The 72089-nt window shown below is 42.6% G+C and overlaps 3 protein-coding genes across 3 annotated transcripts; 2 read left to right on the forward strand and 1 right to left on the reverse strand.

Moving 5' to 3' along the window:
* The first annotated feature begins 2165 nt into the window (after window positions 1-2165).
* On the forward strand, window positions 2166-11105 carry LOC106584546 (uncharacterized). Its single transcript, XM_014169964.3, has 4 exons — window positions 2166-3014; window positions 3342-3394; window positions 3529-3617; window positions 6324-11105. The coding sequence occupies exons 1-4, from the start codon at window positions 2227-2229 to the stop codon at window positions 9273-9275; spliced, it is 3882 nt and encodes a 1293-aa protein (XP_014025439.3). The 5' UTR covers window positions 2166-2226; the 3' UTR covers window positions 9276-11105.
* Window positions 11106-19972: 8867 nt separating this feature from the next.
* Window positions 19973-26622, forward strand: LOC106584547 (uncharacterized). Its single transcript, XM_014169965.3, has 2 exons — window positions 19973-20299; window positions 24884-26622. Exons 1-2 carry the CDS (start codon window positions 20110-20112, stop codon window positions 26482-26484), a joined length of 1791 nt encoding a protein of 596 aa, XP_014025440.3. The 5' UTR covers window positions 19973-20109; the 3' UTR covers window positions 26485-26622.
* A 6590-nt stretch (window positions 26623-33212) lies between these two features.
* LOC106584548 (dihydrolipoyl dehydrogenase, mitochondrial) lies at window positions 33213-46818 on the reverse strand. The gene is made up of 14 exons (XM_014169966.3): window positions 46554-46818; window positions 44029-44104; window positions 43294-43373; window positions 40807-40875; window positions 40615-40684; window positions 40367-40467; window positions 39610-39753; window positions 39402-39503; window positions 38843-39033; window positions 35705-35875; window positions 34658-34847; window positions 34254-34391; window positions 34073-34162; window positions 33213-33890 (listed from the first exon to the last, which is right to left on the reverse strand). The coding sequence occupies exons 1-14, from the start codon at window positions 46590-46592 to the stop codon at window positions 33825-33827; spliced, it is 1527 nt and encodes a 508-aa protein (XP_014025441.1). The 5' UTR covers window positions 46593-46818; the 3' UTR covers window positions 33213-33824.
* Window positions 46819-72089: the final 25271 nt, after the last annotated feature.

Below are 72089 nucleotides of genomic sequence, written 5' to 3' on the forward strand. Positions count from 1 at the left end.
TCCCAGAAATGTTCTGTATGCACAAACATATTATTTATGTCAAATTTTGTGCACAAATTTGCTTACATCCGTTAGTGAGCATTTTTTCTTCGCCATGATAATCCATCCACCTGACAGGTGTGGCATATCAAGATACTGATTAAACAGCATGATCAATACACAGGTCCCCTTGTGCTGGGGACAATAAAAGGCCACTCTAAAATGTACTGTTTTGTCACACAACACAATGCCACAGATGTCTCAAGTTTTGTGGGAGAATGCAATTGGCATGCTGAATGCAGGAACGTCCACCAGAGCTGTTTCCAGAGAATTGAATGTTAATTTCTCTACCATAAGTCGCCTCCGTCATTTTAGAGAAATGTGCAGTACGTCCAACCGGCCTCAGAACCACAGAACATGTGTAACCAGGCCAGCCCAGGACCTAGACATGTGCCTTCTTCACCTACGGGATTGTCTGAGACCAGCCACCCGGACAGCTGATGAAACAGGAGTATTTCTATCTGTAATAATGCCCGTTTGTTGGGAAATACTAATTCTGATTGGCTGAGCCTGGCTCCCCAATGGGTGGGCCTGGCTCCCAAGTGGGTTGGCCTATGCCCTCCCATGCCCACCCATGGCTGCGCCCCCACCCAGTCATGAACGCCATAGATTAGGACCTAATGAATGTATTTCAATTGACAGATTTCCTTATATGAACTGAAATTGTTGCATGTTGCATTTATATTTTTGTTCAGTATACTTTACCTTCACAAAGCACTCGTTCAAGGACAGGTTGTGCCTCACGCTGTTCCTCCAGCCCTGGCCCTGACCCCCCAACCCCCGGGCCCTGAAATAGGGGAACCGCTCCTCCATGGCCCTGTAGATAGAGGCTAGGTTGAGCTTCAGAGAGGAGGAGGAGAGGATGACTTTGGCGATCAGGGCGACGTAGGAGAGCGTGGGCTTTGTAGAGGGATCTGGATCTCCATGTATTGTGTCCTCTCCCTCACGAGTTTTGTTGCTGTCTGAGGGCTCAGACTGAATGTCACCCGGCAGACTGGCTGTTTCTGTGGGGATGTCCTCGCAAACAGTGCTGAGGTCTGTCTTGAGGACCTCACTCTTTACTGGAACAGTGTCAGGGACTCTGACTGACCCTGACCACAGCTTTTTCATCTCTGGCTCCTTGGAAATTACTCCACCTACCTTTACCTCTCTTAACATCCCTTCTACTGGCTGTACTTCTAACTTCTCTTTCTCTGTGTCCATATCTGTTTGTTTGTCGTGAATTTCAGTTGTCAGCTTTGCAGTACAAGAGTGTCTTCAGAGAGCATTCCTACATGCTGTCTGGTATTAGTAGAAAGGCATTTCTGCTTTTGGCTACCTGTGTTTCTTGTGATGGTTTGATCGGTTTGAGTCTTTTATAGCTACTTTCTTCTTAACCACATTCAGTCCCTGCATGATTTGGGTTGGGCATGCCACATTCTCACAGATAAAAGGTACACTCTGATGAAACATTCATCATCAAAAAGGAAACTGTACATAGTGAATTCTGATAAGATGCTATGTGGTCATTGTTTGCCATTTTGAGTTGCACAATGGGGTTAACCCTTAAATAATGTTATTTCTGATAAGGCAAAGTATGTTATGTTCTGCAGAGTGCAGAGTTTTGGACATTATGATAGAAAAAAAAGGCTTTTAATATTTGAAACATTTTGGGGCGTGTTGGCAGTTAACCTGAAGTGTCTATAAGGAGTATCATCTTCAAATCAAACATGTTTTATCCAGTATTTATTACACAATTAACCCTTCAACCCTTATTAGGAGAAGTTGAAGAAGATTACTTTCCACATAGTTTGTTGTCTTCTATCATAGAAAACGTTGTTTGGTTCGAATATAGTCTTTTGTGACAGCGCGCAGATGAGATCTGGTTCTCGGTCCCGAGATTAGTTGGAATGAAATGGGGAAGTTAGTTGAAATCAACCTATAATTCCAATGGATTACTATGTATATCATTGTTGCAAAGTAGTGTCTCAAAGAAAAGGCATTGAGATGATATGTTCTCAGTATCTCCTGAGCCCACACTGCATAGTTGAAGTCCCTTCTGACCTATTTATAGTGCTGGCCCTTGCTACAATGTCATCTGTAACTCGAATCCATCTGTTTAGTCACAGCATGTTGAATGTCAGTTGCCAGAGAAAAGCAGAGAACTCGGCTCTGCGATTCCCCTTCACTCTGTCACTAGACAGCCCAATGGAGCCTGCTGCAGTCGAACCAATACCCACCACGGTCAGCAGCCTCCTGGGTGTCCCAGGGCTCATCACCTGGGATGGGGATGAGGCGAACGACGCGGAGGTGATCGGTGGCATCAGGCCCAAGTCCTCTCCTCTCCCACGGAGAAGGAGCGCCAATGACTTAAAGGACTGTGAGCTCGAACTCACCCCATCCAGCTCTCGGAGAGTGTCCTTTGCGGACGCCCTCGGCCTAAACCTGGTGAAAGTGAAAGAGTTTGACTCGTGGGACATAACAATTCCGCTGAACTTCAATGCCATGGAGGGAGAGAAAGAGGTAGAGGAATACTACTTGTCCTCGTTATACACTCCTTCACCATCCCAAGAAGCCATGGCCCTGAGAGTTCAGGAGCAGAAGCTAGAGCTGGAGAGTATTGAGTTACTCCACCAGACTACAATACTAAGGGGGGTGGTACGTGTTCTCAATGTCTCCTTTGATAAGATGGTGTACATCCGCACCTCTCTGGATGCCTGGGCCACGCACTTTGACCTGCTGGCAGAGTACATACCAGGGTCCAGTGATGGAGACACTGACTGCTTCTCATTCAAGCTCACCCTGGTGCCCCCCTTTGGGGAAAAGGGGACCAGAGTGGATTTCTGTCTCCGGTACGAGACCCCGGTTGGGACTTTCTGGGCCAACAATAGTGACCAGAACTATGTGATGTTTTGTCACCAGAAAATCAAGGAGCCTAAAGAGAAACCACAAAAAGACACAAGCGGGCGCAGGAAAAGCATCCTGAAAGCCATCAGGTGAGGATGGTCAGATTAATCAAAACAGGTTTGTTTTGAGTGTCGATTGATGGAATGATTGAATGCTAGTACTTTCTTATCAAATGAATAGAGGGGTTATGTGTGGTCCAGTCTAGTGGTCCAGTAAAGTGACAGCTACACCATGCTTTCATATTGATATTGCCTCACCTTAACATACACCCTTTTTTCATCCCAAAAATCTATATATTTTTACTTCCTAAAGATAAACCAACTGACAGTTTATTATAAAATGATGATATTACAGTAAATGTTGGACAATTGTTGTTGGGGTCTTTTTGCCCGAGCTTTCATTTAATTTATTTACAGTCATGAGTTTCCCTGTGATGAAAACTGGTCGTCAACCAATGCTGAATCTTCAGGTAATCATTCACTGTACTAAATCATTAAAAAGTCAAATGACTCAGACGTACAGCGGATAAAATCAATTAGATGAAGTCATTAACTAAAACCAATTAGAATATATCCTTAACTAATGTCAATCATTCCTCTTTAGACGTACACAACTGTGGAGGAAAGATGGCTAGTGTGAACACTTCTGAGTCTCAGTCAGGAGCACTCCAAGATGATCGTCAGAACTTAATGGTGAGTAATACCTGTGGCATTTGGATTTCTGAACATCTAATGATGTGTCATTTATCTAGTGTTTTTTTAGTGATACATAGATCTACAGAACTTTTACTTAACTTTTTCAAATGGGCCTTTGCAGGGCTTGAAAATGAGACTGGGTCTCGATGAGACTCCTTATTAAAATAAAGGTCTGATTAAAACACACACAATATATATATATATATATATATACACACACACACAGACACACACACACACATACACACAGTACCAGTCAAACATTTGGACACACCTACTCATTCAAGGGTTTTTCTTTATTTTTACTATTTCTACATTGTAGAATAATAGTGAAGACAATACTATGAAATAACACACATGGAATCATGTAGTAACCAAAAAAGTGTTAATCAAATCAAAATATATTTGAGATTTGAGATTCTTCAAAGTTGCCACCCTTTGCCTTGATGACAGCTTTGCACACTCTTGGCATTCTCTCAACCAGCTTCATGAGGTAGTCACCTGAAATGCAATTCAATTAACAGGTGTGCCTTGTTAAAAGTTAATTTGTGGAATTTATTTCCTTCTTAATACGTTTGAGCCAATCAGTTGTGTTGTGACAAGGTATGAGTGGTATAGAGAAGATAGCCCTATTTGGTAAAAGACCAAGTCCATATTATGGCAAAACAGCTCAAATAAGCAAATAGAAACGACAGTCCATTACTTTAAGACATGAAGGTCAGTCAATCCAGAAAATTTCATGAACTTTGAAAGTTTATTCAAGTGCAGTCACAAAAACCATCAAGCGCTATGATCAAACTGTCTCTCGTGAGGACCGCCACAGGAAAGGAAGACCCAGAGGACTTCTGCAGAGGTCTGCTGCAGAGGATAAGTTCATTAGAGTTACCAGTCTCAGAAATTGCAGCCCAAATAAATGCTTCACAGAGTTCAAGTAACAGACACATCTCAACATCAACTGTTCAGAGGAGACTGCGTGAATCATGCCTTCATGGTCGTACTGCTGCAAAGAAACCACTACTAAAGGACACCAATAATAAGAAGAGACTTGCTCGGGCCAAGAAACATGAGCAATGGATCATAGACCGGTGGAAATCTGTCCTTTGGTCTGATGAGTCCAAATGTGAGATTTTTGGTTCCAAATGCCGTGTCTTTGTGAGACGCAGAGTAGGTGAACAGATGATCTCCGCATGTGTGGTTCCCACCGTGAAGCATGGAGGAGGTGGTGTGAGGGTGCTTTGCTGGTGACAATGTTGGTAATTTATTTAGAATTCAAGGTGTCTCCAGACTCCACGGCGTCTCCAGACTCTGTCACGTGCTCAGTGTGAACCTGCTTTCATCTGTGAAGAGCACCGGGCGCCAGTGGCGAATTTGCCAATCTTGGTGTTCTCTGGCAAATGCCAAACGTCCTGCACAGTGTTGGGCTGTAAGCACAACCCCCACCTGTGGACGTCGGGCCCTCATACCACCCTCATGGAGTCTGTTTCTGACCGTTTGAGCAGACACATGCACATTTGTGGCCTGCTGGAGGTCATTTTGCAGGGCTCTGGCAGTGCTCCTCCTGCTCCTCCTTGCACAAAGGCGAAGGTAGCGGTCCTGCTGCTGGGTTGTTGCCCTCCTATGGCCTCCTCCACGTCTCCTGATGTACTGGCCTGTCTCCTGGTAGCGCCTCCATGCTCTGGACACTACGCTGACAGACACAGCAAACCTTCTTGCCACAGCTCGCATTGATGTGCCATCCTGGATGAGCTGCACTACCTGAGCCATTTGTGTGGGTTGTAGACTCCGTTTCCTGCTACCACTAGAGTGAAAGCACCGCCAGCATTCAAAAGTGACCAAAACATCAGCCAGGAAGCATAGGAACTGAGAAGTGGTCTGTGGTCACCACCTGCAGAACCACTCCTTTATTGGGGGTGTCTTGCTAATTGCCTATAATTTCCACCTGTTGTCTATTCCATTTGCACAACAGCATGTGAAATTTATTGTCAATCAGTGTTGCTTGCTAAGTGGACAGTTTGATTTCACAGAAGTGTGATTGACTTGGAGTTACATTGTGTTGTTTAAGTGTTCCCTTTATTTTTTTGAGCAGTGTATATAAATAAAAAAGAATAGTGATTTTCTTGTTATTGTGGCCTTCAAGGAGGGTTTAATTTAGTTTAATTAAGGGTTTAAACAGGGTTTAATTTAGTTGCTATTTACTGTATATTTAAAAAGTATGGTAAAATGCTATGGTTAGGTTTAAACATTTTGGGGTGACCTCTGAAACAAGATAGTGTGAACCCTGTTGCTCTTTCTCAATATGTCATGTGATCGCTGCCATCTGAGCACTTAGGGTCATTTCTTTAACATTCTGTCCTAGTTGCATCTTTATGACACTTGAGGACATTTTGCTTTACAGGAGCTAAGAGGGGTTTTACATGGTCACATGAGTGACTGAGCTATACATTGCATTGGTAACACGCTCTCTTTTAAATGTATATTAGTCCCTTGTGAGTCGTGACAAACAAACACATTATAATGTTACTGGCCAGAGGCCAGTGCTCATGTGAGATTTTGTTCGGGGGCCAAGATTAAATGTATATAAATATGTTTTGGCTTAATCTGAACGTGCCTCTCTAGATATCATCCTCACCAAACAAGCCTAACCATTGAGGAGGCATTGTGTGGGAAAGATGAACTGAATCTATCCTTCTTGTTGTTTGACAGATTGAGAGCAGCCGGAACTCCAGCAGAAGAAACCGGCGAAAGGCAGCACGATTGGCGAAGGTGCGGGACTACTTCACCCAGAGAGAGGATGAGACCCAAGAGAAAGAGAAGGGAGCAGTGGAACCATCACAGATCCCACAGGAAAGCACATTTCCACAGGAAAAGCTTTCAAAAAGGCCTAAGGTACAACCACTGCCACCACAGGGCAGGAAAGGGTTTGGGCTGCAGGCAACAGATTCTCTGTCTACGTGCAAAATGTCTCCTGGTATCCCAGACAGCACGTCTTGGCAGGAGTCAGTGAAACCTGAGAAAATAGACCCAACATTCCGATCAGCCCCAGCAGAGCTGAGAGGGAAACAGGCCTCACTGATCCCCAGCAGCGAGTCAGATTCAACTGATCAACCTGCTGCTGTGAGCCAAAATGGTGATACGTCTGTTTCCAGTGTGGAGGGAAGTGCTCTGATGCAGATGGAAATGGAGAAGGGTGGATCTGCCATCAGCACAGACATAACACATTCAGATAACATTGTCAGGTTGAAGAACAGCACAGCAGTCCCAGTCCCAGGCAGCCAGACCAATAGCTTTATGTTTGGTAATGTTGTGGCCCCACCATACTGTCAGGGGTTTGGTAGAGTGGAGAGTGGGAGTCCGAGCTTCACCCATAGAGGGAATCGAACAAGTGATCAATTGCATGAAGGGGATTCAACAGCCTGCACAGCCCAGAGTTATCCATCCACAGAGGAAGTAGAAACTCACTCCTGTGTTTCAGCTGATACTCGTGGAACACCTGAAGACAAGCCTGTAGATCAACAGGGGTCTCTTAAATCAAACCCAGAACACTTCAGCTCTGGATTAAGTACAGAAAAAGAGTCTGAACCTAAACTTCTGTCAGAAGAGGCAGGAGGTCTTCTCAGGACTCACACTGCCCTGAACACTGCTGCTGCTCTCAGGGCACAAATCCTCAATGTGAGCTCAGGCGTCCAGGGGTCTGAGGAGAACATTCTGCCTCCTCAGACCCAGATGCACCAGGACAGCAAGCTTTCACAAACACAAACCCCATTACCAAACACAACACCTTCACAAACTCCAGTAGACACAGCACTTTCACAAACACAAACTCTGATAGACGCAACACAAGGCAGTTTCCAACAGTCACAAACTGAAATGGGGTCAAAGCATGTCTCTGCTGAGATGACTCTGCGGGGGGCCAGTTGTGGATATGAGAGATCTGATGAGTCACATGAAATGGAGAACCCTCTCTCAGCCAACACAGATGAATGGTCAACAAGCCCATTCACAGAAATAGTAGACACACCTATAGCCATGCTAGAGCCTGTGGATGCTGACCCAAAAGATTTCACTTCAATGACAGAGACAGAGGAAAAGATCACCACTGAGCACCAAAACTTTGCTGTGCCCTGTACGGACACACTGGAGGAAGAAACCAGTGGGACAGCGTTGAAAGATGATTCCATTGTCATTAAGGAATGGACATCATTGGAGAAATTAATGATGAGAAAACAAACAGATAAAGTGAAGGATGAACTATCATTTGAAGTGTCAAACACTTTATGCAATGAAGACAAACGGCATTCTATTGACAACGAGGATTATGATGATGTAGATGGAGAGATGTCAAACTATGTGAGGTATGATTATGATAAAGACACTGACAAGGGCTCAAAGTTCAAAGAAGAAGATATTCATAAGGAAGTTGAACTGGTAATGATGAACAATAAGAAGTATTTAGTTCTTACAAAGAAGGAGATAGACGCAAGTGATAGACAACCATTTCTAAAGAAAAATCAAATAGTAAAAGACTGGGAGGGGACTGTGGAAGAGGAAGAGGAGGACATGGTGGGGGAATATGTGGAGGAGTACGAATGGGAAATAGAAGAAGAGGAGATAGTTGTGGAAGAGGAGATGGTGGTTGGGACAAAGGAGTTGGAGGAGATAGGAGAGGTGGAGGAAACAGAGGAGGAAGTGGAGAAGGAGAAAGAAGAAATTATGATACGGGAAAAGATAGAAGGAATGGTGAAGGAAGGAGAGGAGGTGGTGAAGAGAGAGGGGGAAATGGAGAAAGAAATGGAGGAGGTGGTAGTTGAAGAAGAGATGGAGGATTTAGAGGAGGAGGATGTTAAGTGGATAGAGTGGGAGGAAGAGGAGATTGTAGAGGAAGAGGAGGAGGAGATTGTAGAGGAAGAGGAGATTGTAGAGGAAGAGGAGATTGTAGAGGAAGAAACTGCAGATGTAGAAGTAAAGGAAATTGTAGTAGATGATCAAAATGAGTTGGTAGACGAGTTTAGCATGAACATGGACAATATGAATGAGGGTGAGGGTGGTAAGAGCACAAATGTGAAGGTCACAGAAAAATCAAGCCCAGAAGATAATACATTAATGACGAACGAAGTGTCAAATCCTTGCCACAAAGAAGCTATCAATGACGTAAGGCTGGACACCAAGCATCCTGGAGGTGAAGAAATGGAATCTATCAATGGAGAAGGGGAGTCCTACATTCAATCGGATACATCTGCCAGTGGGAAAGAGGGTGAAGGGGAGGGCGAGGAGGACCATGCTTCCACAGTGTCTCTGTCAGAGGATGAGATGGAGCTGTACATGCACAGTCTAAGGGCAATGCAGAAGCTACGAAACAAGGACTTAGCCTTGAGTCTTGGGAAACGGCCCTGCATAAGCAGAAGAGGCAGCAAACCGTCCATGACGTCCATCAGTGAGTCTGTGGATGAGGAGCACCTGAGCAACCAGGAAGATCAGCCAGACACAGAGACAGTGGAGCATCAGCCTACAAGTACACTGCCCCTAGTGGAGGGAGGGCAGGATAGCACCAGGAGCAATATAATGTGGTGGAGAGAATCATTTTCTTGGCATAATCCCTCAAAAACACTGTTATACACCATCCTGTTTGTAGTGTTCTTTTTTGCTGCATACCATTAGGACTTTCTGGTCTGTTTTAGTCTGGTTTGTCAGGGGGAGAAACAGCCAATTAAAATAAATAATACAATAGGTTGAGACATGTGAAAATATATTTCAGTGTCTACAAAGTGCACAACAATTAAGTTTCATTATTTGTCATTATGCCTCATCTCTAAATATAGCCTCTAAATACATGTTAAACAAAATAGTTTAAGAAGCACATGCAGTGGCTGATAGGGAAAACAGATCTGGCAGTAAGAATAGGCTATAGATAGTCTTGACCATTTGGGACCCCTTGGCAATTTCGCTCAGGACAGGTTATAGCCAAGACTTAATATTTTGTTTTGTCTCATTTATTGATATGGCTTTAGCCTCTGCGTGATGGGATTGTGCAACGTAAATGGTTTTAATAAGCCTACATACAGAGTGGAATTCACTAATACAACAGTCAAAATGCCTAATATAAGGCCTACACTCTGTGCTCCCAAATACTGGAAAAAGTGTGATTCATTAGTTTACATGATCACTACAGTAGCTCCACGCGGCTATACAAATCTATTATGCAATAATATGGCCATTAAATAACACACAACAGCATGGCATATTCAGATAGTGGAATAAGCCTAAATCACACTAACTTTCTATTTTGCAGCTCAGGCGGTTTTTCTAGACAAGGCTCTTCTGTGTCTTTATCGTATCATTCTCACACAAGTCATTTTCTGAAGCCCAAGCCTATATTATGCCATCTACTGATATAACGTCATTATCGAATTGCGTTCTAAAACAAGCTCTAGACTTTTATTTTGGAAATTAAACCGGGTGCTGCAAAGCATCTCTGGCGTCTGGGCTAGAGTTGCTTGATTGACTAGTTAGCTTCGAATAGCTACGTTTGGTTCATGTCCTTTGCAGATGCCACATTCCTGACAAAGGTTTGTACAGATAAAAAAAGATCTGTAACCGAGTAAAGGGTGACGTAATGTAAGAATTGATAGAATTAATTGTCGTAACATAGGGTTTATACATTTACAGATCTAATTTAACAGTTACGTTCCATGTGAAAATATATTTCAATGTCTAACGTGCTCGACAATTAAGTTTCATTATTTGTCATTATGCCTCATCTGAGACTACATGTAGATGACACAAATTACACATTTTTGGTAGAATGATTTGTGGGTAAAAAGTAGAATATAAATGTTGACACAAAAAACAGACTTTGAATTCAGTATATTCCTCGTTCTATCCAGATTTGATCAAAATAAATGTATATTTTTTTACATTCTTATTAAAGTTATATTAACAGGTGAGTATTTTTTTATAACTAGCTTATGAGGGTCAGTTAGTTTAAGGCAGATCCTTCAATAGAGCACACAATATACACAATATTATTTATCCAATATAATGTTTTGTGACGTTTCTACATATGGGCCATACTACAGTTGCATCTTTTACAGTACGCTGTTTGAGCACAAATTAGTTCAAAGCCCTGTGTTCAAATAACTGTTCTTGTCTATTAATGTTCAGTATTGTGTCATGTTTCATGTTTTACGTGGACTCCAGGAAGAGTAATGGGGTATCCTAATAAAATACAGAATACCCAGTTACAAGGCTGCGGACCATTGCTTGGTGTGATTACTGTTAACAACTTTTATTGCATTATTTTATTTGGTGTAAATGAAGCTGATTTTAGATGTATTTTGTACCAATGCCTCCAGATTTATAATAGCCATGTACAGTATGTTAAATATGGTTAACAAAAATAGTCTATGAATCTCTTTTTCTGATAATATACTATAGTCAAACTGTCATTTCCTACAATCTTTCAACAAATAAAGCAAAAATAAAACCTAACAGACTATAATTGACCACCATGCATACGTACAGTACACTTGAGGCATTTAGAACACATCTGAACATTTCCCACAATGTGACTCATACTGTACGCAGAACTGTTGTGATGAAGCAGGGGCAGACTGGGACCATAAATCGGCCCAGGTATTTCTGACACACTGTCCCACCAGGGTCACATGGGCTGGTCCACTAAACTATTTTAAGCCGGTGCATGTGAAATGGGACAGCAGCCCCTTAGCCAAATAATGATAATTCTGCACCAGTGGAGGCTGTCAAGGACTACCTACTGGGTGTAACCGATGTGAAATGGCTAGTTAGTTAGCAGTGGTGCGCGCTAATAGTGTTTCAATCAGTGACGTCACTCGCTCTGAGACCTGAAGTGGTTGTTCCCCTTGCGTTGCAAGGGCCGTGGCGTTTGTGGCGCGATGGGTAACGATGCTTCGTGGGGTGTCAGTTGTTGATGTGTGCAAGGGTTCCTGGTTCGAGCCCAGGTTGGGGTGAAGAGAGGGACGGAACCTACACTGTAACATTGATGCTGTTGACCCGGATCATTGGTTGCTGCGGAAAAAGGAGGAGGTCAAAAGGGGGGTGAGTGTAACCGATGTGAAATGGCTAGTTAGTTAGCGGTGGTGCGTGCTAATAGCGTTTCAATCAGTGACGTCACTCGCTCTGAGACCTGAAGTGGTTGTTCCCCTTGCGTTGCAAGGGCCGCGGCTTTTGTGGCGCGATGGGTAATGATGCTTCGTGGGGTGTCAGTTTTTGATGTGTGCAAGGGTCCCTGGTTCGAGCCCAGGTTGGGGCGAAGAGAGGGACGGAACCTACACTGTTACATGGGCACAAACTGGTTTAATCAACGTTGTTTCCACATGATTTCAATTAAATTACATTGGACCACTGTGGAATATACTTTGAATTGACATCTGTGCCCAGTGGGTAGTGAGTGGCGTTGTATTTAAGCAGAAGTTTAAGTCTCTAATATCCCAGTAGTGATTTACGCTCATCCAGGCTTTTTAAGGCTTTGTAATGACATCTTTCCTGTACTCTAGTACCTTCTTTAAATACTGTATTGGGCCTACTAAAATCTGTCAATCTGCCATTGAGCAAGGCAAGCAAACCCTAATTGCTCCAGGGTCACCGTCAATAACGGCTGATTCCTGGCCGTGGCCCCACTCTCCAAGGGTGTCTCCGGGGGAGTGGGATATGCAAAAATCACATTTCATTTCACACCACACACACTTGTACAGGTTACACACTTGTACGTGTGTGAAAAATGACAAATATAACCTTTGACCTGTATAGGCCCCCAACTCCCCTGTAAATATACAGATTGGTATGTTTAAACATTTGAGAAGTTATGAAAGGGGTGTATACCTCACAGTAAGATTACAACGCTATCATGTGTCAATGTTGATGAATGGTTGATAGGGAAAACAGAGTCTTAAAACCATAGTCCACTCCTTACTCCCATCAGCTTTAGACAGTTTGAATCTCAAGACAATGCTGTGTATATTTGTTTTTCTGGTGTGTTAATATGTCTGTCTTGGCTGTGGTCGGATAAGATATAGACTCATGTGCCTGGTTCTTATTTCTGTTGAAATGTCTGTCCTTCCCTTTAACAATATGAATAAATTGACAGCAACAAAAAAATATATATTTTCACACTGTTCACCCCTTTGTGGTTTTTGATAGCATTCACATAATCAATATTTTGTCACTCAACAAACAGTAACATACACTGACTGTACAAAACATGCTCTTTCCATGACAGACTGACCAGATGAATCCAGGTGAAAGCTATGATCCCTTATTGACTTCACTTGTTAAATCCACTTCAAATCAGTGTAGATGAAGGGGAGTAGACAGGTTAAAGAAAAGTGTTTAAGCCTTGAGACATGGATTGTGTATGTGTGCCATTCAGAGGGTGAATGGGCCAGACAAAATATTTAAGTGCCTTTGAACAGGGCATGGTAGTAGGTGCCAGGCACATCGGTTTGAGTGTGTCAAGAACTGCAACGCTGCTGGGTTTTTCCACTCTCAACAGTTTCCGTTGTTTATCAAGAATGGTCCACCACCCAAAGGACATCCAGCCAACTTAACACAACTGTGGGGATGTTTTCACATATAGTCCTCTTTAAAATAATTAATCTCAGTCCTCCTCCAAACCCTTCACTCAATGCACTCTGGGTAAAAGTACAGGACAAGCCCTTCCATCAGATTGTGTTATCGGACAGTTAGATATATCTATGTACATTTTGGAAGCTAATAGATTGCATTTAGGTAAAAGATTAGACATAATAATTGTAATCAGAAGATAGTATTAACATGTAAATATTATTGGTAACAGATTAAATACCAGTAGAATAAATGCTGATTAAATAATGCTGTAGGCCTAATTGAAAATGTTACACCCAATGTAGGCTACTGCCCCTTTAAGAGCTAGAATGGATTTTATACCCTATGTTGTGATTTTCATCAAATATGTTGTCTTCTCACACTATTCACCCACACAATCGAATAAACAGTTTATGAAGCTCTCAGCATATAGATCAACATATTGCAAATAAATAATCTGAACATCAAGTCAGTATAAAACTTCACACATATTTTGGAATGCCTGTACATTGACAAATCGCTAATCAATATCCAAAAACAGCAGACGTTTTTGTCTGCGAACCTGCGCATCATCATCTTCTCTCCAATATGAAGGGGATTTAGGGCAGGGGAAACAGCGTTGCAGTAGTCTAGTGTGTGGTGAGGGGAAAATAACAAACGAACCTGGGGAGCTTTGTGTTCGCATTGCCCTTAAAAAGGGAACCGGACCACAGAATTCAAGCAAACCGAACTCTGACCACCTCTCGAGAAGAGAACCGCACTGAATTTAAAAGATTTGGCTGAAAGGGACCAAGTGTGAAAACTATGGAGCCAGATAGCTACCAAATACATGGCATCTGCAAAGGACATGAACCAAACGTAGCTATTCGAAGCTAACTAGTCAATCAAGCAACTCTAGCCCAGACGTCAGAGATGCTTTGCAGCTCCCGGTACCTCTCTAGGGTAGGGGGCAGTATTTTCACATCCGGATAAAAAACGTACCCGATTTAATCTGGTTATTACTACTGCCCAGAAACTAGAATATGCATATAATTGTTTTATTTGGATAGAAAACACCCTAAAGTTTCTAAAACTGTTTGAATGGTGTCTGTGAGTATAACAGAACACATATGGCAGGCCAAAACCTGAGAAGATTCTGTACAGGAAGTGCCCTCTCTGACCATTTCTTGGCCTTCTACACTCTCTTTATCGAAAACAGAGGATCTCTGCTGTAACGTGACACTTTCTAAGGCTCCCATAGGCTCTCAGAAGGCGCCAGAACGTTGAATGATGACTTTGCAGCCCCTGGCTGAAAAACAGTAGCGCATTTGGATAGTGGTCGATCTGAGAACAATGAGACGGGTGCGCGCGTGCACGTGAAGAGGCCATTTTACATTTTCAGTCTTTGAACGAAAAAGACATCTCCCGGTCGGAATATTATCGCTATTTTACAAGAAAAATCGCATAAAAATTGATTTTAAACAGCGTTTGACATGCTTCGAAGTACGGTAATGGAATATTTAGATTTTTTTTGTCACGATACGCGTCACTGTTCGGATAGTGTCTTGAACGCAAGAACAAAACAGAGGATATTTGAACATAACTATGGATTATTTTGAATCAAAACAACATTTGTGGATGAAGTAGAAGTCCTGGGAGTGCATTCTCACGAAGAACAGCAAAGGTAATCCAATTTTTCTTATAGTAATTCTGAGTTTAGTGAACACCAAACTTGGTGGGTGTCAAATTAGCTAGCTCGTGATGGCGAGCTATCTACTCAGAATATTGCAAAATGTGCTTTTGCCGAAAAGCTATTTTACAATCTGACACCGCGATTGCATAAAGGAGTTCTGTATCTATAATTCTTAAAATAATTGTTATGTTTTTTGTGAACGTTTATCGTGAGTAATTTAGTAAATTCACCGGAAGTTTTCGGTATGTTTGCTAGTTCTGAACGTCACATGCTAATGTAAAAAGCTGGTTTTTTGATATAAATATGAACTTGATTGAACAAAACATGCATGTATTGTATAACATAATGTCCTAGGAGTGTCATCTGATGAAGATCATCAAAGGTTAGTGCTGCATTTAGCTGTGGTTTTGGTTTTTGTGACATTATATGCTAGCTTGAAAAATGGTTGTGATTATTTCTGGCTGGGTACTCTCCTGACAATCTAATGTTTTGCTTTCGTTGTAAAGCCTTTTTGAAATCGGACAATGTGGTTAGATTAACGAGAGTCTTGTCTTTAAAATGGTGTAAAATAGTCATATGTTTGAGAAATTGAAGAAGTAATAGGTATTTGAATATCGCGCCACTCGATTCCACTGGCTGTTGACTAGGTGGGACGATTTCGTCCCACATACCCTAGAGAGGTTAATTTCCAAAATAAAAGTCTAGAGCTTGTTTTAGAATGCAATTCGATAATGACGTTATATCAGTAGATGGCATAATATAGGCTTGGGCCTTCAGCAAATGACTTGTGTGAGAATGATACTATAAAGACACAGAAGAGCCTTGTCTAGAAAAACCGCCTGAGCTGCAAAATAGAAAGTTAATGTGATTTAGGCTTGTTCCACTATCTGAATATGCCATGCTGTTGTGTGTTATTTAATGGCCATATTATTGCATAATACATTTGTATAGCCGCGTGGGGCTACTGTAGTGATCATGTAAACTAATGAATCACACTTTTTCCAGTATTTGGGAGCACAGACTGTAGGCCTTATATTAGGCATTTTGACGTTGTATTAGTGAATTCCACTCTGTATGTAGGCTTATTAAAACCAGGTTAGTTAACACAGTGTCCAAAGAAGGGCCAGAGGTATACAGAATGGTGTCGTCTGCGTAGAGGTGGATCAGAGAATCACCAGCAGCAAGAGCGACATCATTGATGTATACAGAGAAGAGAATCAGCGAATTGCTGTGGGGGGTGGAGGGCTGTTGATCGGGGTAGGGGTAGCCAGGTGGAAAGCATGGCCAGCCGTAGAAAAATGCATATTGAAATTCTCAATTATAGTGTATTTATCGGTGGTGACAGTGTTTCCTAGCCTCAGTGCAATAGGCAGCTGGGAGGAGGTGCTCTTGTTCTCCATGGACTTTAGTGTCCCAGAATTTTTTTGAGTTTGTGCAACAGGATGCAAATTTCTGCTTGAAAAATCTAGCCTTAGCTTTTCTAACTGCCTGTGTATATTTGTTCCTAACTTCCCTGAAAGTTGCATATCACGGGGCTATTCGATGCTAATGCAGAACACCACAGGATGTTTTTGTGCTGGTCAGGGGCAGACAGGTCTGGAGTGAACCAAGGGCTATATCTGTTCCTGGTTCTACATTTTTTAAATGGAGCATGCTTATTTAAGATGGTGAGGAAGGCACTTTTAAAGAATAACCAGGCATTCTCTACTGACCAGATTGGGTCAATATCATTCCAGGATACCCGGGTCGATTAGAAAGGCCTGCTCGCTGAAGTGTTTTAGGGAGCGTTTGACAGTGATGAGGGGTCGTCGTTTGACCGCAGACACATTATGGATGCAGGCAATGAGGCAGTGATCGCTGAGATCTTGATTGAAAACAGCAGAGGTGTATTTGGAGGGCAAGTTGGTTAGGATGATATCTATGAGGGTGCCCGTGTTTATGGATTTGGGGTTGTACCTGCTGGGTTCATTGATACATTTGTGTGAGATTGAGGACATCAAGCTTAGATTGTAGGATGGCCAGAGTGTTAAGCATGTCCCAGTTTAGGTCGAGAATATGCTTAGGCAAGATTTTGAGTGATGAAATACATTTCAAAATATTCTATAACAAAAATATTTTGGATGGCAAAGACTCCAGTGGTCATACATCATTAAAAGATTCACAAAAAATCTATTATTCTTCTATGTTTCATTATTCTTGGTATATACTACTGGTTATGATTACAGACAGAGCCCAGTGAACGGGATGGTTCAATATTAAATTAGTAACATTTTGATAAGGTGCGTGCATTGGGATATCCACGTCTCCCAGAGATATGCCCATGCTGTAGAGATACACCTAGCGGACTGAAACTTTACTGTTGTAGGCATAACACAGCTAGTGCTGTCTAGACTTGCGCTGGCAAAGAAATCCATACATTAGCTACCTAAATGTGAAGTAAACTCAACTGAGGAGTAATAGAGAATGGAGACTTTTAACTTGAAAACATGCAGGATACCTCTTTCTGGTTTCCCTGACTTTTTTTATATTGTGTTCTGATTGTTCGCATTGCACTCCTCACAGGCCGTTTGGTGTACATTTTTTGGTGAGATGAAACTGCCAAAACTCTGAAGGTTATTATTGTACGTCAGAATTGCAACACAAGATTTGTTCAAGCCTAAAATGTTAGACCATAATCGTAACATGGTGTTTGTATGTTCACAGATGAAATTTCCCGTTTATGTTTCATGCATGGGTTTTCTTACGATCCTAGCAATTTATGTATGGATTTTCTTACGAACCTAGCAATACGTATGTTCAAACTTTTGGTAGCTATCTGGCTCCACAGAAAACACCCTGGGAAGCATTGGAATCAACATGGGCCAGCATCCCTGTAGAGTCCATGCCCCGATGTATTGAGGCTGTTCTGAGGGCAGAAGGGGTACAACTCAACATTAGGAATGGGTTCCTAATGTTTTGTACACTCAGTGTTTTTCCCAGATACATATTTTTTGAGTTTTACTTTTCTACAACTGACTGTTTTAGTCCTTATGGTTCTATATAAATAGGCCTATATCCCACATTACACCCCACAATCTAGCAACTGTATTACGTATGTCAGAGGGGTGTGAGGTCTGTCCCTATTCACTATATAGTGTACTACTTTTGACCAGAGCCATATGTCGGCCATCCAGGAACAGTTTGGTGACGAACAATGCCTTTTCCAGCATGATGGAGCACCTTGCCGTAAGGCAAAAGTGCTATCTAAGGGGAACAAAACATTGATATTTTGGGTCTGTGGCCAGGAAACTCCCCAGACCTTAATCCCATTGAGAACTTGGGGTCAATCCTCAAGAGGCAGGTGGACAAACAAAAAACCCACAAATTCTGACAAACTCCAAGCATTGATTATGCAAGAATGGGCTGCCATCAGTCAGGATGTGGCCCAGAAGTTAATTGACAGCATGCCAGGGCAGATTGCAGAGGTCTTGAAGAAGGGTCAACACTGCAACACCGTCAACTTCATGTAATTGTCAATAAAAGCCTTTGACACTTTAAACACATGAAATGCTTGTAATTATACTTCAGTATTCCATTGTAACATCTGACAAAAATACCTAAAGACAATGAAGCAGCAAACTTTGTGGAAATTAATGTGTCATTCTCAGACCTTTTGGCCACGACTGTACATATACAAATTGGAGAGGTTGGAGCAGGGGGCTGCCACACTGGGCGCCCTGTGGAACAGTTGTCGTTCCTTGCTCAAGGGCACAACGGCAAGCAATGGCATCTACTATGATTTGATACGAGCAACCCTTCGTTTGCCAGCTCTCCACCAGATTTTTCCCACCAGACCCGGAATTGTTAGATATTACTGCCCTATCAGAACTAGAAGCATTTTGATACACTTGCATTAACATCTGCTAACCATGTGCTGCTGGCTCACCTCTAACAACTAGGCTACTGCCTTCCCTTTTTTCACCTGAGGTACCACAGAACAATGAAACAGATATTTCAACAGATGTATGAATATCCGCTTGGTGTTTCCCCTCACTACCAAATATAGTAGTGAGAGGAAGCCCAGTGGCCGGCAGTGGGAAAAGACGGAAGGAGATGGATTTTGGCTGAACTTCTCATTTGATCTCAGTACAGTTTTCTGTTCCCAAAACTACAATCGGTTATGAACAGAGTAAACTACTTTTTGTAGACTTTAACCTTTGCCACAGTTGTAAAACGAATGGTGTTGTTTAGAAGGGGTGCAAAGGCGAATTGCGTTATTGCACACGTGAACTTCACAGAGCAGGCAGAAATATGCAGATGTATGCTAGAACGGGCTAATAGGATCTCGCTAGCTCGTGCATGGCTCTGCCCACTATGAGTAATTTGTTCCCATTGGAAACGACAGGCTGTGGTCTGTATTGGCTAAGTTATACAAATATTTGGAGGTACTAACAGGCAACCAGTTCCGGCTACCGCCCCTCTACTGAATCTTCCATCATGACTTGGTACATTATATAAGGATTTAGTACTAGAAAACTCAAGGCGCCCACGACTGGCTCATGTGAAATACAATCCCGACATCAATAATCATCGCTTGCGATAGGGCTTTCGTAACACATGGCCTTTATCGCTCAGCAACGAGAAAGATAAAACAATATATTAACTTAATGTATCTGTTTTGAGTGTCATGATCAAGGGCTACTAAAGGCTAGCCCTACTATAGACTACTACAAAGTGATACATCCACATTTACACATATTTTAGATATATTACCAAGCTACATTGTATAAAGCTATCACCACTAAAGCCAAAATCAAGATTATTTTCATTTTAGACATTCATAACATGCAACTGAATGTGGGCGTCTTCTTCGACGAGGTATATTGATGGCGATTGACATCCAATATTTGTTGCATTACCGCCACCAGCCACACTGGAGTATAAATGCATTATACTTTGTAACACTACACCCATCTGTTCCAACACCAGGCCAACATACAGATGGTGCTGCTCAATGACGTGTATAATATGCACAAGAAGGCGTTTGTTTAATTTCATGCTCTCGGATTGGTCATCGTTTGTGTCCAGGGAAAGCAATCGGGGCCCGAGTTGTTGGGTTGTGGACACGTCCTCTCTGAAGTGATTCGTCGTGCGCTTGCCGCCTCCCGCGTGGCCTGAAAAGAAATAAACTTCAAGCTAGTTTACCAAGCATTCCATAATTTAGCTAGGATTCTCGGAGAAATGTCTAAAATAGAGTTGTTGGGATTGATTTTCAACAAGGGATTTAGAGCGGCTCCTGAGTTGTTTAGAGCCGTTGAAAAAACGATAACAAAGTACCAGGGAAAATATTCCCTATCGAAAGAGGAGAACGCCCGTCTACAGAAGCTGCTTGATATCCTCCTGCAACCGGAGATAAAGTTACATAGAACAGGTTTGTTACGCGTTGCATCAACGTTTTTTTCTAAACATTTAATTTGGCAATGTTGTTGGTGTGGTCAACCTGGTGAAAGTTGATTGCATTTGTTTTGGAACCGGGCCATTCCATGACCTATATGAAGCGATCCGCTTTCAAAATAAACGTCCCTCATTGAAAGTTATTTTTTTAATTTAACTAGGCAAGTCAAATCGTGAAATCGTGGACTATAAAGGCTAAACAAAGGTTGGAATGTTGGACGAATTCAACAATATACAATAATTAGTTAATAGAAAATAAATAAATCAGTTAATTGCACTGTGGATGTATTAGACTTTAGAATTTTATTGGGAGCATACTTATATTTCACTATACAGCCTGACCCATTTTATGGATCCACAATCCATAGGTATACTACTCAGCGACACCTACAGAACATAACTGTTTAGTGTTTAAACAAATAAACAGAAAAACGTCCTCACTGTGATCTGCGTTTTATTTTCAGCAAACTTAACGTGTAAATATTTGTATGAACATGAGATTCAACAACTGAGACAAACTGAACAAGTTCCACAGACACGTGACTAACAGAAATTGAATATTGTGTCCTTGAACAAGGGGGGGGGGGGCAAAATCAAAAGTCAGTCAGTATCTGGTGAGACCACCAGCTGCATTAAGTACTGCAGTGCATCTCCTCCTCATGGACTGCACCAGATTTGCCTGTTCTTGCTGTGAGATGTTACCCCACTCTTCCACCAAGGCACCTGCAAGTTCCCAGACATTTCTGGGGGGGGGGGGGGAATGGCCCTCACCCTCCGATCCAAGGGAGGAGGTCTTCCCTGTAACGCACAGCGTTGAGATTGTCTGCTATGACAACAAGCTCAGTCCAATGATGCTGTGACACACCGTCCCAGACCATGACTGTCCCTCCACCTCCAAATCGATCCCGCTCCAGAGTACAGGCCTCGGTGTAACGCTCATTCCTTCGACGATAAACACGAATCTGACCATCACCCCTGGTGAGACAAAAACCGTGACACGTCAGTGAAGAGCACTTTCTGCCAGTCCTGTCTGGTCCAGCGACGGTGGGTTTGTGCCCATAGGTGACGTTGTTGCCGGTGATGTCTGGTGAGGACCTGCCTTACAACAGGCCTACAACCCTCAGTCCAGCCTATTGCAGACAGTCTGAGCACTGATGGAGGGATTGTGCATTCCTGGTGTAACTCGGGCAGTTGTTGTTGCCATCCTGTACCTGTCCCGCAGGTGTGATGGTCGGATGTACCGATCCTGTGCAGGTGTTCTTACACGGGGTCTGCCACTGCGAGGACGATCAGCTGTCCGTCCTGTCTCCCTGTAGCGGTCTCTTAGGCGTCTCACGGTACGGACATTGCAATTTATTGCCCTGGCCGCATCTGCAGTCCTTTTGCCTCCTTGCAGCATGCCTAAGGCACGTTCACGCAGATGAGCAGGGACCCTGGGCATCTTTCTTTTGGTGTTTTTCAGAGTCAGTAGAAAGGCCTCTTTAGTGTCCTAAGTTTTCATAACTGTGACCTTAATTGCCTACTGTCTGTAAGCTGTTAGTGTCTTTTCGACCGTTCCACAGGTGCATGTTCATTAATTGTTTATGGTTCATTGAACAAGCATGGGAAACAATGTTTAAACCCTTTACAATGAAGATCTGTGAAGTTACTTGGATTTGTACGAATTATCTTTGAGACAGGGTCCTGAAAATGGGACTGTTCTTTTTTTGCTGAGTTTATTAGCATCATAGCTCATATTGTAGGACTTTGAAACCACTGAAATTAGCCACATTTAAGCTTACCTGTCAACCTACTATGAGTATTAGACATTTACATTGCACAGCCTTACGTATAGATTCATTGATCCACAATATTCCAAACATGTGTAGTATTATTTAGTCAATATGACATGATTCCAATATTTGTATAAATGTATCACTTTCAATTAGTAACTTTTTAATTTGAAGGCGAACCACAAATTCCACTATTTTGGCTTATCCTTATTGTGGCTAGCTTCACATAGGTCAGGGCGTGAGCCAGGTGCCCTGTTCAAAGCAAAGGGCCAGGGTCTTGGTCTAGAATCACGGTTTCAACTGCTCATACAGATTTACTTCGGTACTGCAGTTTAACTGACCCCGTCCTAGAAAGACAATTTCCATAGACGGCCATATAGAGGTCAAAATTGAAAATTACTAATAAGACAGTCATCATTGTACACTAATCATCCATTGAATTATTCTAATAATTGTCGCTCAAGCTGTTTTTTTTTTTTTCTTTCCCCCACTCAGACATTAACATTTTATATTCATCCAAAGTCTACCATATTTTTGGATGATGCTCAGTTCACATATAAACCATAGAGAATGAGAGAGGACTCTTCTGGCCAAACGGCTATATTAGTATGGGCAGCGCCATTGTAGGCTTCCACCATTTTAATGTCATCAACTGGGTAGGACTTCCAACTTCATTGGCTGATCCCTCCTTGTGACCCTGTTGGAGGGATCAGCCAATTATGAAGAAGAAAATAGTCTCAATGGCGCTACCCATGCTGTCACAGACGCTATAATGGCACAGGTACAAAGATGAGTCCTCTATCTCTATGGTATAAACCGAACGCATGGGTAGCGCCATATAGAAGTCCATGAATCGGCTATGCGAACGTGAGTAGATTACCTTGAATAGGGAGAAGCTATACGGACCCGCCAGGTGCCCAAATTGAAGAGGTATGTTGAGTCGATTGCAGACGAATGGATTCAGTTCAGTCAGTCCTTGAAAAATAGAGTTAGGGTTGTAGAGAATTGAAGGACCATGAATGTAATGAGAAATCTTATGTGCAGTATAGCCCCTCCCCCTTAAACGATGGTCAGACATCTTGTTCTCATTATACTGCAGTATATACACACAATACCTGTTCTCATTATACCGCAGTATATACACAGTACGTGTTCTCATTATACCGCAGTATATACAGTACCTGTTCTCATTATACCTCAGTGGTTAAGGCCATGTTGAAGTCGGCTCAAAACAAATGTTATGCAGTTCAGAGTAATGAGTAGGATTCTGTGTTTTCACATGCGAAACTGATTACTTTGAATAAAAATTACTGTTGTGTGTATATATATATATATATATATATATATATATATATATATATATATATACACACACACAACAGTAATTTGTGTTGACAACATAACCGAGCAGCACAGGTTACTGTTCCATTTGAGAAGGTCACTCCTCCGTCTCCGCTTTTGCGTGTTCACATCACAGGCCATAGACCGGTGCCCCGCGGCTCAGCATAATCCAATCCACCCAATATCTATCTGCATACTGCAGTTACTACAATGAACACCCCACAAGAAACATCCATTAGCATTGTGTCATTACATGCTCCGCCCCTTGCCATTTGAAGCTGCTTGTAAGTACTGTTGGTGACAATTATCCACGCTATGTGGAAAGTTTAGCTTCACACAAAAAGACATTAAAGGCCGGGCGCTAGTTAAAAGGTTATGTTTCGATGTGCGAGCAAGAAATAACCTGTAATATTGGTCACCATTTGGATGTCACAGTGGCAATCAGCTAACGTTACTGCCTTCGGGAATGACGACGAGCCTGTGCACACCTGTGTTGAATCGAGGTGGCTGCCGACCTGAGGTGCTTCCCACTGGGCAGCTGTATCAAATCAAACTTTGTCACATGCGCCGAATACAACAAGTGTAGAATTTACCGTGAAATGCTTACTTACAAGCCCTTAACCAACAGTGCAGTTCAAGAAGAAAATATTTACCAAGTAGACTAAAAAAGTAACACAATAAGAATAACGAGGCTATATACAGGGGGTACCGAGTCAGTGTGCAGGGGTACAGGCTAGTTGAGGTGATCTGTATATGTAGGTGGGGGCTAAGTCATCTTTTGGTTGAAAAGGTGTAAGGCCAGAGATCACGACTCTGGTAAGAACATTTGTTTCCCACTTGTAATTACAACTTGAACGGTCGTTGAAGTGAAATTTCCCAATTGGAACTCCAAACTTCCAATAGCATGTGAACGCCCCACATGCCCCACAACTTCGTTACAGTTAAATCATGTTTGTGCTTTTTTAATAATACTATTAACTTCTTTACAGTTAAAGCATGTTTGTGCTTTTTTAATAATACTATTAACTTCTTTACAGTTAAATCATGTTTGTGCTTTTTTTAATAATACTATTATTTGCATGAGGTCATCGTTTGGCATATTATACAGGCATTCACACAATTTTTTTCACATTTACATTTTTTTCATTTAGCAGACACTCTTACTGAGGTGCTCTTATTGTTTTCATACTTTTTTTTTCTGTTAATCTTCTTGGAATAGCTATTTCAATTCCATTTTTAGTTCCATGAGCACACACAGAATCATATATTAAAGAAAACATGTCATATGTAAAAATGTCCACATAAAGCTCTACATGTGCATTCTAATGATAACATTGTTGTTCACAACACTTATGGAACTAGGACTATTCCCAGGTTTACTGAGACCCCTGGCTATCTCATGTCAATGTTGGAGTTCTAGCTAATTCATCCTTTCTCCTTCCCTTCAGACCTCCAACAGCTCAAAGTCTCTGAAGAGGTTCCCACTGAGCAGCAGCACTGTGAGCAGGAGTGGAGCCCCAGTCTGGGGCAGGAGGACTTGGAGCCCACACCGATTAAAGAGGAACAGGAGGAATGTCAAGAGCTGGAGTATAATACTAAAGACTCTGTGTTCACTCCTCCCTGTGTGAAAAGTGACTATGATCAGTACCCAACTCGGTCCTCACATCTTAACAAAACCCAAAGTAAGGAATGCAAAAATGGAGACTCGTCCATTGAACAGATAAAAACAGAATCTCAAGAAGAGATCTCTTCAGAACCAACCAGTGACTCTCAGGCCCTCTCTGTAGTAAATCCAGGCTGTTCTGCAGCTCAGGGTGATGACAATGAAAGTGTTCATAGGAAGGAGAGTGCAAGACCACTGTCTGCTTTAAAGACGCACATATCAAAGAGGCGGCGGACAGATAAAGGACAAAGCCCTGCTGGTCCTTGTTGCAAGGTGTGTGGAAGGCCTTGTCAGTCCTTTGGAGCTTTATTGATACATTTGAAAAGTCACAGAAAAGATAATGAACAAATGTGTGGTGTTTGTGGAAAAAGCTGTCAATCCCTAAAATGTGTGATGGATCACATATTACAAACTCACAGAACTAGGTTTTGTGATGTTTGTGGTAAAAGTTTTGATGCTACTAAGGATCTGGAAAAGCATATGAGAACCCACACAGGGGAGAAACCATATCCCTGTAATGACTGTGATAAATATTTTGCCAGTATTGCAAATCTGAATTTGCATATGAAGACGGTCCACACAGGGGAGAAATCACATTGCTGCCATGAATGTGGCAAACGTTATGCTCAGAGTGGAAATCTGAATGCGCATATGAGGATCCACACTGGAGAGAAACCATATCACTGTAATGATTGTGGCAAAACATTCCGCCTTGGCACTTCCCTTAAAATGCATATAAGGACTCATACAAGGGAGAAACCATATCGCTGCCAGGATTGTGGTAGTTCATTTGCTAGGATGGAGCACCTGAAAAATCATAGCAGGATTCACACAGGGGAGAAGCCGTATAGCTGTCCTGAATGTGGAAAATGCTTCCCTCAGAATGGTAATCTAAAATTGCACATGAGAATTCACACAGGGGAGAAATCACATCAGTGTCAACTTTGTAACAAATGTTTCACTTATAGCCATACTCTAACAGTGCATATGAGAGTTCACACCAATGACAAACCGTTTCACTGCCAGGAGTGTGACTTATGTTTCAGTCAGAGTTCCAACTTGAATCGGCACATGAAGAGACACAGAGGGGAGAAATCACACCACTGTCATGTTTGTGGCAAATCTTTCTCCACAGGTTTTCAGTTGAATGTGCATTTGAGAATTCACACAGGGGAAAAACCGCATGTGTGTCCTACATGTCCAAAATGCTTCAGCGACAGAGGGGCATTAAATAGTCATCAGAAAATACACACTGAGAAGAAGCCATATTGCTATGATTGTCTTAAATGCTTCAGATCAAAGCAACGCCTGAGAGAACACAGAGAAAGAATGCACAAACACATGACTGTGCCCTGTGTAGGGGAAGGTGATTCGACAGAAGATTGAGGCACATTCAGTTTTGGGTGGATAAGATATGACTGAATTAACACTTGAACTATGAGAACATTGCCAGGCTAACTGGCCTGCTACACCGGACACATAACATTTGCACAGCGTGATACACGTCTATTCATTTAAATGAAATCAGGCGTAAGCGCGCTGGCTTCTCGAGAGGAGTCCTTGCTCATTTGTTTGACACAAAGGACATTTGAACTGCATCTGTAATTAACTTAAGTGTGTTGTTGTTGAGCTTTGTCTAGTAAGCATAAAGTTATGTCCGGATTCAATCCGATCTCGCATTGATCCGATCTAAAGTAAATTTCAGATTGAATTGACGTATGCAGCATTCAGCCTACCGTGAATGCAATATCCCCGAACATTGTCTTTCAAAGGTGCGTTGTCGGATTGAATCCTGGCCATAAAGATCTGCAGTGTATTCATATGAATCTTACAGCACTAAAGGGTGGTGATAAACATGTTTTTTTTTAATTGCGGGCAAACATTTGAGGACTGAAATCAACATCCTCTGCATAACAATGGCTAACAACCTTCCCAAAGCAACTGTTTTGATTATGCAGAGGATGTTGATTGTGGTCCTCACTGTGAGCCCTAGCTATGGAAACAATTTCCCTAGCATAACACAAGGGTGTATACTTTGGTATAACACTGGTGTTACAGTCAAAGCAGCATAATGGCATTCCACTAAACTAAAAGAGGCCACAGGCATGCTAGTAGATACTCAGACTTCCAGTCATTGCGCTAAAGCTAGTTGGCTCGCGAAACTACCTCCAACTTCCTTCACGCTGAACACAGACATAACAATGATATTGCCAAAATCCCAAAGTATCCCTTTAAGCACAGTGCCTTGATCTGTGTCTGGGGAATTTTAGTCTAAAGTGGCTTGTCTCCTTTTCTGGCAAACCCTTCTGCAGGCTTCCAAATGAGTGAAGATGGAGAGGAAGTCTCTAATTGCATCTTCTTACTGAATAAGCCAAATATGTTCTATTATGTTGACAAGATAGTCGAGTGACCGCTCTAATGGAAAATCATGTCCTCAAAGATGGAAGGCAGGCGGGAGGTCAGAGAGGTATCCTAGGAAGCAGGTTTGAGGACTTAGCGAGGTAACTTAAGTCAACTCCGAGTACAATTCAGGATAACCGGTCATAAGAAAGTAGCTCACTTTTTAGCCATCAAAATTTCTATGGCAACAGATCCTTCAGAACTAACCTGCTCTGGAGCAGGCTAACTCATGACTAGTTCCAATTACCCTTGAATGAAATGACTGCGCCACCAGTTGTGGTTCAATGCAATCAGATTCCTTCCCTCTTGCAAAGATCGCGTCACCATGCCCTTCATTTGATGAAGAGTACTGATGAAATATTTTATTAATATTACATTACACTTAATAACAGAATGCAATTTAAACTTCACACACAGTAGCGCTTTTGTATTACTTAGTACTTTTATGGATAGGAGTGGGGAAAAAAAGGTTGTGGTTGTGCATTGATAAACACAAGTCGTCATTAACATTACTTAGAGGGCACTTCTAAAAACCTATTTCACACCATAACCTGCTGCATTTGCAAAATAACTTTTTTCGATTTCGGCGCCAAAGAAAATGTGGAATTGACTAGCCCATGGATTGATGTTTCATGAAGAGTTTGCCTTTCGACTAGTGGTCGACCGATTAAATCGGCGCCGATTTCAAGCTCTCGTAGTAATCCGCCTTTTTGGACGCCGATTACTTTGCAATCCATGAGAAAACTGCGTGGCAGGCTGACCACCTATTACGCGAGTGCAGTGTCAAAAGGACCTTGTGGCTGCAATGAGCCAAGGTAAGTTGCTAGTTAGCATTAAACTTATAAAAAACTATCAATCTTCACAATCATTAGGTTAACTAGCTTGTCCTGCGTTGCATAAATTAACAGGGATCGCAATATTATCATCAAATTACAGCCTAATTCAACTTCGCCAAACGGGTGATGATTTAACAAAAGCGCATTTGCGGAAAAAACCCACATACGTTGCACAAAATGTACCTAACCATAAACATAAATGCCTTTCTTAAAATCAGTACACAAGTATATTTTATTATATATTTAGTTTAAATAAATGCATGTTAGCAGACAATATTGACTAGGGAAATTGTGTCACTTCGCTTGCGTTCAGTGCAAGCAGAGTCAGGGTATATGCAACAGTTTGAGCCGCCTGGCTCGTTGCGAACTGTGTTTCTCCCTAACAAAGACCGTAATTAATTTGCCAGAACTTTACATAATTATGACGGTTGTGCAATGTAACAGCAATATTTAGACTTAGGGTTGCCACCGGTTCGACAAAATACGTAATGGTTCCGTATTTCACTGAAAGAATAAACATTTTGTTTTCTAAATGATAGTTTCCGGATTTGACCATATTAATAACCAAAGGCTCATATTTCTGTGTGTTTTTCATTAAGTCTATTATTTGATAGAGCAGTCTAACTGAGCGGTGGTAGGCAGCAGCAGGCTCATAAGCATTCATTCAAACAGCACTTTACTGCGTTTGCGAGCAGCTCTAAGCAATGCTTGAACCACAGCGCTGTTTGACTTCAAGCCTATCAACTCCCGAGATTAGGCTGGCAATACTAAAGTGTCTGTTTTAATTCACCTTTATTTAACCAGGTAGGCTAGTTGAGAACAAGTTCTCATTTACAACTGCAACCTGGCGAAGATAAAGCAAAGCAGTTCGACACAGAGTTACACATGGAATAAACAGTCAATAATACAGTAGAAAAAGTCTACATACAGTGAGTGCAAATGAGGTAAGATAAGGAAGGTAAGGCAATAAATAGGCCATACTGGCGAGGTAATTACAACATAGCAATTAATCACTGGAGTGATAGATGTGCAGAAGATGAATGTGCAAGTAGAGATACTGGGGTACAAAGGAGCAAAATAAATAAATACAGTATGGGGATGAGGTAGTTGGATGGGCTATGTACAGGTGCAATGATCTGTGAGCTGCTCTGACAACTAATGCTTGAAGTTAGTGAGGGAGATACGGGTCTCCAGCTTCAGTGATTTTTACAGTTTGTTCCAGCAGAGAACTGGAAGGAAAGGCGGCCAAAGGATGAATTGGCTTTGGGGGTGACCAGTAAGATATACCTGCTGGAGTGCGTGCTATGAGTGGGTGCTGCTATGGTGACCAGTGAACTGAGGTAAGGCGGGGCTTTACCTAGCAAAGACTTGTAGATGACCTGGAGCCAGTGGGTTTGGCGGCGAGTATGGAGTGAGGGCCAGTTAACGAGTGTACAGGTCACAGTGGGTAGTATATGGGGCTTTAGTGACAAAACAGGTGGCACTGTGATGGACTCCATCCAATTTTTTAAGTAGAGTGTTGGGAGGCTATTTTGTAAAGGACATTGCCGAAGTCAAGGATCGGTAGGATAGTCAGTTTTACGAGGGTGTGTTTGGCAGCATGAGTGAAGTATGCTTTGTTGCAAAATAGGAAGCCGATTCTAGATTGGAGATGCTTAATGTGAGTCTGGAAGGAGAGTTTACAGTCTAACCAGACACCTAGGTATTTGTAGTTGTCCACATATTCTATGTCAGAACCGTCCAGAGTAGTGATGCTGGACAGACGGGCAGGGATCGGTTGAAGAGCATGCATTTAGTTTTACTTGCATTTAAGAGCAATTGGAGGCCACGGAAGGAGAGTTGTATGGCATTGAAGCTCGTCTGCAGGTTAGTTAGCAGTGTCCAAAGAAGGGCCAGAAGTATACAGAATGGTGTCGTCTGCGTAGCGATGGATCAGAGAATCACCAGCAGCAAGAGCGAAATCATTGATGTATACAGAGAAGAGTCGGTCCGAGAATAGAACCCTGTAGCACCCCAATAGACTGCCAGAGGTCCGGACAACAGGCCCACCGATTTGACACACTGAACTCTGTTGGTGAACCAGTCATTTGAGAAACCAAGGCTGTTGAGTCTGCCGATAAGAATGTGATGATTGACAGTCGAAAGCCTTGGCCAGGTCGATGAATACAGCTGCACAGTATTGTCTCTTATCGATGGCGGTTATGATATCGTTTAGGACCTTGAGCATGGCTGAGGTGCACCCATGACCAGCTCGGAAACCAGATTGCATAGCGGAGAAGGTACGGTGGGATTCGAAATGGTCGGTAATCTGTTTGTTAACTTGGCTTTCGAAGACCTTAGAAAGGCAGGGTAGGATAGATATAGGTCTGTAGCAGTTTGGGTCTAGAGTGTCTCCCCCTTTGAAGAGGGAGATGACCGCGGCAGCTTTCCAATCTTTGGGGATCTCAGACGATACGAAAGAGGTTGAACAGGCTAGTAATAGGGGTTGCAACAATTTCGGCACATAATTTTAGAAAGAGAGGGTCCAGATTGTCTAGCCCGGCTGATCTGTAGGGGTACAGATTTTGCAGCTCTTTCAGAACATCAGCTATCTGGATTTGGGTGAAGGAGAAATGGGGGAGGCTTGGGCAAGTTGCTGTAGGGGGGTGCAGGGGTAGCCAGGTGGAAAGCATGGCCAGCTGTAGAAAAATGCTTATTGAAATTCTCAATTATAGTGGATTTATCAGTGGTGACAGTGTTTCCTAGCCTTAGTGCAGTGGGCAGCTTGGAGGAGGTGCTCTTATTCTCCATGGACTTTAGAGTCCCATAACTTAGAGTTTGTGCTACAGGATGCAAATTTCTGTTTAAAAAAGCTAGCCTTATAGCTTTCCTAACTTCCCTGAAAAGCCTAAAAACATCCAATAGTGAAAAAGGTATATGAAATACAAATGGTATAGAGAGAAAGTCGACTCGTCATAATTCATATAATAACTACAACCTAAAACTTCTTAACTGGGAATATTGAAGAACTAGTGTTCTGAGCAAAATACTTAAACGTTAGCTATTTACATGGCACATTGCACTCCCTTTCTTCTCCAACTGTGTTTTTGCCTTATTTGAGACTAAATTGATCGTATTAAGTTCAAATAAAAAAAAGGGTTCATTCAGTATTGTTGTAATAGTCATTATAAAAAATGGCTGATTGATCAGTATTGGCTTTTTTTTGGTCCTCCAATAAAGTCGGTATCGGCGTTGAAAAATCATAAAATCAGTCTACCGCCTACTTCCAACTAACCATGTGCGACACGCACGTGCGGTTAAAAGCCTGCTAGAGTTAGCAGCAGGCAGAGAAGCTGGAATGTGAAGCAAACTGAAGCTGGTTCGCTTTAGAAACCCTGAGTAGATCTATACTGAACAACATTTTTAAAACGTAACACATCAAATCTAGTTTTATTGGTCACATATTTAGCATATGTAGCGAAATACTTGTAAAGTGTTAGTTTCATATGCACAAAAAGCTTATTTCTCTTTTAGTGAGCATTTGCCAAGATAATCCATCCACCTGACCGGTGTGGTATATCAAGAAGCTGATTAAACAGCATGATCATTACACTGGGGACACTAAAATGCGCAGTTCTCGCACAACGCCACAAGTTGAGGGAGCATGCAATTGGGATGTTGAATGCCAGAATGTCCACCAGAGCAATGAATGTTCTTTTCTCTACCATAAGCCGTCGTTTTAGAGAATTTGCCAGTGCGTCCAACCGGCCTCAACTGCAGACCACTTGTAACCATGCCAGCCTAGGACCTCCACATCCAGCTTCTTCACCTGTGGGATCATCTGAGACCAGCCACCCAGACAAAACTGGGTTTGTACAACCAAAGAATTTCTGCACAAACTATCAGAAACCGTCTCAGGGAAGCTCATCTGTATGCTCGTCGTCCTGACTGCCGTTTGGCGTCGTAACTGACTTTAGTGGGCAAATGCTCACCTTCGATGGCCACTGGCACACTGGAAAAGTGTGCTCTTCACAGATGAATCTGTTTCAACTGTACCGGGCAGATTGCAGTTGTGGGAGCGAGCGGATTGCTGATGTCAACGTTGTGAACAGAGTGCCCCATGGCGGGGTTATGGTATGGGCAGGCATAAGCTACGGACACAATTACACTTTATTGATGGCAATTTGAATGTGACGAGATCCAGAGGCCCATTGTCGTGCCATTCATCCGCCACCATCATGTCTCAGCATGATAATGCACAGCCCCATATCACAAGGATCTGTACACAATTCCTGGAAGCTGAAAATGTTCCAGTTCTTCCATGGCCTGCATACACAGATGTCACCCATTGAGCAAGTTTGGGATGCTCTGGATCAACGGGCGTGTTCCATTTCCCGGCAATATCAAGCAACTTCGCACAGCCATTGAAGAGGAGTGGGACAACATTCCACAATCAACTGCCTGAACAACTATGCAAAGGAGATGATTGTGCTGCATGATGGAAATGGTGGTCACACCAGAAACTGACAGTTTTCAAAATTCCTGGGTAACTGTAAATTGCTGCATTTATATTTTTGTTCAGTGTAGCTTGCTTTTTAGGATACCCCTCAGGTTTGACCATTCTAGCCAATGAGAAGGCAGATACGCGTGTGAACAGGCACAACTCCAATAAAATAGTTTTCCCCAAGTTTCAGAAATTCCACTTATTCCAATGCATTTGTAACAACCTGAAACTTATATTCAATCTAATAAGCCTCATGTAGCGACCAAATTCGACACTCATTGACTCTCCATACAAAAAAAGTCCTCATGACAGATTAAACCCTTTCACTCCGATTAAGATCCCTCTTTTGTTGCACTGAACACAGGAAAACACCGCACCAATGCGTCACACATCTCTAGAGTTCTGAATCATTACTGCATTTATTTTTTTTGCAGAGGTCAGAATTGAGCAAAATTGTACACACACACATAATGACACTGCACAGCCATATTTAAATTCAAGTATTGCAATTCATACAAGCCAGTTGCTGCTTGGGCCTTTCCAACTGCCTTCTTTTGAAAAGCTGTTTCGTTATGCTTCAGTCTTTAAAAAAAAAAGAAAAGAAAAACTTGAGTCAAGGCTTATCTCTTATTGGTAAATACAGCAGTAGTCCAGCCAACCCATGACCATTCTCTGAAACTATGAATAATATACATCTGAGCACTGCACTAAGAAAGTGGTGTTGGGAAAATGCTAGATATCCTGTGAGTCATTTATATAGCAGCGAACCATTCCAAGTAGAAAGTCAAGACTATTCTCCCGTCTGTTTTTAACCACCCAAATCCCCTTTATTGAGAACATTTATATACCATATTAAAATGTAGTACACAATTTGTCTTTATGTATATAGAGTATCCCCCTGAGGGTGTCACGGTACATTATGTGTGCGTTGATTGTAGACAGACAATTCTGGGTTGGGGACGTTGTGGACAAAACGGTTATGTACATAGCTGTGCGGGCAAAGACAGTTAAAAGTTGATAGCTTTCCCGAAGGAGGCTGCAAGGTTAGCTTCTCTGAAGGCCTCGGACACAGTCTGGAAGAGGGGTAGATGGGAGAAGAGAGGGGTAGATGGGTGAAGAGAGGGGGTAGGTGGGAGAAAAGGTTAGATTGACTGTTATCTTCTGACAGTTGGGTGGTATGGTTCCACAAAATGTGGATGCGTGTGCATTTGAATGACATGGTTGAACTGCTACGATATGACAGTGTGTAACTCACGGGATGTGCGTGGCAAACTCTGGCAACGTCCTCGCAGGACGCGCCGTACTCCATGGCGAGCGCCGCCTCGTTGATTATCTCTCCTGCCCCCTAAACACAAGGGTCACCATAGTTAGCGTACAACTCTATACGTTATAGCCCAAATTCTCTCTGCTAAGGAGCCTGATGTGGCGTGACTCACAGAGCCCAGGATGTGAGCGCCCAATATCCGGTCGGTCTCCTTGTGGCCGAGGATCTTCACCAGGCCATCGGTGTCTGCGTTGGTTTTGGCTCGGCTGTTGGCGGCAAACGGGAACTTACCCACCTTGTATGGGATGCCCTGGGAAATAGAGTTTACTGTCACGTTTCAGTGTTGATACGACATGTGCAATACTTTGTCTCCTTTAGGAGGTCAACAAATTTGGGGAAGGTATATCGCCACCCTGTGGCTAACTCTTACACCTGCAGGGATTTCAATGTAGCAACATTTTAGCAGCTGAAATCCAAAGAAGTAATTTATCATTATATATAAAAAGCCATGTCCACTACTTAATTTGGTCAAAATTATTAGTGTTTATGTGGTGGGGTTGGTGTTGTGTGCATCACCTCCTCTTTGAGCTGCTCCTCCGTCTTCCCCACCCATGCCACCTCGGGGTGTGTGTAGACTACAGAGGGGACACAGTTGTAGTCGATGTGCACGGCGCCCCCGGCCATGCCTTCCACGCAGATGATGCCCTCGTCCTCCGCCTTGTGTGCCAGCATGGGCCCGGCGATCACGTCACCAATGGCATAGATACTTAGAAAGGAAAGAGAACGTTTAGTCCTTTTTGAAAGAGATCTTGGTGAGAGGCGGTTGGAGTAGTAGGTGTATATTGAAAAAGCAGGCATTGAACAGTGTACAAAACATTAGGAATGTCTCTTTCCGTGACAGACTGACCAGGTGAAAGCTATGATCCCTTATTGATGTCACTTGATCCACTTCAAATCAGTGTAGATGAAGGGGAGGAGACAAGTTAAAGAAGAATTTTTAAGCCTTGAGACATGGATTGTGTGCCATTCAGAGGGTGAATGGGCAAGCCAAAATATTTAAGTGCCTTTGACTGGGGTATGGTAGTAGGTGCCAGGCGCACTGGTTTATGTCAAGAACTGCAACGCTGCTGGGTTTTTCACATGCAACAGTTTCCAGTGTGTATCCAGACTTTTTTTTTTTTAAACCTCTAACTAGGCAAGTCAGTTAAGAACCCATTCTTATTTACAATGACGGCTGACACCGGGCCAATTGTGCACGCCGCCCTATAGGACTCTCAATCACAGCCGGATGTGATGCAGCCTGGATTCGAACCAGGGACTGCACTGAGATGCAGTGCCTTAGACCACTGCGCCACTCGGGAGCCCTAACTTGACACAACTGTGGGAAGTATTGGAGTCAACATGGGGCAGCATCACTGTGGAACGGTTGACACCTTGTAGAGCCTATGCCCCGACTAATTGAAAGCTGTTCTGAGGGCAAAATGGGGTGCAACTCAATATTAGGAAAGTGATCCTAATGTTTTGTACACTCAGTGTATATTACATAGACAAACTCCCACCACACCCCTCCATCTTGGAGGATGCTGTATATTACTGAGGTGTGTAGTGCTAATTTAGGTCTACCTGGGTACTTTGGTCTGGAAGCGGTTGTTGACTGGTATGCGTCCCCTGTTGTCCAGCTCCAGGCCCACGGTATCCAGGCCCAGGTTCCTGGTGAAGGGCCGTCTGCCGATGCACACCAGCAGCACGTCACACGTCAGAGTCTCGTTCTTCCCGCCGGCTGCCGCCTCCACACTGGAGACAACACACACGGTTAGGTTTGGTTAGTGCTTGGTCATTAGGGATGTCCCTGAAAAAAATTATCTTGGTTGACAGGAGTCGTTTGTTCTTTCAACCAATCAATTGGTTGAAATGTTATACACACACACACACACACACACACACACACACACCTGAAGTCGGAAGTTTACCTACAATTTTTAATGACTCCAACCTAAGTGTATTTCAACCACCCCACAAATTTCTTGTTAAACTATAGTTTTGGCAAGTCGGTTAGGACATCTACTTTGTGCATGACACAAGTCATTTTTCCAACAATTTTTTACAGACAGATTATTTCACTGTATCACAATTCCAGTGGGTCAGAAAGTTACATATACTAAGTTGACTGCGCCTTTAAACAGCTTGGAAAATTAGAGGCTTCTGATAGGCTAATTGACGTCAATTGGAGGTGTACCTGTGGATGTATTTCAAGGCCTACCTTCAAACTCAGTGCCTCTTTGCTTGACATCATGGGAAAATCAAAAGAAATCAGACAAGACCGCAGATATTTTTTTGTTGTTGACCTCCACAAGTCTGGTTCATCCTTGGGAACAATTTCCAAATGCCTGAAGGTACCACGTTCATCTGTACAAACAATAGTACGCAAGTATAAACACCATGGGACTACGCAGCCGTCATATCGCTCCTGAAGGAGACGCCTTCTGTCTCCTAGAGATGAATGTACAGTGGGGGGAAAAAAGTATTTGATCCCCTGCTGAATTTGTACGTTTGCCCACTGACAAAGAAAGGATCAGTCTATAATTTCAATGGTAGGTTTATTTGAACAGTGAGAGATAGAATAACAACAAAAATTAAAATGCAAATCATTTTATAACATTTTTGACATGTGTTTTTCTGGATTTTTTTCTTGTTATTCTGTCTCTCACTGTTCAAATATACCTACCATTAAAATTATAGACTGATCATTTCTTTGTCAGTGGGCAAACGTACAAAATCAGCAGGGGATCAAATACTTTCCCCCCACTCACTGTATTGAAGCAACATCTCAAGACATCAGTCAGGAAGTTAAAGCTTGGTTGCAAATGGTCTTCCAAATGGACAATGACCCCAAGCTTACTTCCAAAGTTGTGGCAAAATGGCTTAAGGACAACAAAGTCAAGGTATTTGAGTGGCCATCACAAAGCCCTGACCTCAATCCTATAGACAATTTGTGGGCAGAACTGAAAAAGCATGTGAGAGCAAGGCCTACAAACCCGACTCAGTTACACCAGCTCTGTCAGGTGGAATGGGCCAAAATTCACCCAACTTATTGTGGAAGGCTTCTCGAAACATTTGACCTAAGTTAAACAATTGAAAGGCAATGCTACCAAATACTAATTGAGTGTATGTAAACTTCTGACCCACTGGGAATGTGATTTAAGAAATAAAATCACTATTATTCTGACATTTTACATTCTTAAAATAAAGTGGTGATCCTAACTGACCTAAGACAGGGAGTTTAAATGTATTTGGCTAAGGTGTATGTAAACGTCAACTGTGTGTATGTATATATACACACACACTATGTTTGAATACAATCAACTATATGTAGGCTACTGAGCTTGTCTGATGCTTTAAGCACTGCGATTAAAAATGAAGACACAAATTACTAAAGCCAGAGCTCAACAACCTAACCAGAAGAAAAAAAACCTGTTCCCAACCTGCCTGCCTTTGCAGATTCCGCTGCTAAGCGCCTGAAGTTGCCGGTAATAGGCTACACCAGTGGTTGGCAACCTTTTCCATTTAGAATGCCAAGTTATCCTACCATTTCTAATGATCTGCATGCCAGTTATGATATTCATATGCACATTTTCGTGGAACAATTTCATTTATAAAGTCTTCATATCTCAAAATCAATGTCATGTGGTTAATCAAAATTCTAAATGAAACAAATGTTTAAGTACCTTCTATTGCCAATATGTAACAATAGCCTACAAAGCCAACATAAAAACATTGCAGCCAGAAAATATTCTGATAAAAATATCCTACAAATCACATTGACAGACACAGCTGTAGGCTATTTTGTGCAAGGGATAAGAAGTAATCAGATAGGCCTATTTTATGACGTTTCCAACAGATCAGAGCACAACATTTGTCATTTGTTTCCCTCTTCAGGCTGAGTGGTAATCGAAAAGGGAGAGCAAGCTAGAAAGATTATTCAAATAGGCTTCATTGAGGAACTATTGTCATTCTCAATGGATGTAAAAAGACTGTTTACTTGCTGTTTGAGGCGAAGAAAAACTTTCTTTGAGAAGCTCCACAGTGATGTTGAGACAGTCAGAAATAGTATCAGATCCCCAAATGGGCACATTTATAGGACTACATTTGTGCGCAGGCCAGGTAGACTAGTCCTACTTCTATATGAGTAATCACTGCGTGTCCTTACTCAAGATTGTCTTTTGTTTGGTGCGCTCCTGTCAATGAATAAATTGACAACTCGTAAATGGAATTAAATAAACAAAAACTTTTAGCCTAGGTTATGAGCTCTGCAAACAACATGTTCAGTCTTACAATGACAATGGTAAGGCTTTATTAATAATATATTGAATGCATTAACAAAATTTACTGTAACCAACAAGCATTGTAGATAAGAAATTATGGTAAATCTACTACTGGTGATACTGTTGTGCCATCCCTGCGGCCTCCATAATGGATTAGTCCACTCAGACAGGTGTCTTGTGTGCCATAATTGTTTAAAATATATTTGCCACTGCTCAACAAAAAAAGAATAATCTTGGTCAGCCAACAGCCTATTGACCAAACAATGGAACTGTCGACTAAATGGGGTCGGCCCTTTAGTATGACCTAATGTTTAACCAGAAACTTGCAAGCACATTCATTTCAGTGACTTAGTTCATTCAAATCCACACACACACACACACACACACACACACACACACACACACACACACACACACTCCACTGGGGGATGGAACTCACGCCACGTCGATCTGGCCGTCGGGCCTCTTGGTGGCGCCCATGACTTTGGTGCCCAGCTTGAACTTTATGCCTTGCTTCTGAAGGATGCGTTGGAAGTTCTTGGAGATCTCCATGTCGATGCCCAAGCCGCCCACATGGCCCAGGAACTCCACCGCTGTCACCTTGGAGCCCAGACGCTGCCACACTGACCCCTGGTGAACAGGAGGCCAAACAGGATGTTAGACTGGACCCTGGATATTCCCTAAGAGATGCCTGTGGGGAAATCTGCACAGAGTGATCTGGCAGCTGGAGGGTTACTGGCTTCAATATCCCTGTATACTACCTACCGCCGTTGTGCCCTTGAGTAAGACACTACCTCTAAGTGCTCCAGGGGCGTTGCTCTGCCGCAGCCTGTGATGAGTGTCAGTGTTGGGTACTGAGACAGCAAAACACTTAAGTACATCAGTGCAAATGGACAAATAAAGCAATTATTGTATGGACACTTACTCTTTACAGACCATGCTGTAATCCTGTGTGTGTGTGTGTGTGTGTGTGTGTGTGTGTGTGTGTGGTCCCTCACCAGCTCCACCCCGATGACTCCGGCTCCGATGACTATGAGATGCTCAGGCACCTTCTTCAGGTCCAGTGCTCCCGTGGAGGACACCACCGTGTCCTCATCAACCTGACAGCAGCACAGGGGGTTAGGAGAGTTAGTTGTCCTTGGCAAAGCCGTGTCCTAACATCTGGTCGCCTGCTACAAACTACTACTAAAGAGTACAGTAACGAACCTCGATCCCCGGAAAGGGCGTGACCTCGGAGCCAGTGGCAATGAGGATGTTCTTGCTGTTGATGACCTGCATGCTGCCGTCCTCGGCCGTGGCCGTCACCTGGTTCTTGCCCGTGATCTTCCCATTGCCGTTCACGTGCGTCACCTGAGGAGAAACCGCCACATTACATCATCAGTTACATCATCAATTAAAGACGGGGTCAAGTTCACTACTGACCCTGTAACACAAAAAATACAGAGGGAAGCATCAAAACAGCCTGCTTTGGTATCAAACTGATGGATTCAAATTACAAGTGGGTTTAAGACAAAGGACAAGTCCATTGACAATGTAATACCCATAGAAGGTAGTGTCCATTCAAAGAAGATAGCAGTTTTGACTGTCCTCTGTTTCAAGCTTATCCCGCTGAGGCGAAATCTCTTGACGCAAAGCTGAAGGAGCTTAGTCATACTCTTGCTGTCAGGGGTTTTGGTGGTTATAAAAGGATAGAACGTGGGTTGAACTTGAAATGGAGTTGATTTCAGCATGCTATTTGGAGCACGCTAACAGGTTCTACCACTCCCATTGTTTTGCATGAGCTAATGCAACACTGTCTGACCCATACTAATACCATACTGACTAACTAATCTGATGCTGACTGGCAGGATCCCTATATTAGTTGACAATTATCCAAAAAGTGAGCTAAATTTGTCTAATTTGTGAACTAGGTCTATCATTAACAATGTAAGTAGGGAGGGACTGACTGTAGGTAAGGCCTCACCTTGTTCTGTTTGAATAAATGTGCAATGCCTCCTGTCAGTGCTTTGACTGCCCCGCTCTTCTGTGACATCATCTTCTCCAGGTTCAATGTGATCCCCGAGACTGGCACAGACAGAGAGAGACATAGGGTCAAGTAAAGTTCATAACTGGCATCCCTAAAAACTCAACAAAAGCCTGCACACCGTTCAGTTCTCTAGGCCCAGGGCTGGTGGTGACCACTGCTTGAGTCTAGCCGATGTTAACGCTTACTTTCAATGCCCCTGCTTTCAAAATCCTTGCCATTGGCCTGGTGGTACAGGTAGGAGTTGTTCAGCAGGGCCTAGAACGTGACAGGAGAAAACAGACGTTCTACATTCATCCTCAACTCACAGATGAAGTTGTGCAGTGTTGCACATTAACACCCAGTGAAAGCTATATAAACTCCTGATTGACAATGTTTACCTTTGAAGGGATACAGCCGACATTCAAACAGGTCCCGCCTAGGGTGGGATTCTTTTCCACACACACAGTCTGGAAAGTAGAAAACGTAGTTTAACAATTCTCACAAGATGGGCATCACTATTAAATAGGCATGAGCCTAAATTTACTCCTTGCGCTTCGTTCACTCCATAGTGATCAGAATGAATGGTTAGCCTAGTTAAAACCAAATTGTATTTGTCACATACGCCGAATACAACAGGTGTAGACCTTACTGAAATGCTTACTTACGAGCCCCTAGCCAACAATGCAGTTTAAAAAAAAATATGGATAAGAATAAGATAAAAGTAACAAGTAATTAAAGAGCAGCAGTAAAATAACAATAGCAAGGCTATACACAGGGAGGTACCGATACAGAGTCAATGTACGGGGCACCGGTTATTTGAGGTAGTATGTACATGTAAGTAGAGTTATTAAAGTGACTATGCATAGATGACAACAGAGAGTAGCAGTGGTGTAAAGGGGGGGGGGGGGGGGGGCAATGCAAATAGTCTGGGTAGTCTTTTGACTAGATGTTCAGGAGTCTTAGAGCTGTTTAGAAGCCTCTTGGAACTAGACTTGGCGCTCCAGCACCGCTTGCTGTGTGGTAGCAGAGAGAACAGTCTATGACTAGGGTGGCTGGTGTCTTTGACAATTTTTAAGGCCTTCCTCTGACACCGCCTGGTATAGAGGTCCTGGATGGGAGAAAGCTTGGCCCCAGTGATGTACTGGGCCGTTCGCACTACCCTTTGTAGTGCCTTGCGGTTGGAAGCCGAGCAGTTGCCATACCAGGCAGTGATGCAACCAGTCAGGATGCTCTCGATGGTGCAGCTGTAGAACCTTCTGAGGATCTGAGGACCAATGCCAAAATCTTTTCAGTCTTCTGAAGGGGAATAGGCTTTGTAGTGCCCTCTTCACGACGGTCTTGGTGTGCTTGATCATGTTGAGGGAGAGTTTGTTGTGGCACCACACGTGCAGGTTTCTGACCTCCTCCCTATAGGCTGTCTCGTTGTTGATCAGGCCTACCACTGTTGTGTCATTGGCAAATGTAATGATGGTGTTGAAGTCGTGCCTGGCCGTGCAATCATGAGTGAACAGGGAGTACAGGAGGGGACTGAGCACGCACCCGAGAGGCCCCTGTGTTGAGGATCAGCATGGCGGATGTGTTGTTACCTACCCTTACCACCTGGGGGTGGCCCGTCAGGAAGTCCAGGATCCAGTTGCAGAGGGAGGTATTTAGTCCCAGGGTCCTAAGCTTATTGATGAGCTTTGAAGGCACTATGGTGTTGAACGCTGAGTTGTAGTCAATGAATAGCATTCTCACATAGGTGTTCCTTTTGTCCAGGTGGGAAAGGGCAGTGTGGAGTCCAATAGAGGCTGCATCATCTGTGGATCTGTTGGGGCGGTATGCAAATTGGAGTGGGTCTAGGGTTTCTGGGATGATGGTGTTGATGTGAGCCATGACCAGCCTTTCAAAGCACTTCATGGCTACAGACGTGAGTGCTACGGTTCGCTAGTCATTTAGGCAGATTACCTTAGTGTTCTTGGGCACAGGCACTATGGTAGACTGCTTAAAAGATGTTGGTATTACAGACTCACAGGTAGAGGTTGAAAATGTCAGTGAAGACACTTGCTAGTTGGCCAGCGCATGATCTTAGTACACGTCCTGGTAATCCATCTGGCCCTGCGTTCTTGTGAATGTTGACCTGTTTAAAGGTCTTACTCACGTCGGCTGCGGAGAGCGTGATCCCCGTAATCCGGAACAGCTGGTGCTCTCATGCATGTTTCAGTGTTATTTGCCTCGAAGCGAGCACAGAAGTAGTTTAGCTCGTCTGGTATGTTCGTACCACTGGGCATCTTTCGGCTGTGCTTCCCTTTCTAGTCTAATGGTTTGCAAGCCCTGCCACAGACGACGAGCGTAAGAGCCGGCGTAGTATGATACAATCTTAGTCCTGTATTGACGATTTGCCTGATTGATGGTTCGTCGGAGGGAATAGAGGGATTTCTTATAAGCTTCCGTGATAGAGTCCAGCTCCTTGAAAGAGGCAGCTCTAGCCTTTAGCTCAGTTCGGATGTTGCCTGTAATCCATGGCTTCTGGTTGGGGTATGTACGTACGGTCACTGTGGGGACGACATCGTCGATGAACTTATTGATGAAGACAATGACTAATGTGGTGTACTCCTTCAATGCCATCGGAGGAATGCTGGAACATATACCAGTCTATGCTAGCAAAACAGTCCAGTAGCTTAGCATCTGCTTCATCTGACCACTTCTTTATTGATCTCATCACTGGTGCTTCCTGCTTTAACTTTTGCTTGTAAGCAGGAATCAGGAGGATAGAATTATGGTCAGATTTGTCAAAAGGAGGACGAGGGAAAGCTTTGTATGCATCTTTATGTGTGGAGTATAGGTGGTCCAGAGTTCTTTTTCCTCTGGTTGCACATTTAACATGCTGATAGAAATAGCTTTACCTTGAAACCAAGTTGGGCTGCTTTGATTGCGGCAACATATCCACCAGGACCAGAGCCCACCACTGTGACATCAGCATCAACTGTAGGAGAGCAAATAACATGTTTATCAGAGGGGCAACAGGTTAAAAAGAGGCACATACTGGTATTGCATTCACATTGTGAATATGTTTGCATACAGTTTGATAAGTGCAGTGCAGCTAATTATCTAGTTGGACATTGGATTGCCTGGAAACCCGACAGTGAATTGCATAGAATTTTAGGTCAGGGCGAAATGAGCGTTTGAGTCAGTGAAGTTCTCTCCCGACCTCTACAAGCCTGAATGTTGAATAAAATTATATTTTAACGTACTTTACCGGTTGTCCATGTGGATAGTCCTTTTGGCGGTAGGAATGTGAGACAATATATCTACAGGAAAGTATAATTACATCAACATTTGAAAGCGCAGGTAGTGCTTCAGGTGATAGAAATCAGAAAGTACTACCTGCGCTTTCAAACATTGTTGTAATTATACTTTCCTGTGGATATATTGTCTCACATTCCTACCGCCAAAAGGACTAACCACATGGACAACCAGTGAAGTACGTTAAAATATAATTATATTCAACAGTCTAACTTGTAGAAGTTGAGAGAGGAAACTTTCCTGATTCAAATGCTCATTTCTGCCAGATGTAAAATTCAATGCAATTCAACATCAGGTTTCCAGGCAAGACATTGGAGTGATAAATGATGACTTACTTTGTGCTTTGTCAGAGTATGTTCTGACAGAGAGAACAGTTGCACCCTGGAGCCTATTCGGTAGTTGGTGGCTACGCTGTATGTGATAGGAGAGGATGAATTGGCACAATCAGCAATCAGAAAGATTTTACTATAATGTCAGCATGTGCTGTAGGTATATATAGCTCTCCTGTGTGACCTGCCGTTGTCATCCATGTCGTGTTGTCAGTATAACATTTTAATTTTTTTCTAACTCTGCTCTAGAATGAGAAATTCCTGTAAAGAAAATGGGTAATAAAATCTTAACTTTAACACTTGCTTTCTGTTGAAGATGAAAACAAGCTACTGTAGTGAGAATCAAGTATTGATCAAATGCTCAAATATATACAGTTGAAGTTTACATACACTTAGGTTGGAGTCATTAAAACTCACTTTTCAACCACTCCACACATTTCTTGTTAAACTATAGTTTTGGCAAGTTGGTTAGGACATCTACTTTGTGCATGACAAGTAATTTTTCCAAAAATTGTTTACAGATTATTTCACTGCATCACAATTCCAGTGGGTCAGAAGTTTACATTCACTAAGTTGACAGTGCCTTAAACAGCTTGGAAAATTCCAGAAAATTGTGTCATGGCTTTAGAATCTTCTGATAGGCTAATTGACATAATTTGACATAATTTGAGTCAATTGGAGGTGTACCTGTGGATGTATTTCAAGGCCTACTTTCAAACTCAGTGCCTCTTCGCTTGACATCATGGGAAAATCAAAAGAAATCAGTCAAGACCTCAGAAAAAAAAAATTGTAGACCTCCACAAGTCTGGTTCATCCTTGTTAGCAATTTCCAAACGTCTGAAAGTACCACGTTCATCTGTACAAACAATAGTACACAAGTATAAGCACCATGGGACCACGCAGCTGTCATTCCGCTTAGGAAGGAGATGCGTTCTGTCTCCTAGAGATGAACGTACTTTGGTGCAAAAAGTTCAAATCAATCCTAGAACAGCAAAGGACCTTGTGAAGATGCTGGAGGAAACAGGTACAAAAGTATCTTTATCCACAGTAAAACGAGTCCTATCTCAACATAACCTGAAAGGCCACTCAGCATGGAAGAAGCCACTGCTCCAAAACCACCATAACCGTAGTCTGGCTTTTTTTGCAGCTGCACATGGGGACAAAGATTGTACTTTTTGGAGAAATATCATCTGGTCTGATGAAACAAAATAGAACTGTTTGGTCATAATGACCATCGTTATGTTTGGAGGAAAAAGGGGGACGCGTGCAAGCCGAAGAACACCATCCCAACCGTGAAGCACAGGGCTGGCAACATCATGTTGTGGGGGTACTTTGCTACAGGACAGACTGGTGCACTTCACAAAATAGATGGCATCATGAGGCAGGAAAATGATGGGGATATATTGAAGCAACATCAAAAGACATCAGTCAGGAAGTTAAAGCTTGGTCACAAATGGGTCTTCCAAATGGACAATGACCCCAAGCATACTTCCAAAGTTGTGGCAAAATGGCTTAAGGACAACAAAGTCAAGGTATTGGAGTGGCCATTACAAAGCCCTGACCTCAACCCTATAGAACATTTGTGGGCAGAACTGAAGAAGCATGTGCGAGCAAGGAGGCCTTCAAACCTGACTCAGTTACATCAGCTGTGTCAGGAGGAATGGGACAAAATTCAGAAACGTTTGACCCAAGTACTAATTGAGTGTATGTAAACTTCTGACCCACTGGGAATGTGATGAAAGAAATACAAGCTGAAATAAATCACTACTATTATTCTGACATTTCACATTCTTAAAAAGTGGTGATCCTAACTGACATAAGACAGGGAATTTTTACTAGGCTTAAAATGTCAGGATTGTGAAAAACGGAGGTTAAATGTATTTGGCTAAGGTGCGTGCAAACTTCCGACTTCAACAGTAGCTGAATGTACTGCGTTCGTTTGCCAACAACAGTGCTCAAATCTAATTTGAATAGCTATATAATGAATCAAATAACTTTACAAATCAGGTTGAATGCGCAGTTTGAGTCACTGATGTACCATTGGATGCAGTCAAAGCAGAGGGCAAGATGGTGTTCTTTACATCCACAGACAAACAAGCCCGCGAGCTTGACAGCCAGTCGGGCATTATGTCAACTTGACATTCACGATGGGATGCTTGTTGGTTAATGGTACTTAGGTAGCTAACTAGTTAACGTTACAGTAACGTTAGCTTGATTGGAAATGTATGATTTCGTAATGACATTAGATTATGAAAGCAATTTAAACCTAATAAGCAACACACCAAGGCTCGTTTGGGCGGGCTAGAAAGAGCGAACTAGCTAACACTGCTAGCCAATTTAGAGTTCTAGTACTCCTAAAGATAGGCTGGCTAGCTAGCTAATGAAGTAATGGAGGGGTTTAGCTAGCAAGGCCTGGACTCCATAAATCACGTTGAAAAACTACCAAAGTAACTCTACAAGTTGTCGCTTTTAGTTATATTTATTTCGGACAACTTGAACTACTAATTGGCATGTCATTATTTTTTCCTTACCGTTGCCAGAGTGCGATATACTTGATTCCAGCTCTGCATTTTGTCGGTGTCCCTTTACAGGCTGCGTAACCTACAGCAGGCGGATCATCCAAGGACTCACGAAATTGCGCTTGCGCAGTAACAATCCAGGAAACGCAAAAACTGCCGGTCGTCCAAACAAGCGTTATAGAAATATTTCACCCTTAAAAACTAAAATAGTACCGAGTTAGGTAGGAGGATTTAGAAATGTTGTAAACTGTGATTGACTACACACTCCAGCACAGTAGGTGGCGGGATGCAGCTGTAACGTTGGTTAGCGGCCGCCATTATATCACAGAAGAAAAAATAAATTAGCCAGGCTGCTGTTAAAACAAATAAAAGACACACCCTCGTTCACTTACCCTCACCTTATGCCCTTGGGGGAATCCCCGTCACCATCTTGGGGGCCGGTGCAAATGACTAGCCAAGCAAGAGAAGTTTGCAACGTGAGCCCCTCAGCCATCGTTTTAGTCGAGTTTGCGAGTCTCCAATTATGTTCACTACGGGGCCTGAAACTCCCGTAATTCACGGGTCACCCCAAAAGCCAATTCCTCCTTTGGCGGCCTTTCCTTCCAGTTCTCTGCTGCCAATGACTGGAACGAACTGTAAAAATCACTGAAGCTGGAGACTCATATCTCCCTCACTAACTTTAAGCACCAGCTGTCAGAGCAGCTTTACCATCACTTCACCTGTACATAGCCTATCCGTAAATAGCCCATCCAACTACCTCATCTCCATACTGTTATTTATTTTGCTCCTTTGCACCCCAGTATCTCTACTTGCACACATCTATCACTCCAGTGTTTAATTGCTATATTGTAATTATTTCGCAACTATGGCCTATTTATTGCCTTATCTCCCTTATCCTACCTCATTTGCACATACTGTATATAGACTTTTTTTCTACTGTATTATTGACTGTATGTTTGTTTATTCCATGTGTAACTCTGTGTTGTTGTTTGTGTCGCACTGCTTTGGAAAGGTCGCAGTTGTGAATGAGAACTTGTTCTCAACTAGCCTACCTGGTTAAATAAAGGTGAAAAAAAAAATGCGACGATTGTATATCCGCTAAGAAAAGTCCGCCAAAACTTAAAGACAACATCAATGGAAAAGTCAACATACAAGTGTAAGTAAAAACGAATGTAAACAGGTTAGAAATTGTGCTACTAATGCACATGATGGCACAAACACGTCTCATAAAAGTAAATGTTTTTGTTTGGTGAGCTTTTGGAAATTGTAGAAATAAAACATTTTCCTTCTTCAGATGTTCCAACTAGGCAGGCTAATTCATTTGTTAGCTATCATACAGTAGGCGTATATTAATAATTATATAGTCAATATAAGTAGACATGCAATCATAATTGACTGGAGTGCATATAAAGCACCCACAAGCTACCGGTAGCTGAAAACAATCATCTCGGGATGAATGAGTATTGAATTTCCAGGCAAGTGCGGTCCATTTAATAATCATTCCTTCCTCCCTTGCTCTGCAAGTGTATACTCGTCAGACGTCATGATACGTCATCAGAAGTGTCCACTTAATTTGAGGGCTGAGGGGATAGGGTGTGTCTTTTAAGTGTTTGGACAGTTACCGATTTGTGTCTTAAACAGCTGTAAAGTACTACTTAAGTAGTTTTGGGCGGTATCTGTACTTTACTTTTGACATTTTAGACAACTTTTACTTAACTACATTACTAATGAAAATAATGTACTTTTTACTCTACATTTTCCCTGACACCCAAAAGTACTCGTTACATGTTGAGTTGCTTAGCAGGACAGGACAGAAAAATGGTCCAATTCACTCACTTATCAAGAGAACACTGGTCATCTATACTGCCTCTGATCTGGCAGACTCACTTAACACAAATGCATTGTTTGTAAATTATGTCTGAGTGTTGGAGTGTACCCCTGGCTATCCATACATTTTAAGATCAATACAATTGTGCCATCTGCTTTGCTTGATATAAGGAATTTGAAATTATTTATACTTTTACTTTTGGTACTTAAGTATATTTAGAAGCAAATACTTTTATTCCAGTAGTATTTTACTGGGCGACTTTCACTTTTACTTGAGTAACTTTCTATTAAGGTATCTATACTTTTACTCAGGTATGACAATTGGGTACTTTTTCCACCACTGGTCTTAAACATGAATGTAACTTGCACATCAGAGTGTTAATGCAATAGGCATATTAGCTACCTCGCATAGAATATTGTCTATCCTAGATAGTATTTTAGACAAAAGGCCTTGAAATGTCATTGTTTTGCAATCAATCATGAAGGTTCTCAATGTAACTGTGTGTTAACCTATTACTGTCACATTTCTAATATGCTTGTGATTTGTCCACGGCTGTGGCCAGTGTTCCTGTAAGCCTGGCTTTGGTGGTAGAATGTGCGAACAGTGTTCGGGGAAGCTACTCTGAAAATGTTGTTTATCAAGCTACCAATTACTTCACACTGAAAGAAGTTAAGCTACGCATAAAGTAGCTAAACTTAAAGTAGCTAAAGTTACTTTGAAAAACTAGTTCACTACCTCAACTACTTTGTGAACAATTATCATATGTAAATCTGAAATATCATAGAATACAGTACAAATTGCAAAAACAGAGTCAGACGTTAACAAAATTAGTAATGTAGCCTATTAAACACAACTGTTTGAAGTGCGTATTATGCAGGTCTGATGCTGAAAAAGGAAATTCCTACCAACTTTACTTTAGCCAAAGAAGTAGTGTTTAGTTAGCTACACCGCTTCATGGAAAAACAGTAGTGTGTAGTTCCAGTAGTTAGTTACACCACTACATGGTAAAACAGTAGTGTGTAGTTCCAGTAGTTAGCTACACCGCTACATGATAAAACAGTAGTGTGTAGTTCCAGTAGTTAGCTACACCGCTACATGATAAAACAGTAGTGTGTAGTTCCAGTAGTTAGCTACACCGCTACATGGTAAAACAGTAGTGTGTAGTTCCAGTAGTTAGCTACACCGCTACATTGCAAGAAAGTAATTAACTACTGAAAACACTACCAATATTTGAATCTAGTTCAACTACCACCAAGCTACTGCAAAATGTAGTTGAATTACTAGTTGAACTACATGTAGTTCACTACTCCCCAACACTGGTTGTGAATGCAGAGCTGTTCTACGAAGACCCTGAAGTCAAATGCAATGGTGTCTTCTTCGATGAGGTTTAACGGTGGTTGGCATCCAATAAATGTTACATTACTGCCACCAACTAGACTGGGTTATAAATCCCTTACACTTTGCATGGAAAAAATAAACAAATACCCATCCATCTAACCCTACACTCATTAAAAACCTACCAACCTATTCCACTATTTAAACCTATCTAGTCCTACCTCAGGCCAACGGCCTGGAAGGACAGAACACCACCACTCAACACACCCTGTAACTCTTCTGACGTCAAATCTCGTACACCCAAAAACGTATCTGCAGCTCCTACCACAACCTCTATTTTCTGTGACTTACATCCCTGCATTACAGTTGATAACCATTGCTATGAACGCTAAAACGGCAATCTTACTGAAGCATATATAATTCTGTGTCGCACCAAACGACATGCATCACAAACACCGGGAATCTAACCCTTCTGTTGATCCACTTTCACATTTACCGCTACCCGAGTAATCACTCCTTTCAATGGCACCCTTTTCTTCAGAGCAAAACAAGTTACAGCTCTTGTCCCCATTCGTATGGCGAGGAGCACAAACAATTATCACAAGACCACTTCGGGTTACCTTCACCGTTTCCACAGCACCCAATTCTGTTTTCCACACTGAAACCACATACTGTATGGATCAGCCAAAAGGCATGGGTCCACTTTCTCCAGAAATTTCACTCATACCGTCAAACACACCTTTATCATGACCATCGGTGCAAGCCTTAGGCTCAGAACTTCACCACACCTGCCACCTCCGATAATTCACCCTCATTTACTTCCATTTCGTCTCCAGACCTCGATTGGCGTACGGCTCACTCTGCTTACACTTCCCATCATTCTTCTTTGACAAACCATCTCCATTTTCTTTCTGCCATCTTCAACTGATTCAAGCTCACCGTCTTCCTCCCTTACTCTCTTTGACCTCCTCGCCTCTCTTTTTCCCTCCATTCCTCCTCCGTATTCCAAGTATAGTCTCCTCATGATTATATTGCAACTGCAATGGTGAGTTCGCACATCTTACTATATTGTGTGTGCATTCTGGGGTGCTTTTTTGTTGAGTTTGTGTGAATTTAGAAAGGAATCAAATTGATTGCACTCTCTTGTCCATTATTGCTGAGTTTGAATGCGTTCAATTAATGCATGAATGAGAATATGAGATTACCAATGAGTGATGTTTGTCCTCCATATGTGTTTATTTGTATAGACTTCTCAAGCACTAACCCAAAAGATACCTTTGTAAAAACCACATGCCTGGTATTTTGATTGACTGCTGAATAACCATGTCACAAAAGTAACAGATCAAAAAAGAGCTGCCTTTTGAATTCCTCCAGGTGTCCAGACCGTGGGCTACTCAGCATTGGCCCATGTCCGTCTGACATCACAGACCGTGTTAACCAGTTTGAATGGTCACTGCTGCTGCAAGCTGCTCTGTTTCTGCTTAAACTCACTGATTGTGTGTCCAGAGAAAATGGTCTATCTAGGGGGATGCTGACTAGGCCTGAATGGGGCACAGCAGGAATACTCCCCAAACTCAGATTAACTCGGCGGAACCTGTTTTAAAGGTTGCCGTGGGCCCAGCAGTGGTGGCTGTGTGTGTTTGAATGTAGGCAGTTGACAGTGAATGGGACTGAAGTTCTGTTGCCATGGATTCAGTTATACTCTGTGTCACTGTCAGAAGGCCTCATAGCGATTATTTTTAAGTGGAGATACATTCGCTATACAAGATATCATCTTTGTAAAATTAGATTGTTAGCCTCATTGAGTTCTCATTGATTATAATGTTTATGCCACTGTGATGTATGATTATGTACCAGTGTTATATCTAGATACATATTTATTCTTGGCCTAAATGTAGTTTTGAACATTGCCATAGTAATACAGTATGTTTGCCTTGATTGGCCTCAAATTGTATTTTGGTAAAGTGACCACTAGATGGCACTACTTGTATACATAGAGGTACAGCCCTAAAACTGATGTACTGTACTGTAAAACATCTTCTCATCATTCCATGCATGGACCCCAAGGAGAGTGAGTTGGGGGAAAGTGAAACAGATTTGCAAAAAGTTGTACAACCATTTTGAATATTTTTCATATCTCAATCTATATTATGGCAGCTGAGGACCCTGGCATTAAAGGACCCTGGCATTAAACATCTCCCTCTGCAACTGTATCCTGGACTTCTTGACGGGCCGCCCCCAGGTGGTGAGGGCAGGCAAGAACACATCCACCAAGCTAATCTTCAACACGGGGGCCCCTCAGGGGTGCGTGCTTAGTCTCCTCCTGTAACTCCTGTTCATCCACAACTGTGTGGCCACGCACGACTCCAACACCATCATTAAGTTTGCTGACTACGCAGGGGTGGTAGGCCTCATCACTGTGAGGTGTTTTCACATGATTTCACGTGACGTGTTACAAAAAACAGTTTTCATATGTGGTGTGAAATCATGTGATTTTCCACATGTAAAATCATGTGGTTCAACATGTGATAACTTGAAACTAAACTAGTCATTGCTGTACATTTTTAGGTACATTTTTGTCATTTTACAGTACATTTCTACAGTAATAGTGTTTTGCTATATATTTACTGTGAATAGCAATGCACATGGGTACTTTTTGGCACGTCCTGCAAATTAACTTGGCACTCCTCAATTGCAATTACGTTTAAAGTAAAGATTCACATTTTAAATGTTATGTTGTTTTTGTGCATATCTGAGCGACGTTCTATCGATTCCCTTGGTCATTTAATATTTTCATGTGTATCTGAGCTATTGCTGTTCAAGCAGGCAGTAAATTCAGCCGGTATGACATAGCATTGCGATAAAGCCGCTCTCACTGCACTGTAAGGTAATAGAAATATGACTTCTAGATCGGTAAAACGTCTTTCATACATGTAAGATTTCAATACTGGACGATGAAGGAGGTTGTCTTCTCACGAATGAACCATTGATTATATTTTTGCGATATTCCTAGCTCGAGAAATGTGTAATTTAAGAGAGGGTCTAACACATTTCTCCTATTTGTCTGCCTCTTCAGTCCAGGGTGCACTGCATCGTGACTTTCCGAATGTCAGACTCCACTCTGTGAGGCACATCGATCTGCAGGTTGAACATGGTGAGACTGTAGACTCCTAAATGTATTTGTTTAGGTGATTTTACAGCTAACTAGCTACTTCAAATGCTGATAATGACTTTGGTATTAGTGTGTGTAGCTATGTTTGTTAGCTAGCTAGGTAGCCAGCCAACCCATAGAGAGAGCGTAACATTGTGGGTTTTGTAGTCGACTTAAGCTGCAACAGATTTTCACAAATATTTTCATATTGTTACCAACCTTATTATAATGACAAAAAATATTGTTCTCAAATACTAGTGTTATGTAACACTGTAAATTATAGTTAAGATGGCGCCGTACTGGATGGGAAATCGAGGGGGGAGGGGTTTGCCTCTTCATCAACAACAACTGGTGCACTGACTCGGCTGGTGGAAGTGTCGACCCATTGTTCACCCATCTTGGAATACCTGATGGTCAAATGTTGACCCTTTTACTTCCCGAGGGAGTTTTCAGCAGTTGTCATGACAGATGTATACATTACATTCCTCAGGACAAGAACAATATCAAGGTGGCACTTAACAAACTGTACGAGGCTTAACCAAGCAGGAAAACGTACATCCAGAGGCTGCTTTTCTAGTTGCTGGTGATTTTAATTCCGCGTCATTAAGACACGTGATGCCCAACTTCCATCAACACGTCTCCCTCACCACTAGGGGAAATCAAGTCCTACACCATTGTTATTCTTTTTTTATACATTTTTTTAAACCCCTTTTTTCTCCCCAATTTTGTGGTATCCAATTGGTAGTTAGTCTTGTCCCATCGCTACCACTCCCATACGGACTCGGGAGAGGCGAAGGTCAAGAGGCGTGTGTCCTCCGAAACACAACCAAACCTCACTGCTTCTTGACACAATTCCCACAAAACCCGGAAGGCAGCCGCACCAATGTGTCGGAGGAAACACTGTACACCTGGCGACCGTCAGCGTGCACTGCACCTGGCCCGCCACAGGAGTCGCTAGTGCGCGATGGGACAAAGACATCCCTGCCAGCCAAACCCTCCCCTAACCCGGACGACGCTGGGCCAATTGTGCGCCGCTCCATGGGTCTCCCGGGCGCAGCTGAAAGGTCTTGAGTCAATAAGTATTCAACCTATGGTAAGCATAAACAAGTTCAGGAGTACACCTTAAGTTGCATGGACTCACTCTGTGTGCAATAATAGGGTTTAACATGATTTTTGAATGACTACCTCATCTCTGTACCCTACACATAGAATTATCTGTAAGGTCCCTCAGTCGAGCAGTGAATTTCAAACACAGATTCAACTACAAAGACCAGCGCTGTTTTCCAATGCCTTACAAAGAAGGGCACTTACTGGTAGATGGCAAAAAAACAGACATTGAATATGCTTCCTAACTCAGTTGCCGGAGAGGAAGGAAACTGCTCAGGGATTTTCCATGAGGCCAATGGTGACTTTAAAACAGTTACAGAGTTTAATGGCTGTGATAGGAGAAAACTGAGGATGGATCAACAGCATTGTAGTTACTCCACAATACTAACCTAATTGACAGAGTAAAAAAAAAGTGTGGCAATGCAATTAACTTTTTGTCCTGAGTACAAAATGTTATGTTTGGGGCAAATCCAATAAAACACATTACTGAGTACCACTCTCCATATTTTCAAGCATTGTGGCTCCCTCACGACGCCAGGACAGCGGAGTCAATCACCACCTTCCGGAGACACCTGAAACCCCACCTCTTCAAGGAATACCTGGGATAGGATAAAGTAATCCTTCTAACCCCCCCCTTAAAAGATTTAGATGCACTATTGTAAAGTGGTTGTTCCACTGGATATTATAAGGTGAATGCACCAATTTGTAAGTCGCTCTGGATAAGAGCGTCTGCTAAATGACTTAAATGTAAATGTAAATGTGGTGGCTGCATCATGTTATGGGTATGCTTGTAATCGTTAAGGACTGGGGAGTTTTTAAGGATAAAAAATAAACGGAATGAAGCTACCCACAGTCAAAATCGTAGAGGAAAACCTGGTTCAGTCTGCTTTCCACCAGACACTGGGACATGAATTCACCTTTCAGCAGGACCATAACCTTAAACACAAGGCCAAATCTACGCTGGAGTTTCTTACCAAGTGGCCGAGATACAGTTTTGAATTAAATCTACATGAAAATCTATGGCAAGACTTGAAAAAGGTTCTCTAGCAATGATAAACAACCAATTTTACAGAGCTTGAACAATTTTCAAAATAATAATGGGCAAATATTTTACAATCCTGGTGTGCAAAGCTCTAAGAGACTTACCCAGCTGTTATCATTGCCAAAGGTGATTCTAACATGTATTGACTCAAGGGTGTGAATACTTATGTAAATTAGATATTTTCAAACTAAGAATATGTTTTCACTTTGTCATTAGCTAGCAGCATACCACCCTGCATACCACTGCTGGCTTGCTTCTGAAGCTAAGCAGGGTTGGTCCTGGTCAGTCTCTGGATGGGAGACCAGGTTCTGCTGGAAGTGGTGTTGGAGGGCCAGTAGGAGGCATGCTTTCCTCTGGTCCAAAAAATATCCCAGGGCAGTGATTGGGGACATTGCCCTGTGTAGGGTGCTGTTTTTTGGATGGGACGTTAAACGGGTGTCTTTACACTCTGTGGTCACTAAAGATCCCATGGCACTTATTGTAAGAGTAGGGATGTTAACCCCAGTGTGCTGGCTAAATTCCCCATCCATCCTTTGTAATTTCATGGCCCCCTAATCATCCCCACCTTACAATTGGCTCATTCATCCCCCTACTCTCACCTGTAACTATTCCCCAGGTTGTTGCTGTGAATGAGAATGTGTTCTGTCAACTTACCTGGTTAAATAAATTATGAGGTAGATGGGTGAGAATTTGTATTTATTTAATCCATTTTGAATTCAGGCAGTAACACAACAAAATGTGGAATAAGTCAAGGGGTATGAATACTTTCTGAAGGCACTGTATCTACCTCTATCTATCCAGTATCCCTTCACATTGTAAATATGGTACTGGAACTAACCCTGTATATATTATGCTTGCTTACTTTATAGTGTTTTTCTTATTTTTATATATTGTGTGTTTTTGATTTACCTTGTTATTTTTAGTATTACATTGTTATTGATTACTGCATTGTTGGGGTTAGAGCTTGCAATAAAGGCATTTCACTGTACTTGTACATGTGACATTACAACTTGAATGAGTGGTTTTGGGTGGATTTTTCCTTTAAACTTCCAGAATACTTGTTCACATGTGCTTATGGCACAAACTGTGTTTTTTTTATCCTGCAATTTTATCGGCTACTGAGTCACGGTGAAAATAGTGGAAACAACTTATGTATTTCTGCAGCTGAACTGTATTTTTACATTAAATATACTGTACAACAACAAACTGTATTCAGAAGGTAAAAATACATTCTAATTCCAATCATTTTCAATACCGAAGCATTTGGAATTTGGTTCACTTTCTGAATTGACTGGAACTTAAATGGAATTGACCTCAACATTGGTCAGCATACTTGGGATGCAACCACACCTAGGATTTGAACTCACAACCCCTTGGATGCCAGGAACCTGAATTTCCAAACAGAGGTTGGCCACAGATTTATTGGCAAGAATTCATTTCTGCACTTTTCTAAAATTTGCTTGGAATCAAGTCAATAATCTTGCAATTATCTGACAATACCAACAAAAAAGTAGTTCAGAGACTCTTGACATTCGTAACCATGTGGGAGGTGGGAATTTACCAGTGAAGTCGTAAATACCAGTTCGATACATTCATGTGTATCAACCATAAACTAAAAGTACAGCTATCATGCTTGTAAACAAATTGAGTTTAAAAACCATATTAATAGTTTGCTTTTTACAAATAATGTTTTGTTACATTTAACTGCCGAAAATGCTGTTATCAAGGTAATTTAGCAGATGATGTCAGCATGTGGGGGAAGTCGGTGCTCAGGGATGGTAGATGCATTTCCCACTAATATTTACCAGTTGGAGGGCCGTTCAAGAGTATTTTTCCCAGTCGAATGTGGTAAATTCCCACTTCCCACAAATGCAGGATTAGGTACAATCATTACTGCACTTTGAAATGTAGGTAGGGGCAATGTGCTGTCGGGGGCACATTAGCAAATTTGGGGGCATGTTCTGAAATATATTGTATTTGTGCCAACCTTCAGTAGAAGCTTTGTACCAATTTAAGTGGTTTTATCATTACGTTGAAGGTCGATTTTGACACTGTCAGTTCTGCACTATTTGTAAGACCTTGTGACAATCAAGTACTGCACTGTTAATAAGTTACCATCTTTCTTCCAAAAGCTTAATGGCGGCTAGTTCACAGGAAGTCAATGTTTCATTTTCAGTAACTTACTATCAACTAGTTGGTACCTGGTAGGTAAGTGAGTGTTACAATAACATGGGGACTAGCTACAGTATTGTAAAGTACTTAAGTAAAAATACTTTAAAGTACTACGTAAGTTTATTTTTTCAGTATCTGTACTTTACTATTTATATTGTTGTCAACTTTTATATAATACCTGTTAGGTTGTGCGCTACTGGTATAGAAGTCAGGTGATCAGGCGCACACTTTATTTGGCAGAAGCAACAGACGGACGCAACTGCGTCAAAAACCTCCAGCCAATGGCAAAAGTGAAAAGCGTGACAACAGTCACCATAATGCAAATGTTTAACAATTAAACATACTTCGGGTTAAACACGGTAACCGGGGAAAAAAAACAGCCTGGCTCGTCACACAAAACACGTAACAAAACAATTCCACGCAAAGACATGGGGGAACAGAGGGAATATATATGTAGTGTGATTAGGGAATGTAAACCAGGTGTGCGGGGAAACAAGACAAAACAAATGGAACAATGAAAAGTGGAGCGGCGATGGCTAGAAGACCGGTGACGTCGACCGGTGACGTCGACCGCCGAACGAACAAGGAGAGATGCCGACTTTGGCGGAAATCGTGACAATACCTGAAGAATTTTTAAAAACTTTTTACGCCATACATTTTCCCTGACACCCAAAAGTACATTTTTAAATGCTTAGCAGGACAGGAAAATGGTCCAATTCATGTACTTATCAAGAGAACATCCCTGGTCATCCCTACTGCCTCTGATCTGGCGGACTCAAACACAAATGCTTTGTTTGTTTGTTTGTATGTCTGAGTGTTGTAAAAGTGCCCCTGGCTATCCATAAATAAAAAAGAAAAGAAAAAGGTGGCTTCTGGTTCTTTATATAAGGAATTTGAAGTTATTTATAATTTTACTTCCGATACTTAAGTATATTTTAGCAATTACATTTACTTTTGATTTTTACTCAAGTAGTATTTACTGGGTGACTTTTTTACTTTTACTTCAGTAATATTCTATTAAGTTATTTTCACTTTTACTCAAGTATGACAATTGGGTACTTCTTTCACAAATGACTAGCTACGAATGTGTCACGAGTGTAGCCGTGTTGAATAGACCAAAACGCAGCCGGGATGCGAATACTCATCTTTTATTGAAAATGAATAAAGCAAACACGGAAAACAATAAACAAGAACGACTAAAGACAGGTTAACAGGCTATACTTACAATAATAGCAGTGCTAATGAAAACAACCCACAAACCCAGATGAAACACACTCCTAATATATGACTCCCAATCAGGAACAACGATAACCAGCTGTCCCTGATCGGGAGCCACACAGACCAACATAGAAACAGACATCCCAGAACACACATACACAGACTTCTTCTGCCACGTCCTGACCAAAATACTACACAACTACTCCCTCTGCTGGTCAGGACGTGACAGAATGAAATATCATATGGCTGTTTGCATTTATGTCAGCCTATAACACGGCTGCAGATGTGACAGTATACAAGCTAAATATTTATGAACAGAATACAACAGAACACATTAACTGGGATGACGTTACCTCTCATGGGAGACTAGAAGAACTAGCTGAAAGCAATGCCTCGAATAAGCCTCTCCTGCAATATTCTGATAGGCTGCTACAGTGTGCTGCCAATCAGCAAGTGATGTACATGTCAACACAAATATCAGTGAAGGCACAGTAGGTTACTGGGAACATATTGGCAGTATGAAATTGTGACTTTTATAATAACTGAAGTATTTTCCAGTTTATTAATTACAAATTCACAGCAACAAGTTGCCATTATGTTACTGGGAAATGCACAATAACCACTTTACAGTGCAGCTCATTACTACCACAATCTCTTGCTAATTTTGCAGAACAGTGTCAAATGCATTGCTCAACTTGTACTGGCATAACTATCAAACACTTAAACTGCTCCAACACTTCCACTGACGGTTGTCACAAATACACATATATTTAACCACGCCCCCAAATATGTTTTTTTCCCCCTCATCAATCTACACACAATACCCCATAATTAGAAAGCAAAAACAGGTTTTTATAAATTTTAGCAAATGTATTAAATATAAAAAACTGAGGCCTCCCACGTGGTGCAGTGGTCTAAGTGCTTGAGGAGTCACTACAGACCAGGGTTTGATCCCAGGCTGTGTCACAGCCGGCCGTGACCGGGATACCCATGAGGCGGCGCACAATTGGCCCAACATCATCGGGGGTTAGGGGAGGGTTTGGAAGGCTGGGATTTCCTTGTCCCATCGCGCTCTAGGGACTCCTTGTGGCGGGCCAGGTGCGTGCAAACTGACTTCAGTTCCCAGCTGGACGGTGTTCCTCCGACACATTGGTGCGGCTGGCTTCTGGGTTAAGCGAGCAGTGTGTCAAGAAATAGTGCGGCTTGGCAGGGTTGTATTTCGGAGGACACATGGCTCTCAACCTTCGCCGCTCCTGAGTCCGTAGGGGAGTTACAGTGATGGGACAAGACTGTAAGTTCCAATTTGGGAGAAGAAGGGGTAAAAGTACCAAAAAAATATCACATTTAAATAAGTATTCAGACCCTTTATTCAGTACTTTGTTAAAGCACCTTTGGCAGCGATTACAGCCTTGAGTCTTCTTGGTTATGACGCTTGGAGTTTCTCACATTTTTCTCTTCAGATCCTCTCAAGCTCTGTCAGGTTGGATGGGGAGTGTTGCTGCACAGCTCTGGCTGGACCATTCAAGGACATTCAGAGACTTGTCCCGAAGCCACTCCTGCGTTGTCTTGGCTATGTGCTTAGGGTCATTGTCCTGTTGGAAGGTGAACCTTCGCTCTGGAGCAGGTTTTCATCAAGGATTTCTCTATACTTTGCTCCGTTCCTCTCTCCCTCCCTGACTAGACTCTCAGTCCCTGCTGCTGAAAAACATCCCCACAGCATGATGCTGCCACCACCATGCTTCACCGTAGGGACGGTGCCAGATTTCATCCAGATGTGACGCTTGGCATTCAGGCCAAAGAGTTCAATCTTGGTTTCATCAGACCAGAGAATCTTGTTTCTCATGATCTGAGAGTCCTTTAGGTGCCTTTTGGCAAACTCCAAGCAGGCTGTCATGTGCCTTTTACTGAGGAGTGGCTTCCGTTTGGCCACTCTACCACAAAGGCCTGATTGGTGGAGATGGTTATCCTTCTGGAAGGTTCTCCCATCTCCACAGAGGAACTCTGGAGCTCTGTCAGAGTGACCATCAGGCTGTTGGTCACCTCGCTGACCAAGGCCCTTCTCCTCCAATTGCTCACTTTGGCCCGGCGGCCAGCTTTAGGAAGAGTCTTGGTGGTTCCAAACTTCTTCAATTTAAGAATGATGGAGGCCACTGTGTTCTTGGGAACCTTCAACGCTGCAGACATTTTTTGATACCCTTCCCCAGATCTGTCCCTTGACACAATCCTGTCTCGGAGCTCTACGGACAGTTCCTTCGATCTAATGGCTTGGTTTTTGCTCTGACATGCACTGTCAACTGTGGGACCTGTTTTCGCTTTGTCATTATGGGATGGTGGGTAGATTGATGTTCCAAGCAATGAGTATGAATCTGTTGGCTCTGCAGAAACATTGATGAGGTTGCAAGTTCAAATCCCCTAAGAATTATTGTCTACTCTATGTCAAGTGTCCTTGAGCACTGCTTGTGTTACATTGGTGGTGATAATTGTACAATTATTGACTTGATTCTTGGCATCTTTTATCAAGGTGCCGAAATGCATTATTGCCAATTAGTCTGTGGCCATATCTCTTTTACACTCACTCAGATCTGGTGGTGTAGCTGCACTGTAGCAGGACATTACAGGTTGGTAGTGAGCAATGGGTTATTAGTTCAAATCCCATTTAAGACTGAATCCCAATGTTGTTCACATAACAGAATTATACAATATTTTACAGTAATTTAAATTATAATACAGCAGCATACTGTCATTTTTATTGAAATAACACTTTGGAAGTTGTTGTATATTTTCATTTTTAGTGCTACTTTATGCAAAGTGCAGAAATATGTTCTTGGCAATAAATATATAGCCAATCTCCATTATATTCATAGACCTGGTGGCTCAGCAGGAATTTCAGGTAGCTAGCAACCAAGAGGTTGTGAGTTTAAATCCCAAGTAAACAGCATACTGTCCTTTAACAACTTAATTTAGCTTTAAGGTATGTAGCCTAGCGGCTAAGAGCATTGGGCAAGTAACCAAAAGGTTGCTGGTTTGAATTCCCAAGCCGACCAGTTGACAGAAAAACGCATGTCAAAAATGTTATAAAATGATTTGCATTTTAATGAGGGAAATAAGTATTTGACCCCTCTGCAAAACATGACTTAGTACTTGGTGGCAAAACCCTTGTTGGCAATCACAGAGGTCAGACGTTTCTTGTAGTTGACCATCAGGTTTGCACACATCTCAGGAGGGATTTTGTCCCACTCCTCTTTGCAGATCTTCTCCAAGTCATTAAGGTTTTGAGGCTGACGTTTGGCAACTCGAACCTTCAGCTCCCTCCACAGATTTTCTATGGGATTAAGGTCTGGAGACTGGCTAGGCCACTCCAGGACCTTAATGTGCTTCTTCTTGAGCCACTCCTTTGTTGCCTTGGCCGTGTGTTTTGGGTCATTGTCATGCTTGAATACCCATCCACGACCCATTTTCAATTCCCTGGCTGAGGGAAGGAGGTTTTCACCCAAGATTTGACGGTACATGGCCCCGTCCATCGTCCCTTTGATGCGGTGAAGTTGTCCTGTCCCCTTAGCCGAAAAACATCCCCAAAGCATAATGTTTCCACCTCCATGTTTGACAGTGGGGATGGTGTTCTTGGGGTCATAGGCAGCATTCCTCCTCCTCCGCCAAACACGGCGAGTTGAGTTGATGCCCAAGAGCTCCATTTTGGTCTCATCTGACCACAACACTTTCACCCAGTTGTCCTCTGAATCATTCAGATGTTCATTGGCAAACTTCAGACGGGCATGTATATGTGCTTTCTTGAGTAGGGGGACCTTGCGGGATTTCTGCAGGATTTCAGTCCTTCACGGCGTAGTGTGTTACCAATTGTTTTCTTGGTGACTATGGTCCCAGCTGCCTTGAGATCATTGACAAGATCCTCCCGTGTAGTTCTGGGCTGATTCCTCACCGTTCTCATGATCATTGCAACTCCACGAGGTGAGATCTTGCATGGAGCCCCAGGCCGAGGGATATTGACAGTTCTTTTGTGTTTCTTCCATCTGCGAATAATCGTACCAAATGTTGTCACCTTCTCACCAAGCTGCTTGGCGATGGTCTTGTAGCCCATTCCAGCCTTGTGTAGGTCTACAATCTTGTCCCTGACATCCTTGGAGAGCTCTTTGGTCTTGGCCATGGTGGAGAGTTTGGAATCTGATTGATTGATTGCTTCTATGGACAGGTGTCTTTTATACAGGTAACAAACTGAGATTAGGAGCACTCCCTTTAAGAGTGTGCTCCTAATCTCAGCTCGTTACCTGTATAAAAGACACCTGGGAGCCAGAAATCTTTCTGATTGAGAGGGGGTCAAATACTTATTTCCCTCATAAAAATGCAAATCAATTTATAACATTTTTGACATGTGTTTTTCTGGATATTTGTGTTGTTATTCTGTCTCTCACTGTTCAAATAACCCTACCATTAAAATTATAGACTGATCATTTCTTTGTCAGTGGGCAAACGTACAAAATCAGCAGGGGATCAAATAATTTTTTCCCTCACTGTAAGTCATAGGCGGCAAGTGGTACTGGAGCACCAAGTCTGAGATCAAAAGGCTCTTGATCAGCTTCTACCCCCAACAGTTAATCAAATGGCTACCCAGACTATTTGCATTGACCCCCTTTTTTTGGAGGGGGCACTGACATTCTTGCACTGGCTCTATGCACACTCACTGAACTCTACCCACACACTCACAAATACTACACTGACACTCCAACCCACACATACAAAACACACACATGCATATTGATGCCACACATACACACTTGCCACATACAATGCTGCTACTCTGTTTATTATCTATCCTGATTGCCTAATCACTTTTACCCCTACCTACATGTACACTACCGTTCAAAAGTCTAGGCAGAGTTGCAAAGAAAAAGCCATATCTCAGACTGGCCAATAAAAAGAAAAGATTAAGATGGGCAAAAAGAACACAGTGGACAGAGGAACTCTGCCTAGAAGGCCAGCATCCCGGAGTCGCCTCTTCACTATTGACGTTGAGACTGGTGTTTTGCGGGTACTATTTAATGAAGCTGCCAGTTGAGGACTTGTGAGGCGTCTGTTTCTCAAACTAGACACTCTAATGTACTTGTCCTCTTGCTCAGTTGTGCCCCCGGGGCCCACACTCCTCTTTCTATTCTGGTTAGAGCCAGTTTGTGCTGTTCTGTGAAGGGAGAAGTACACAGCGTTGCACGAGATCTTCAGTTTTTTGGCAATTTCTCGCATGGAATAGCCTTCATTTCTCAGAACAAGAATAGACTGTTCTTTTGTTTCCGGCCATTTTGAGCCTGTAATCGAACCCACAAATGCTGATGCTCCAGATACTCAACTAGTCTGAAGAAGGCCAGTTTTATTGCTTCTTTAATAAGTACAACAGCTGTGCTAAAATAATTGCAAAAGGGTTTTCTAATGATCAATTAGCCTTTTAAACTGATAAACTTGGATTAGCTAACACAATGTGCCATTGGACACAGGAGTGAAGGTTGCTGATAATGGGCCTCTGTACAGCTACAGTGGGAGAAAAAAGTAATTGATCCCCTGCTGATTTTGTACGTTTGCCCACTGACAAAGAAATGATCAGTCTATAATTTTAATGGTAGGTTTATTTGAACAGCGAGAGACAGAATAACAACAACAAAAAATCCAGAAAAACGCATGTCAAAAATGTTATAAATTGATTTGCATTTTAATGAGGGAAATAAGTATTTGACCCCCTATCAATCAGAAAGATTTCTGGCTCCCAGGTGTCTTTTATACAGGTAACGAGCTGAGATTAGGAGCACACTCTTAAAGGGAGTGCTCCTAACCGCAGCTTGTTAGCTGTAAAAAAGACACCTGTCCACAGAAGCAATCAATCAATCAGATTCCAAACTCTCCACCATGGCCAAAACCAAAGAGCTCTCCAAGGATGTCAGGGACAAGATTGTAGACCTACACAAGGCTGGAATGGGCTACAAGACCATCGCCAAGCAGCTTGGTGAGAAGGTGACAACATTTGGTGCGATTATTCGCAGATGGAAGAAACACAAAAGAACTATCAATATCCCTCGGCCTGGGGCTCCATGCAAGATCTCACCTCGTGGAGTTGCAATGATCATGAGAACGGTGAGGAATCATCCCAGAACTACACGGGAGGATCTTGTCAATGATCTCAAGGCAGCTGGGACCATAGTCACCAAGAAAACAATTGGTAACACACTACGCCGTGAAGGACTGAAATCCTGCAGCGCCCGCAAGGTCCCCCTGCTCAAGAGTACATATTCATTACATTTACATTTACGTCATTTAGCAGACGCTCTTATCCAGAGCGACTTACAAATTTGTGCATTCACCTTATGATATCCAGTGGAAAAACCACTTTACAATAGTACATCTAAATCTTTTTTGGGGGGGGAGGGTTAGAAGGATTACTTAATCCTATCCCAGGTATTCCTTAAAGAGGTGGGGTTTCAGGTGTCTCCGGAAGGTGGTGATTGACTCCGCTGTCCTGGCGTTGTGAGGGAGCTTGTTCCACCATTGGGGTGCCAGAGCAGCGAACAATTTTGACTGCGCTGAGCGGGAACTGTGCTTCCGCAGAGGTAGGGAGGCGAGCAGGCCAGAGGTGGATGAACGCAGTGCCCTTCTTTGGGTGTAGGGACTGATCAGAGCCTGAAGGTACGGAGGTGCCATTCCCCTCACAGCTCCGTAGGCAAGCACCATGGTCTTGTAGCAGATGCGAGCTTCAACTGGAAGCCAGTGGAGTGTGCGGAGGAGCAGGGTGACGTGAGAGAACTTGGGAAGGTTGAACACCAGATGGGCTGCGGCGTTCTGGATGAGTTGTAGGGGTTCAATGGCACAGGCAGGGAGCCCCGCCAACAGCGAGTTGCAGTAATCCAGACGGGAGATGACAAGTGCCTGGATTAGGACCTGCGACCCTGTGTGAGGCAGGGTCGTACTCTGCGAATGTTGTAGAGCATGAACCTACAGGATCGGGTCACCGCCTTGATGTTAGCGGAGAACGACAGGGTGTTGTCCAGGGTCACGCCAAGGCTCTTAGCACTCTGGGAGGAGGACACAATGGAGTTGTCAACTGTGATGGCGAGATCATGGAACAGGCAGTCCTTCCCCGGGAGGAAGAGCAGCTCCGTCTTGCCGAGGTTCAGCTTGAGGTGGTGATCCGTCATCCACATTGATATGTCTGCCAGACATGCAGAGATGCGATTCGCCACCTGGTTATCAGAAGGGGGAAAGGAGAAGATTAATTGTGTGTCATCTGCGTAGCAATGCCCGTCTGAAGTTTTCTAATGAACATCTGAATGACTCAGAGGACAACTGGTGAAAGTGTTGTGGTCAGATGAGACCAAAATGGAGCTCTTTGGCATCAACTCAACTTACCGTGTTTGGAGGAGGAGGAATGCTGCCTTTGACCCCAAGAACACCATCTCCACCGTCAAACATGGAGGTGGAAACATTATGCTTTGGGGGTGTTTTTCTGCTAAGGGGACAGGACAACTTCACCGCATCAAAGGGACGATGGACAGGGCCATGTACCATCAAATCTTGGGTGAGAACCTCCTTCCCTCAGCCAGGGCATTAAAAATGGGTCGTGGATGGGCATTCCAGCATGACAATGACCCAAAACACACGGCCAAGGCAACAAAGGAGTGGCTCAAGAAGAAGCACATTAAGGTCCTGGAGTGGCCTAGCCAGTCTCCAGACCTTAATCCCATAGGATATCTGTAGAGGGAGCTGAAGGTTTGAGTTGCCAAACGTCAGCCTCGAAAACATAATGACTTGGAGAAGATCTGCAAAGAGGAGTGGGACAAAATCCCTCCTGAGATGTGTGCAAACCTGGTGGCCAACTACAAGAAACGTCTGACCTCTGTGATTGCCAACAAGGGTTTTGCCACCTAGTACTAAGTCATGTTTTGCAGAGGGGTCAAATACTTATTTCCCCCATTAAAATGCAAATCATTTTATAACATTTTTGACATGCGTTTTCTGGATATTTTTGTTGTTATTCTGTCTCTCACTGTTCAAATAAACCTACCATTAAAATTATAGACTGATCATTTCTTTGTAAGTGGGCAAACGTATAAAATCAGCAGGGGATCAAATACTTTTTTCCCTCACTGTATGTAGATATTCCATTCGTTTCCATCTACAACAGCTACAATAGTCATTTACAACATTAACAATGTCTACACTGTATTTCTGATCAATTTGATGTTATTTTAATAGACAAAAAATGTGCTTTTCTTTCAAAGGACATTTCTAAGTGATCCCAAACTTTTGAACGGTAGCATACTGTCACGTCCTGACCAGTAAAGGGGTCATTTGTCATTGTAGTATGGTCAGGGCGTGGCAGGGGGTTGTTGTTTTGTGTGTTTTGGGGTTGGTTTATTTAGAGGGGATTTGTTCTAGTTTTCATTTTCTATGTTCGTTTTCTATGTGTGGCCGAGTATGGTTTCCAATCAGAGGCAGGTGTCTTTCGTTGTCTCTGATTGGAAGCCATACTTAGGCAGCCCTTTTTTCCTTTGGGTTTGTGGGTGGTTGTTTTCTGTATAGCCGTGTGCCTCCTAATAAAGTAAGAAGATGTGCACTATACCCGCTGCGCCTTGGTCTGTCCCTTACGACGCCTATGACACATACATATTACCTCAACAACCTCGTACCACTGCACATAGACTCGGTACTCCTTGTATATAGCCTCGTTATTGTTATTTGATATTTCCTTTCTTATTTCCTAATCTTTTCATACATCTTAACTCTGCATTGTTGGGAAAGGGCTCATAAGTAAGCCCTGCATTCGCCGCATAAATAAATGTTTTATTTGATTTGACAATTCATTTTGCAGGAGCAACCTCTGCCTCATAAACCTTATATCCATGAGGAGGAAGAATGAGATATTTATCTTATGTAGCCTAGGTTTTTGTATCATACTGTTATTCTGAAACTATATTGTCATTATTACTGACAGTACCCCTTTAAGACTTTTATTGTGAAGCACTTAATTATTCACAGAATCACATGCGCATGTTGAGGGAAAGAAGCGTTTTGGATGTTGATAGAATTGCTACTTTATTTGGCTGTGTTCTTGTTATCAGAGAACTAATACAAGATAAAGTACTTTACCAATTGTAACCGTGAGTTATAAGACCCACTAGTCCTCCGGAGGAGATTGAATATAATATCGACAATCCAGAAATTAAGGTTACACTTATATTTGAATAGGGCCCACATGCCAATGTAATTAACTCGGCCTCTGTGTAGCTGTATAGAAAAATATCAACAATCACTATTCCCTAATTAGCTGGAGTGTACAGACTTTGCCTACTGCCTACGGTGGATCCATACAGATCATTAGAGCTTCAATCTGTTTCATAACCAGGAAAATGGAACGCCATTATCTTTTACACACTTCTGTGCCCTATTTTTAATGTGAAACAGAGTACAGTCCTGTATACTCTTCTTCACTATTTTACATTGTTTGTATTTCAGGATATATTTTGTTGATGTGACTCTTCTGTGGACCATGGACATGCTGTATAGATGTGTAATTGAACACGTTGTGTATTGCAATTGGGTACTTGAATGCCAGCTCATTAGCAGAAAAAGTGAGTGTTCTGCGACTTTGTGAAAGAGAACAATATCTCGGGGGGGGGGGGTGTGTGTGTGTGTGTGTGTGTGTGTGTGTGTGTGTGTGTGTGTGTGTGTGTGTGTGTGTGTGTGTGTGTGTGTGTGTGTGTGTGTGTGTGTGTGTGAGAGAGAGTGGACCTGAACCCATTTTGATTTAAAGCTCTCCATTTGAGTGACTGAAGGAGCATTTTGTTCTGTTGTGGTATGCAGAAAGCTCCTCGTTGCAGTAGCCACAGATCCCAGGCCTTGAACCTAACCTGGAGAAAGGAGGCACTTGCAATCACACAAAGAACTCCATAATAACAGTTAATCTTCATAAAAATCTGAATGGTCACCATGGCCTACAATTAGTTTGTTTCTTGAAAGAAATAACATTAATTCCAAGTTCACATTATCAATTTTGTAACTAAATAAAATATGTCAACATAAGTTGGAAAGGAAATATGATAGGATAGGTTACCATAACAAACAGTTGCAAAAATGTTGGGATGTGCATAGTTAACATTCAGCTTGTTCATATTGAACTTCTAAAAGCTTTTTTGTTTTTGTATTTTAATTTTGTGATATCTAATTATGATCTTGTCTCATCGCTGCAACTCCCCAACGGGCTCGGGAGAGGTGAAGGTCAAGTCATGCGTCCTCTGAAACATGACCTGCCCATCCGCGTTCTCCTTAACACCCGCCCGCTTAACCTGGAAGCCAGCGGCACCAATGTGTCAGAGGAAACCGCTCAACTGACGTCAGCCTGCAGGTATCTGGCCCGCCACAAGGAGTTGCTAGAGTGCGATGAACCCTCCCCTAAACCAGACAACGCTGGGCCAATTGTGAGCCTCCCTATGGGACTCCTGGTCATGGTTAGTTGTGACACAGCCTGGGATCGAACCAGGGTCTGTATTTATTTTATTTTATTTTTTATTTCACCTTTATTTAACCAGGTAGGCTAGTTGAGAACAAGTTCTCATTTACAACTGCGACCTGGCCAAGATAAAGCAAAGTAGTGCGACAGAAACAACAACACAGAGTTATACATGGAATAAACAAACATACAGTCAATAATACAATAGAAAAAGTCTACATACAGTGTGTGCAAATGAGGTAGGATAAGGGAGGTAAGGCAATAAATAGGCCATAGTTGCAAAATAATTACATTATAGCAATTAAAAACTGGTGTGATAGATGTGCAGAAGATGAGTGTGCAAGTAGAGATACAGGGGTGCAAAGGAGCAAAACAAATAACAGTATGGAGATGAGGTAGTTGGATGGGCTATTTGCAGATGGGCTATGCACAGGTGCAGTGATCTGTGAGCTCCTCTGACAGCTGGTGCTTAAAGTTAGTGAAGGAGATATGAGTCTCCAGCTTCAGTGATTTTTGCAGTTCGTTCCAGTCATTGGCAGCACAGAACTGGCTGCCAAAGGAAAAATTGGCTTTGTGGGTGTAACGTTCGTCGCCTGGTGACGAGGAAGCGGACCAAAACGCAGCTGGGAGCGTACACATGTTTATTCAACACACTGGAATTAAACATGTACACAAAAATCAAGAAAAATGCAGATACGTTACGTGCTCAAACAAAGAGACAACACCCCACAAACAGCGTGGGGAAAACAGCAACTTAAATGTGATCCCAATCAGAGACAATTAGCGACAGCTGTCTCTGATTGGGAATCGACAGAACCCAACATAGAAATAACCCACCTAGAGCCTACACAAGGCTAAAACGTAAACCAAACACAAACCAATGAAAAATACCTAACATGACACACCCTGACCCAATATACCCGAGTTCACCTGGTCAGGGCGTGACAGTGGGTGACCAGTGAAAAATACCTGCTGGAGCGTGCTACGGGTGGGTGCTGCTATGGTGACCAGTGAGTTGAGATAAGGCAGGGCTTTACCTAGCAAAGACTTATAGATGACCTGGAACCAGTGGGTTTGGCAACGAATATGAAATGAGGGCCAGCCAATGAGAGCGTACAGGTCACAGTGGTTGGTAGTATATGTGGCTTTGATGACAAAATGGATGCACTCTGATAGACTGCATCCAATTTGCTTAGTAGAGTGTTGGAGGCTATTTTGTAAATGACATCGCCGAAGTCAAGGATCGGTAGGATAGTCAATTTTACAAGGGTATGTTTGGCAGCATGAGTGAAGGATGCTTTGTTGTGAAATAGGAAGCCAATTCTAGATACATTTTGGATTGGAGATGCTTAATGTGAGTCTGGAAGGAGAGTTTACAGTCTAACCAGACACCTAGGTATTCGTAGTTGTCCACATATTCTAAGTCAGCACCATCCAGAGTAGTGATGCTGGACGGGCGGGAAGGTGCGGGCAGCGATCAGTTGAAGAGAATGCATTTAGTTTTTCTTGCATTTAAGAGCAGTTGGAGGCCACGGAAGGAGAGTTGTATGGCATTGAAGCTCGTCTGGAGGTTAGTTAACACAGTGTCCAAAGAAGGGCCAGAAGTATACAGAATGGTGTCGTCTGCGTAGAGGTGGATCAGAGAATCACCAGCAGCAAGAGCGACATCATTGATGTATACAGAGAAGAGAGTCGGCCCGGGAATTGAACCCTATGGCACCCCCATAGAGACTGCCAGAGGTCCGGACAACAGGCCCTCCAATTTGACACACTGAAATTTATCTGAGAAGTTGTTGGTGAATCAGGTGAGGCAGTCATTTGAGAAACCAAGGCTGTTGAGTCTGCCGATAAGAATGTGATGAGTGACAGAGTCGAAAGCCTTGGCCAGGTTGATGAATACAGCTGCACAGTATTATCTCTTATCGATGGCGGTTATGATATCGTTTAGGACCTTGAGCGTGGCTGAGGTGCACCCATGACCAGCTCGGAAACCAGATTGCATAGCGGAGAAAGTACGGTGGGATTCGAAATGGTCGGTGATCTGTTTGTTAACTTGGCTTTCGAAGACCTTAGAAAGGCAGGGTAGGATAGATATAGGTCTGTAGCAGTTTGGGTCTAGAGTGTCTCCCACTTTGAAGAGGGGGATGACCGCGGCAGCTTTCCAATCTTTGGGGATCTCAGATGATACGAAAGAAAGTTTGAACAAGCTAGTAATAGGGGTTGCAACAATTTGGGCAGATCATTTTAGAAAGAGAGGGTCCAGATTGTCTAGCCCGGCTGATTTGTAGGGGTCCAGATTTTGCAGCTCTTTCAGAACATAAGCTATCTGGATTTGGGTGAAGGAGAAATGGGGGAGGCTTAAGTTGCTGTGGGGGGTGCAGGGCAGTTTACCGGGGTAGGGGTAGCCAGGTGGAAACCATGGCCAGCTGTAGAGAAATGCTTATTGAAATGCTCAATTATCGTGGATTTATCAGTGGTGACAGTGTTTCCTAGTCTCAGTGCAGTGGGCAGCTGGGAGGAGGTGCTCTTATTCTCCATGGACTTTACAATGTCCCAGAACTTTTTGGAGTTTGTGCTACAGGATACAAATTTCTGTTTGAAAAATCTAGCCTTTGCTTTCCTAACTGCCTGTGTATATTGGTTCCTAACTTCCCTGAAAAGTTGCATATCACGGGGGCTATTTGATGCTAATGCAGTACGCCACAGGATGTTTTAGTGCTGGTCAAGGGCAGTCAGGTCTGGATTGAACCAAGGGCTATATCTGTTCCTTGTTCTACATTTTTTGAATGGGACATGCTTATTTAAAATGGTGAGAAAGCACTTTTAAAGAATAACCAGGCATCCTCTACTGATGGGATGAGGTCAATATCCTTCCAGGATACCCGGGCCAGGTCGATTAGAAAGGCCTGCTCGCTGACGTGTTTTAGGGAGCGTTTGACAGTGATGAGGGGTGGTCGTTTGACCGCAGACCCATTACGGACGCAGGCAATGAGGCAGTGATCGCTGAGATCCTGGTTGAAGACAGCAGAGGTGTATTTGGAGGGCAGGTTGGTTAGAATGATCTCTATGAGAGTGCCTGCATTTATGGATTTGGGGTTGTACCTGGTAGGTTCATTGATCATTTGTGTGAGATTGAGGGCATCAAGCTTAGATTGTAGGATGGCCGGGGTGTTAAGCATGTCGAAGTTTAGGTC

Source organism: Salmo salar, chromosome 23 (assembly GCF_965601325.2).
Source record: "Salmo salar chromosome 23, fSalSal1, whole genome shotgun sequence".
Lineage (NCBI taxonomy): Eukaryota > Metazoa > Chordata > Actinopteri > Salmoniformes > Salmonidae > Salmo > Salmo salar.

Bases quoted from the DNA above. Each gene is read 5' to 3' on its own strand.
- LOC106584546 (XM_014169964.3), top strand. From the start codon at position 2,227: ATGGAGCCTGCTGCAGTCGAACCAATACCCACCACGGTCAGCAGCCTC. The intron at 3,015-3,341 runs GTGAGGATGGTC...ATTTATTTACAG, and splicing joins AGCATCCTGAAAGCCATCAG to TCATGAGTTTCCCTGTGATG. The intron at 3,618-6,323 runs GTGAGTAATACC...GTTGTTTGACAG, and splicing joins ATGATCGTCAGAACTTAATG to ATTGAGAGCAGCCGGAACTC.
- LOC106584547 (XM_014169965.3), top strand. From the start codon at position 20,110: ATGTCTAAAATAGAGTTGTTGGGATTGATTTTCAACAAGGGATTTAGA. The intron at 20,300-24,883 runs GTTTGTTACGCG...CCTTCCCTTCAG, and splicing joins GATAAAGTTACATAGAACAG to ACCTCCAACAGCTCAAAGTC.
- LOC106584548 (XM_014169966.3), bottom strand. From the start codon at position 46,592: ATGCAGAGCTGGAATCAAGTATATCGCACTCTGGCAACG. The intron at 43,374-44,028 runs GTAAGTCATCAT...GCTCTCCTACAG, and splicing joins ATACTCTGACAAAGCACAAA to TTGATGCTGATGTCACAGTG. The intron at 40,468-40,614 runs GTAAGCGTTAAC...TGTCTGTGCCAG, and splicing joins TGAAAGCAGGGGCATTGAAA to TCTCGGGGATCACATTGAAC.